Source organism: Ambystoma mexicanum, chromosome 2p, assembly GCF_040938575.1.
Source record: "Ambystoma mexicanum isolate Mex_15411 chromosome 2p, UKY_AmexF1_1, whole genome shotgun sequence".
Taxonomy (NCBI): Eukaryota; Metazoa; Chordata; class Amphibia; order Caudata; family Ambystomatidae; genus Ambystoma; species Ambystoma mexicanum.
This window is the reverse complement of record NC_090923.1, coordinates 1,500,828,292-1,500,900,380: the sequence shown is the minus strand read 5'-3', so window position 1 is coordinate 1,500,900,380 and position 72,089 is coordinate 1,500,828,292.

Sequence of the window (72,089 nt, the reverse complement as noted above, 5' to 3'; positions counted from 1 at the left end):
GCTTCTAATACCAAACCTGAGACCAGTCCTATAACATGAGATTGGATATCCAACTCCTTCCCCTTCCAAACCTGAGACCCTTCCTATAGCATGAGATGTGATATCCAACTTCTTCCCATTCCAATCCTGAGACCCTTCCTATAACATGAGATGTGATGTCTCAATGCTTCTAATACCAAACCCGAGATCTTTCCTATAACATGAGATGTAATATCCAACTCCTTCCCATTCCAATCCTGAGACCCTTCCTATAGCATGAGATGTGCTATCTCAATGCTTATACCAAACCTGAGACCCTTCCTAAAGCTTGAGATGTGATATCCAACTCCTTCCCATTCCAATCCTGAGACCCTTCCTATAGCATGATATGTGATATCTCAAGGCCTCTTATACCAAACCTGAGATCCTTCCTCTAACATGAAATGTGATATCCAACTCCTTCCCCTTCCAAACCTGAGAGCCTTCCTATAGCATGAGATATGATATCCAAGTCCTTCCCATTCCAATCCTGAGACCCTTCCTATAACATGAAATGTGATATCCAACTCCTTCCCTTTCCAACCTGAGACCCTTCCTATAGCATGATATGGGATATCCAACTCCTTCCAAATCCAATACTGATACCCTTCCAATAGCATGAGATGTGATATCCCAATGCTTCTACCAAACCTGAGACCCATACTATGGCATGAGATGTGATATCAAACTCCTTCCCATTCCAATCTTGAGACTCTTCCTATAGCTTGAGATGTGATATCCAACTCCTTCCCATTCCAATTCTGAGACCCTTCCTATGCCATGAGACTTGATATCTCAATGCTTCTAATACCAAACCTGAGACCCGTCCTATAACATGAGATGTGATATCCAAATCTTTCCCCTTCCAAACCTTAGACCCTTCCTTTATCATGAGATGTGATATCCAACTCCTTCCCATTCCAATCCTGAGACCCTTCCGATATCATGAGATTTGTTATCTCAATGCTTCTAATATCAAACTTGAGACCCTCCCTATAGCATGAGATGTGACATCCAAGTCCTCCCCATTCCAATCCTGAGACCCTTCCTATAGCATGAGATGTGATATCTCAATTCTTCTAATACCAAACCTGAGACCCTTCCTATAACATGAGATGGGATATCCAACTCCTTCCCATTCCAATCCTGAGACCCTTCCGATAGCAGAGATGTGATATCTCAATGCTTATACCAATCCTGAGACCCTTCCTATGGCCTGAGATGTCATATACAACTCCTTCCCAATCCAATCCTGAGACCCTTCCTATAGCATGAGATGTGATATCTCAATGCTTATACCAAATCTGAGACCCTTCCTATAGCATGAGATGTGATATCCAACTCCTTCCCATTCCAATCCTGAGACCCTTCCTATAGCATGATATGTGATATCTCAAGGCCTCTTATACCAAACCTGAGATCCTTCCTCTAACATGAAATGTGATATCCAACTCCTTCCCCTTCCAAACCTGAGAGCCTTCCTATAGCATGAGATATGATATCCAAGTCCTTCCCATTCCAATCCTGAGACCCTTCCTATAACATGAAATGTGATATCCAACTCCTTCCCTTTCCAACCTGAGACCCTTCCTATAGCATGAGATGGGATATCCAACTCCTTCCAAATCCAATACTGATACCCTTCCAATAGCATGAGATGTGATATCCCAATGCTTCTACCAAACCTGAGACCCATACTATGGCATGAGATGTGATATCAAACTCCTTCCCATTCCAATCTTGAGACTCTTCCTATAGCTTGAGATGTGATATCCAACTCCTTCCCATTTCAATTCTGAGACCCTTCCTATGCCATGAGACTTGATATCTCAATGCTTCTAATACCAAATCTGAGACCCGTCCTATAACATGAGATGTGATATCCAAATCTTTCCCCTTCCAAACCTTAGACCCTTCCTTTATCATGAGATGTGATATCCAACTCCTTCCCATTCCAATCCTGAGACCCTTCCGATATCATGAGATTTGTTATCTCAATGCTTCTAATATCAAACTTGAGACCCTCCCTATAGCATGAGATGTGACATCCAAGTCCTCCCCATTCCAATCCTGAGACCCTTCCTATAGCATGAGATGTGATATCTCAATTCTTCTAATACCAAACCTGAGACCCTTCCTATAACATGAGATGGGATATCCAACTCCTTCCCATTCCAATCCTGAGACCCTTCCGATAGCAGAGATGTGATATCTCAATGCTTATACCAATCCTGAGACCCTTCCTATGGCCTGAGATGTCATATACAACTCCTTCCCAATCCAATCCTGAGACCCTTCCTATAGCATGAGATGTGATATCTCAATGCTTATACCAAATCTGAGACCCTTCCTATAGCATGAGATGTGATATCCAACTCCTTCCCATTCCAATCCTGAGACCCTTCCTATAGCATGAGATGTGATGTCTCAATGCTTCTAATACCAAACCTGAGATCCTTCCTATAACATGAGATGTGATATCCAACTCCTTCCCATTCCAATCCTGAGACCCTTCCTATAGCATGAGATGTGATGTCTCAATGCTTCTAATACCAAACCTGAGAACCTTCCTACAGCATGCGATGTGATATCTCAATGCTTCTAATACCAAACCTGAGACCAGTCCTATAACATGAGATTGGATATCCAACTCCTTCCCCTTCCAAACCTGAGACCCTTCCTATAGCATGAGATGTCATATCCAACTTCTTCCCATTCCAATCCTGAGACCCTTCCTATAACATGAGATGTGATGTCTCAATGCTTCTAATACCAAACCTGAGACCCTTCCTAAAGCTTGAGATGTGATATCCAACTCCTTCCCATTCCAATCCTGAGACCCTTCCTATAGCATGAGATGTGATATCTCAAGGCCTCTTATACCAAACCTGAGATCCTTCCTCTAACATGAAATGTGATATCCAACTCCTTCCCCTTCCAAACCTGAGAGCCTTCCTATAGCATGAGATATGATATCCAAGTCCTTCCCATTCCAATCCTGAGACCCTTCCTATAACATGAAATGTGATATCCAACTCCTTCCCTTTCCAACCTGAGACCCTTCCTATAGCATGAGATGGGATATCCAACTCCTTCCAAATCCAATACTGATACCCTTCCAATAGCATGAGATGTGATATCCCAATGCTTCTACCAAACCTGAGACCCATACTATGGCATGAGATGTGATATCAAACTCCTTCCCATTCCAATCTTGAGACTCTTCCTATAGCTTGAGATGTGATATCCAACTCCTTCCCATTCCAATTCTGAGACCCTTCCTATGCCATGAGACTTGATATCTCAATGCTTCTAATACCAAACCTGAGACCCGTCCTATAACATGAGATGTGATATCCAAATCTTTCCCCTTCCAAACCTTAGACCCTTCCTTTATCATGAGATGGATGTGATATCCAACTCCTTCCCATTCCAATCCTGAGACCCTTCCGATATCATGAGATTTGTTATCTCAATGCTTCTAATATCAAACTTGAGACCCTCCCTATAGCATGAGATGTGAAATCCAAGTCCTCCCCATTCCAATCCTGAGACCCTTCCTATAGCATGAGATGTGATATCTCAATGCTTCTAATACCAAACCTGAGACCCTTCCTATAACATGAGATGGGATATCCAACTCCTTCCCATTCCAATCCTGAGACCCTTCCGATAGCAGAGATGTGATATCTCAATGCTTATACCAATCCTGAGACCCTTCCTATGGCCTGAGATGTCATATACAACTCCTTCCCAATCCAATCCTGAGACCCTTCCTATAGCATGAGATGTGATATCTCAATGCTTATACCAAATCTGAGACCCTTCCTATAGCATGAGATGTGATATCCAACTCCTTCCCATTCCAATCCTGAGACCCTTCCTATAGCATGAGATGTGATGTCTCAATGCTTCTAATACCAAACCTGAGATCCTTCCTATAACATTAGTTGTGATATCCAACTCCTTCCCATTCCAATCCTGAGACCCTTCCTATAGCATGAGATGTGATGTCTCAATGCTTCTAATACCAAACCTGAGAACCTTCCTACAGCATGCGATGTGATATCTCAATGCTTCTAATACCAAACCTGAGACCAGTCCTATAACATGAGATTGGATATCCAACTCCTTCCCCTTCCAAACCTGAGACCCTTCCTATAGCATGATATGTCATATCCAACTTCTTCCCATTCCAATCCTGAGACCCTTCCTATAACATGAGATGTGATGTCTCAATGCTTCTAATACCAAACCGGAGATCTTTCCTATAACATGAGATGTGATATCCAACTCCTTCCCATTCCAATCCTGAGACCCTTCCTATAGCATGAGATGTGCTATCTCAATGCTTATACCAAACCTGAGACCCTTACTAAAGCTTGAGATGTGATATCCAACTCCTTCCCATTCCAATCCTGAGACCCTTCCTATAGCATGAGATGTGATATCTCAAGGCCTCTAATACCAAACCTGAGATCCTTCCTCTAACATGAAATGTGATATCCAACTCCTTCCCCTTCCAAACCTGAGAGCCTTCCTATAGCATGAGATATGATATCCAAGTCCTTCTCATTCCAATCCTGAGACCCTTCCTATAACATGAAATGTGATATCCAACTCCTTCCCATTCCAACCTGAGACCCTTCCTATAGCATGAGATGGGATATCCAACTCCTTCCAAATCCAATACTGATACCCTTCCAATAGCATGAGATGTGATATCCCAATGCTTCTACCAAACCCGAGACCCATACTATGGCATGAGATGTGATATCAAACTCATTCCCATTCCAATCCTGAGACTCTTCCTATAGCTTGAGATGTGATATCCAACTCCTTCCCATTCCAATTCTGAGACCCTTCCTATGCCATGAGACTTGATATCTCAATGCTTCTAATACCAAACCTGAGACCCGTCCTATAACATAAAATGTGATATCCAAATCTTTCCCCTTCCAAACCTTAGACCCTTCCTTTATCATGAGATGTGATATCCAACTCCTTCCAATTCCAATCCTGAGACCCTTCCGATATCATGAGATTTGTTATCTCAATGCTTCTAATATCAAACTTGAGACCCTCCCTATAGCATGAGATGTGACATCCAAGTCCTCCCCATTCCAATCCTGAGACCCTTCCTATAGCATGAGATGTGATATCTCAATGCTTCTAATACCAAACCTGAGACCCTTCCTATAACATGAGATGGGATATCGAACTCCTTCCCATTCCAATCCTGAGACCCTTCCGATAGCAGAGATGTGATATCTCAATGCTTATACCAATCCTGAGACCCTTCCTATGGCCTGAGATGTCATATACAACTCCTTCCCAATCCAATCCTGAGACCCTTCCTATAGCATGAGATGTGATATCTCAATGCTTATACCAAATCTGAGACCCTTCCTATAGCATGAGATGGGATATCCAACTCCTTCCAAATCCAATACTGATACCCTTCCAATAGCATGAGATGTGATATCCCAATGCTTCTACCAAACCTGAGACCCATACTATAGCATGAGATGGGATATCCAACTCCTTCCAAATCCAATACTGATACCCTTCCAATAGCATGTGATGTGATATCCCAATGCTTCTACCAAACCTGAGACCCATACTATGGCATGAGATGTGATATCAAACTCATTCCCATTCCAATCCTGAGACTCTTCCTATAGCTTGAGATGTGATATCCAACTCCTTCCCATTCCAATTCCGAGACCCTTCCTATGCCATGAGACTTGATATCTCAATGCTTCTAATACCAAACCTGAGACCCGTCCTATAACATGAGATGTGATATCCAAATCTTTCCCCTTCCAAACCTTAGACCCTTCCATTATCATGAGATGTGATATCCAACTCCTTCCCATTCCAATCCTGAGACCCTTCCGATATCATGAGATTTGTTATCTCAATGCTTCTAATATCAAACTTGAGACCCTCCCTATAGCATGAGATGTGACATCCAAGTCCTCCTCATTCCAATCCTGAGACCCTTCCTATAGCATGAGATGTGATATCTCAATGCTTCTAATACCAAACCTGAGACCCTTCCTATAACATGAGATGTGATTTCCAAATCCTTCCCCTTCCAAACCTGAGACCCTCCCTTTAGCATGAGATGTGATATACAACTCCTTCCCATTCCAATCCTGAGACCCTTCCTATAGCATGAGATGTGATATCTCAATGCTTCTACCAAACCTGAGACCCATACTATAGCATGAGATGGGATATCCAACTCCTTCCAAATCCAATACTGATACCCTTCCATTAGCATGTGATGTGATATCCCAATGCTTCTACCAAACCTGAGACCCATACTATGGCATGAGATGTGATATCAAACTCATTCCCCTTCCAAACCTGAGACCCTTCCTATAGCATGATATGTCATATCCAACTTCTTCCCATTCCAATCCTGAGACCCTTCCTATAACATGAGATGTGATGTCTCAATGCTTCTAATACCAAACCGGAGATCTTTCCTATAACATGAGATGTGATATCCAACTCCTTCCCATTCCAATCCTGAGACCCTTCCTATAGCATGAGATGTGCTATCTCAATGCTTATACCAAACCTGAGACCCTTACTAAAGCTTGAGATGTGATATCCAACTCCTTCCCATTCCAATCCTGAGACCCTTCCTATAGCATGAGATGTGATATCTCAAGGCCTCTAATACCAAACCTGAGATCCTTCCTCTAACATGAAATGTGATATCCAACTCCTTCCCCTTCCAAACCTGAGAGCCTTCCTATAGCATGAGATATGATATCCAAGTCCTTCTCATTCCAATCCTGAGACCCTTCCTATAACATGAAATGTGATATCCAACTCCTTCCCATTCCAACCTGAGACCCTTCCTATAGCATGAGATGGGATATCCAACTCCTTCCAAATCCAATACTGATACCCTTCCAATAGCATGAGATGTGATATCCCAATGCCTCTACCAAACCCGAGACCCATACTATGGCATGAGATGTGATATCAAACTCATTCCCATTCCAATCCTGAGACTCTTCCTATAGCTTGAGATGTGATATCCAACTCCTTCCCATTCCAATTCTGAGACCCTTCCTATGCCATGAGACTTGATATCTCAATGCTTCTAATACCAAACCTGAGACCCGTCCTATAACATAAAATGTGATATCCAAATCTTTCCCCTTCCAAACCTTAGACCCTTCCTTTATCATGAGATGTGATATCCAACTCCTTCCAATTCCAATCCTGAGACCCTTCCGATATCATGAGATTTGTTATCTCAATGCTTCTAATATCAAACTTGAGACCCTCCCTATAGCATGAGATGTGACATCCAAGTCCTCCCCATTCCAATCCTGAGACCCTTCCTATAGCATGAGATGTGATATCTCAATGCTTCTAATACCAAACCTGAGACCCTTCCTATAACATGAGATGGGATATCGAACTCCTTCCCATTCCAATCCTGAGACCCTTCCGATAGCAGAGATGTGATATCTCAATGCTTATACCAATCCTGAGACCCTTCCTATGGCCTGAGATGTCATATACAACTCCTTCCCAATCCAATCCTGAGACCCTTCCTATAGCATGAGATGTGATATCTCAATGCTTATACCAAATCTGAGACCCTTCCTATAGCATGAGATGGGATATCCAACTCCTTCCAAATCCAATACTGATACCCTTCCAATAGCATGAGATGTGATATCCCAATGCTTCTACCAAACCTGAGACCCATACTATAGCATGAGATGGGATATCCAACTCCTTCCAAATCCAATACTGATACCCTTCCAATAGCATGTGATGTGATATCCCAATGCTTCTACCAAACCTGAGACCCATACTATGGCATGAGATGTGATATCAAACTCATTCCCATTCCAATCCTGAGACTCTTCCTATAGCTTGAGATGTGATATCCAACTCCTTCCCATTCCAATTCCGAGACCCTTCCTATGCCATGAGACTTGATATCTCAATGCTTCTAATACCAAACCTGAGACCCGTCCTATAACATGAGATGTGATATCCAAATCTTTCCCCTTCCAAACCTTAGACCCTTCCATTATCATGAGATGTGATATCCAACTCCTTCCCATTCCAATCCTGAGACCCTTCCGATATCATGAGATTTGTTATCTCAATGCTTCTAATATCAAACTTGAGACCCTCCCTATAGCATGAGATGTGACATCCAAGTCCTCCTCATTCCAATCCTGAGACCCTTCCTATAGCATGAGATGTGATATCTCAATGCTTCTAATACCAAACCTGAGACCCTTCCTATAACATGAGATGTGATTTCCAAATCCTTCCCCTTCCAAACCTGAGACCCTCCCTTTAGCATGAGATGTGATATACAACTCCTTCCCATTCCAATCCTGAGACCCTTCTGATAGCATGAGATGTGATATCTCAATGCCTCTAATACCAAACCTGAGATCCTATCTCTAACATGAAATGTGATATCCATCTCCTTCCCTTTCCAAACCTGAGACCCTGCCTATAGCATGAGATGTGATATCCAAGTCCTTCCCATTCCAATCCTGAGACCCTTCCTATAGCATGTGATGTGATATCTCAATGCTTATACCAAACCTGAGACCCTTCCTATGGCATGAGATGTCATATACAACTCCTTCCCATTCCAATCCTGAGACCCTTCCTATAACATGAGATGTGATGTCTCAATGCTTCTAATACCAAACCTGAGATATTTCCTATAATATGAGATGTGATATCCAACTCCTTCCCATTCCAATCCTGAGACCCTTCCTATAGCATGAGATGTGATATCTCAATGCTTATACCAAACCTGAGACCCTTCCTATAGCTTGAGATGTGATATCCAACTCCTTCCCATTCCAATCCAGAGACCCTTCCTATAGCATGAGATGTGATATCTCAAGGCCTCTAATACCAAACCTGAGATCCTTCCGCTAACATGAAATGTGATATCCAACTCCTTCCCCTTCCAAACCTGAGAGCCTTCCTATAGCATGAGATATGATATCCAAGTCCTTCCCATTCCAATCCTGAGACCCTTCCTATAACATGAAATGTGATATCCAACTCCTTCCCTTTCCAACCTGAGACCCTTCCTATAGCATGATATGGGATATCCAACTCCTTCCAAATCCAATACTGATACCCTTCCAATAGCATGAGATGTGATATCCCAATGCTTCTACCAAACCTGAGACCCATACTATGGCATGAGATGTGATATCAAACTCCTTCCCATTCCAATCTTGAGACTCTTCCTATAGCTTGAGATGTGATATCCAACTCCTTCCCATTCCAATTCTGAGACCCTTCCTATGCCATGAGACTTGATATCTCAATGCTTCTAATACCAAACCTGAGACCCGTCCTATAACATGAGATGTGATATCCAAATCTTTCCCCTTCCAAACCTTAGACCCTTCCTTTATCATGAGATGTGATATCCAACTCCTTCCCATTCCAATCCTGAGACCCTTCCGATATCATGAGATTTGTTATCTCAATGCTTCTAATATCAAACTTGAGACCCTCCCTATAGCATGAGATGTGACATCCAAGTCCTCCCCATTCCAATCCTGAGACCCTTCCTATAGCATGAGATGTGATATCTCAATTCTTCTAATACCAAACCTGAGACCCTTCCTATAACATGAGATGGGATATCCAACTCCTTCCCATTCCAATCCTGAGACCCTTCCGATAGCAGAGATGTGATATCTCAATGCTTATACCAATCCTGAGACCCTTCCTATGGCCTGAGATGTCATATACAACTCCTTCCCAATCCAATCCTGAGACCCTTCCTATAGCATGAGATGTGATATCTCAATGCTTATACCAAATCTGAGACCCTTCCTATAGCATGAGATGTGATATCCAACTCCTTCCCATTCCAATCCTGAGACCCTTCCTATAGCATGATATGTGATATCTCAAGGCCTCTTATACCAAACCTGAGATCCTTCCTCTAACATGAAATGTGATATCCAACTCCTTCCCCTTCCAAACCTGAGAGCCTTCCTATAGCATGAGATATGATATCCAAGTCCTTCCCATTCCAATCCTGAGACCCTTCCTATAACATGAAATGTGATATCCAACTCCTTCCCTTTCCAACCTGAGACCCTTCCTATAGCATGAGATGGGATATCCAACTCCTTCCAAATCCAATACTGATACCCTTCCAATAGCATGAGATGTGATATCCCAATGCTTCTACCAAACCTGAGACCCATACTATGGCATGAGATGTGATATCAAACTCCTTCCCATTCCAATCTTGAGACTCTTCCTATAGCTTGAGATGTGATATCCAACTCCTTCCCATTTCAATTCTGAGACCCTTCCTATGCCATGAGACTTGATATCTCAATGCTTCTAATACCAAATCTGAGACCCGTCCTATAACATGAGATGTGATATCCAAATCTTTCCCCTTCCAAACCTTAGACCCTTCCTTTATCATGAGATGTGATATCCAACTCCTTCCCATTCCAATCCTGAGACCCTTCCGATATCATGAGATTTGTTATCTCAATGCTTCTAATATCAAACTTGAGACCCTCCCTATAGCATGAGATGTGACATCCAAGTCCTCCCCATTCCAATCCTGAGACCCTTCCTATAGCATGAGATGTGATATCTCAATTCTTCTAATACCAAACCTGAGACCCTTCCTATAACATGAGATGGGATATCCAACTCCTTCCCATTCCAATCCTGAGACCCTTCCGATAGCAGAGATGTGATATCTCAATGCTTATACCAATCCTGAGACCCTTCCTATGGCCTGAGATGTCATATACAACTCCTTCCCAATCCAATCCTGAGACCCTTCCTATAGCATGAGATGTGATATCTCAATGCTTATACCAAATCTGAGACCCTTCCTATAGCATGAGATGTGATATCCAACTCCTTCCCATTCCAATCCTGAGACCCTTCCTATAGCATGAGATGTGATGTCTCAATGCTTCTAATACCAAACCTGAGATCCTTCCTATAACATGAGATGTGATATCCAACTCCTTCCCATTCCAATCCTGAGACCCTTCCTATAGCATGAGATGTGATGTCTCAATGCTTCTAATACCAAACCTGAGAACCTTCCTACAGCATGCGATGTGATATCTCAATGCTTCTAATACCAAACCTGAGACCAGTCCTATAACATGAGATTGGATATCCAACTCCTTCCCCTTCCAAACCTGAGACCCTTCCTATAGCATGAGATGTCATATCCAACTTCTTCCCATTCCAATCCTGAGACCCTTCCTATAACATGAGATGTGATGTCTCAATGCTTCTAATACCAAACCTGAGACCCTTCCTAAAGCTTGAGATGTGATATCCAACTCCTTCCCATTCCAATCCTGAGACCCTTCCTATAGCATGAGATGTGATATCTCAAGGCCTCTTATACCAAACCTGAGATCCTTCCTCTAACATGAAATGTGATATCCAACTCCTTCCCCTTCCAAACCTGAGAGCCTTCCTATAGCATGAGATATGATATCCAAGTCCTTCCCATTCCAATCCTGAGACCCTTCCTATAACATGAAATGTGATATCCAACTCCTTCCCTTTCCAACCTGAGACCCTTCCTATAGCATGAGATGGGATATCCAACTCCTTCCAAATCCAATACTGATACCCTTCCAATAGCATGAGATGTGATATCCCAATGCTTCTACCAAACCTGAGACCCATACTATGGCATGAGATGTGATATCAAACTCCTTCCCATTCCAATCTTGAGACTCTTCCTATAGCTTGAGATGTGATATCCAACTCCTTCCCATTCCAATTCTGAGACCCTTCCTATGCCATGAGACTTGATATCTCAATGCTTCTAATACCAAACCTGAGACCCGTCCTATAACATGAGATGTGATATCCAAATCTTTCCCCTTCCAAACCTTAGACCCTTCCTTTATCATGAGATGGATGTGATATCCAACTCCTTCCCATTCCAATCCTGAGACCCTTCCGATATCATGAGATTTGTTATCTCAATGCTTCTAATATCAAACTTGAGACCCTCCCTATAGCATGAGATGTGACATCCAAGTCCTCCCCATTCCAATCCTGAGACCCTTCCTATAGCATGAGATGTGATATCTCAATGCTTCTAATACCAAACCTGAGACCCTTCCTATAACATGAGATGGGATATCCAACTCCTTCCCATTCCAATCCTGAGACCCTTCCGATAGCAGAGATGTGATATCTCAATGCTTATACCAATCCTGAGACCCTTCCTATGGCCTGAGATGTCATATACAACTCCTTCCCAATCCAATCCTGAGACCCTTCCTATAGCATGAGATGTGATATCTCAATGCTTATACCAAATCTGAGACCCTTCCTATAGCATGAGATGTGATATCCAACTCCTTCCCATTCCAATCCTGAGACCCTTCCTATAGCATGAGATGTGATGTCTCAATGCTTCTAATACCAAACCTGAGATCCTTCCTATAACATTAGTTGTGATATCCAACTCCTTCCCATTCCAATCCTGAGACCCTTCCTATAGCATGAGATGTGATGTCTCAATGCTTCTAATACCAAACCTGAGAACCTTCCTACAGCATGCGATGTGATATCTCAATGCTTCTAATACCAAACCTGAGACCAGTCCTATAACATGAGATTGGATATCCAACTCCTTCCCCTTCCAAACCTGAGACCCTTCCTATAGCATGATATGTCATATCCAACTTCTTCCCATTCCAATCCTGAGACCCTTCCTATAACATGAGATGTGATGTCTCAATGCTTCTAATACCAAACCGGAGATCTTTCCTATAACATGAGATGTGATATCCAACTCCTTCCCATTCCAATCCTGAGACCCTTCCTATAGCATGAGATGTGCTATCTCAATGCTTATACCAAACCTGAGACCCTTACTAAAGCTTGAGATGTGATATCCAACTCCTTCCCATTCCAATCCTGAGACCCTTCCTATAGCATGAGATGTGATATCTCAAGGCCTCTAATACCAAACCTGAGATCCTTCCTCTAACATGAAATGTGATATCCAACTCCTTCCCCTTCCAAACCTGAGAGCCTTCCTATAGCATGAGATATGATATCCAAGTCCTTCTCATTCCAATCCTGAGACCCTTCCTATAACATGAAATGTGATATCCAACTCCTTCCGATTCCAACCTGAGACCCTTCCTATAGCATGAGATGGGATATCCAACTCCTTCCAAATCCAATACTGATACCCTTCCAATAGCATGAGATGTGATATCCCAATGCTTCTACCAAACCCGAGACCCATACTATGGCATGAGATGTGATATCAAACTCATTCCCATTCCAATCCTGAGACTCTTCCTATAGCTTGAGATGTGATATCCAACTCCTTCCCATTCCAATTCTGAGACCCTTCCTATGCCATGAGACTTGATATCTCAATGCTTCTAATACCAAACCTGAGACCCGTCCTATAACATAAAATGTGATATCCAAATCTTTCCCCTTCCAAACCTTAGACCCTTCCTTTATCATGAGATGTGATATCCAACTCCTTCCAATTCCAATCCTGAGACCCTTCCGATATCATGAGATTTGTTATCTCAATGCTTCTAATATCAAACTTGAGACCCTCCCTATAGCATGAGATGTGACATCCAAGTCCTCCCCATTCCAATCCTGAGACCCTTCCTATAGCATGAGATGTGATATCTCAATGCTTCTAATACCAAACCTGAGACCCTTCCTATAACATGAGATGGGATATCGAACTCCTTCCCATTCCAATCCTGAGACCCTTCCGATAGCAGAGATGTGATATCTCAATGCTTATACCAATCCTGAGACCCTTCCTATGGCCTGAGATGTCATATACAACTCCTTCCCAATCCAATCCTGAGACCCTTCCTATAGCATGAGATGTGATATCTCAATGCTTATACCAAATCTGAGACCCTTCCTATAGCATGAGATGGGATATCCAACTCCTTCCAAATCCAATACTGATACCCTTCCAATAGCATGAGATGTGATATCCCAATGCTTCTACCAAACCTGAGACCCATACTATAGCATGAGATGGGATATCCAACTCCTTCCAAATCCAATACTGATACCCTTCCAATAGCATGTGATGTGATATCCCAATGCTTCTACCAAACCTGAGACCCATACTATGGCATGAGATGTGATATCAAACTCATTCCCATTCCAATCCTGAGACTCTTCCTATAGCTTGAGATGTGATATCCAACTCCTTCCCATTCCAATTCCGAGACCCTTCCTATGCCATGAGACTTGATATCTCAATGCTTCTAATACCAAACCTGAGACCCGTCCTATAACATGAGATGTGATATCCAAATCTTTCCCCTTCCAAACCTTAGACCCTTCCATTATCATGAGATGTGATATCCAACTCCTTCCCATTCCAATCCTGAGACCCTTCCGATATCATGAGATTTGTTATCTCAATGCTTCTAATATCAAACTTGAGACCCTCCCTATAGCATGAGATGTGACATCCAAGTCCTCCTCATTCCAATCCTGAGACCCTTCCTATAGCATGAGATGTGATATCTCAATGCTTCTAATACCAAACCTGAGACCCTTCCTATAACATGAGATGTGATTTCCAAATCCTTCCCCTTCCAAACCTGAGACCCTCCCTTTAGCATGAGATGTGATATACAACTCCTTCCCATTCCAATCCTGAGACCCTTCCTATAGCATGAGATGTGATATCTCAATGCTTATACCAAATCTGAGACCCTTCCTATAGCATGAGATGGGATATCCAACTCCTTCCAAATCCAATACTGATACCCTTCCAATAGCATGAGATGTGATATCCCAATGCTTCTACCAAACCTGAGACCCATACTATAGCATGAGATGGGATATCCAACTCCTTCCAAATCCAATACTGATACCCTTCCATTAGCATGTGATGTGATATCCCAATGCTTCTACCAAACCTGAGACCCATACTATGGCATGAGATGTGATATCAAACTCATTCCCCTTCCAAACCTGAGACCCTTCCTATAGCATGATATGTCATATCCAACTTCTTCCCATTCCAATCCTGAGACCCTTCCTATAACATGAGATGTGATGTCTCAATGCTTCTAATACCAAACCGGAGATCTTTCCTATAACATGAGATGTGATATCCAACTCCTTCCCATTCCAATCCTGAGACCCTTCCTATAGCATGAGATGTGCTATCTCAATGCTTATACCAAACCTGAGACCCTTACTAAAGCTTGAGATGTGATATCCAACTCCTTCCCATTCCAATCCTGAGACCCTTCCTATAGCATGAGATGTGATATCTCAAGGCCTCTAATACCAAACCTGAGATCCTTCCTCTAACATGAAATGTGATATCCAACTCCTTCCCCTTCCAAACCTGAGAGCCTTCCTATAGCATGAGATATGATATCCAAGTCCTTCTCATTCCAATCCTGAGACCCTTCCTATAACATGAAATGTGATATCCAACTCCTTCCCATTCCAACCTTAGACCCTTCCTATAGCATGAGATGGGATATCCAACTCCTTCCAAATCCAATACTGATACCCTTCCAATAGCATGAGATGTGATATCCCAATGCTTCTACCAAACCCGAGACCCATACTATGGCATGAGATGTGATATCAAACTCATTCCCATTCCAATCCTGAGACTCTTCCTATAGCTTGAGATGTGATATCCAACTCCTTCCCATTCCAATTCTGAGACCCTTCCTATGCCATGAGACTTGATATCTCAATGCTTCTAATACCAAACCTGAGACCCGTCCTATAACATAAAATGTGATATCCAAATCTTTCCCCTTCCAAACCTTAGACCCTTCCTTTATCATGAGATGTGATATCCAACTCCTTCCAATTCCAATCCTGAGACCCTTCCGATATCATGAGATTTGTTATCTCAATGCTTCTAATATCAAACTTGAGACCCTCCCTATAGCATGAGATGTGACATCCAAGTCCTCCCCATTCCAATCCTGAGACCCTTCCTATAGCATGAGATGTGATATCTCAATGCTTCTAATACCAAACCTGAGACCCTTCCTATAACATGAGATGGGATATCGAACTCCTTCCCATTCCAATCCTGAGACCCTTCCGATAGCAGAGATGTGATATCTCAATGCTTATACCAATCCTGAGACCCTTCCTATGGCCTGAGATGTCATATACAACTCCTTCCCAATCCAATCCTGAGACCCTTCCTATAGCATGAGATGTGATATCTCAATGCTTATACCAAATCTGAGACCCTTCCTATAGCATGAGATGGGATATCCAACTCCTTCCAAATCCAATACTGATACCCTTCCAATAGCATGAGATGTGATATCCCAATGCTTCTACCAAACCTGAGACCCATACTATAGCATGAGATGGGATATCCAACTCCTTCCAAATCCAATACTGATACCCTTCCAATAGCATGTGATGTGATATCCCAATGCTTCTACCAAACCTGAGACCCATACTATGGCATGAGATGTGATATCAAACTCATTCCCATTCCAATCCTGAGACTCTTCCTATAGCTTGAGATGTGATATCCAACTCCTTCCCATTCCAATTCCGAGACCCTTCCTATGCCATGAGACTTGATATCTCAATGCTTCTAATACCAAACCTGAGACCCGTCCTATAACATGAGATGTGATATCCAAATCTTTCCCCTTCCAAACCTTAGACCCTTCCATTATCATGAGATGTGATATCCAACTCCTTCCCATTCCAATCCTGAGACCCTTCCGATATCATGAGATTTGTTATCTCAATGCTTCTAATATCAAACTTGAGACCCTCCCTATAGCATGAGATGTGACATCCAAGTCCTCCTCATTCCAATCCTGAGACCCTTCCTATAGCATGAGATGTGATATCTCAATGCTTCTAATACCAAACCTGAGACCCTTCCTATAACATGAGATGTGATTTCCAAATCCTTCCCCTTCCAAACCTGAGACCCTCCCTTTAGCATGAGATGTGATATACAACTCCTTCCCATTCCAATCCTGAGACCCTTCTGATAGCATGAGATGTGATATCTCAATGCCTCTAATACCAAACCTGAGATCCTATCTCTAACATGAAATGTGATATCCATCTCCTTCCCTTTCCAAACCTGAGACCCTGCCTATAGCATGAGATGTGATATCCAAGTCCTTCCCATTCCAATCCTGAGACCCTTCCTATAGCATGTGATGTGATATCTCAATGCTTATACCAAACCTGAGACCCTTCCTATGGCATGAGATGTCATATACAACTCCTTCCCATTCCAATCCTGAGACCCTTCCTATAGCATGAGATGTGATATCCAACTTCTTCCCATTCCAATCCTCAGACCCTTCCTATAACATGAGATGTGATGTCTCAATGCTTCTAATACCAAACCTGAGATATTTCCTATAATATGAGATGTGATATCCAACTCCTTCCCATTCCAATCCTGAGACCCTTCCTATAGCATGAGATGTGATATCTCAATGCTTATACCAAACCTGAGACCCTTCCTATAGCTTGAGATGTGATATCCAACTCCTTCCCATTCCAATCCAGAGACCCTTCCTATAGCATGAGATGTGATATCTCAAGGCCTCTAATACCAAACCTGAGATCCTTCCGCTAACATGAAATGTGATATCCAACTCCTTCCCCTTCCAAACCTGAGAGCCTTCCTATAGCATGAGATATGATATCCAAGTCCTTCCCATTCCAATCCTGAGACCCTTTCTATAACATGAAATGTGATATCCAACTCCTTCCCATTCCAACCTGAGACCCTTCCTATAGCATGAGATGGGATATCCAACTCCTTCCAAATCCAATACTGATACCCTTCGATAGCATGAGATGTGATATCCCAATGCTTCTACCAAACCTGAGACCCATGCTATGGCATGAGATGTGATATCAAACTCCTTCCCATTACAATCCTGAGACCCTTCCTATAGCTTGAGGTGTGATATCCAACTCCTTCCCATTCCAATTCTGAGACCCTTCTTATACCATGAGACTTGATATCTCAATGCTTCTAATACCAAACCTGAGACCCGTCCTATAACATGAGATGTGATATCCAAATCCTTCCCCTTCCAAACCTCAGACCCTTCCTTTATCATGAGATGTGATATCCAACTCCTTCCCATTCCAATCCTGAGACCCTTCCGATATCAAGAGATTTGTTATCTCAATGCTTCTAATATCAAACTTGAGACCCTCCCTATAGCATGAGATGTGACATCCAAGTCCTTCCCATTCCAATCCTGAGACCCTTCCTATAGCATGAGATGTGATATCTCTATGCTTCTAATACCAAACCTGAGACCCTTCCTATAACATGAGATGGGATATCCAACTCCTTCCCATTCCAATCCTGAGACCCTTCCGATAGCAGAGATATGATATCTCAATGCTTATACCAAACCTGAGACCCTTCCTATGGCCTGGGATGTCATATACAACTCCTTCCCATTCCAATCCTGAGACCCTTCCTATAGCATGAGATGTGATATCTCAATGCTTATACCAAATCTGAGACCCTTCCTATAGCATGAGATGTGATATCCAATTCCTTCCCATTCCAATCCTGAGACCCTTCCTATAGCATGAGATGTGATATCTCAATGCTTATACCAAACCTGAGAGCCTACCTATAGCATGAGATGTGATATCCAAGTCCATCCCATTCCAATCCTTAGACCCTTCCTACAGCATGCGATGTGATATCTCAATGATTCTAATACCAAACCAGAGACTCGTCCTATAACATGAGATGGGATATCCAACTCCTTCCCATTCCAATCCTGAGCCACTTCCGATAGCAGAGATGTGATATCTCAATGCTTATACCAAACCTGAGACCCTTCCTATAACATGAGATGTGATATCCAACTCCTTCCCGTTCCAAACCTGAGACACTAACTATAGCATATGTGATATCCAACTCCTTCCCATTCCAAACATGAGACCCTTCCTATAGCAAGAAAGTAATATCCAACTCCTACCCATTCCAATCCTGAGACCCTTCCTATAGCAAGAGATGTGATATCCAAATCCTTCCCATTCGAATCCTGAGACCCTTCCTATAACATGTGATGTGATATCCAACTCCTTCCCATTCCAACCTGAGACACTTCCTATAGCATGAGAAGGGATATCCAACTCCTTCCCAATCCAATCCTGATACCCTTCCGATAGCAGAGATGTGATATCTCAATGCTTATACCAAACCTGAGACCCTTCCTATAGCATGAGAAGGGATATCCAACTCCTTCCCAATCCAATCCTGAGACCCTTCCGATAGCAGAGACGTGATATCTCAATGCTTCTACCAAACCTGAGACCCTTCCTTTAGCATGAGATGTGATATCCAAATCCTTCACATTCCAATCCTGAGACCCTTCCTATAGCATGAGAAGGGATATCTCAATGCTTCTAATACCAAATCTGAGATCCTTCCTATAACATGAGATGTGATATCCAATTCCTTCCCATTCCAATCCTGAGACCCTTCCGATAGCAGAGATGTGATATCTCAATGCTTATACCAAACCTGAGACCCTTCCTATGGCCTGAGATGTCATATACAACTCCTTCCCATTCCAATCCTGAGACCCTTCCTATAGCATGAGATGTGATATCTCAATGCTTATACCAAATCTGAGACCCTTCCTATAGCATGAGATGTGATATCCAACTCCTTCCCATTCCAATCCTGAGACCCTTATGAAAGCATGAGATGTGATATCTCAATGCTTCTAATACCAAACCTGAGATCCTTCCTATAACATGAGATGTGATTTCCAAATCCTTCCCCTTCCAAACCTGAGACCCTCCCTTTAGCATGAGATGTGATATCCAACTCCTTCCCATTCCAATCCTGAGACCCTTCTGATAGCATGAGATGTGATATCTCAATGCCTCTAATACCAAACCTGAGATCCTACCTCTAACATGAAATGTGATATCCATCTCATTCCCTTTCCAAACCTGAGACCCTGCCTATAGCATGAGATGTGATATCCAAGTCCTTCCCATTCCAATCCTGAGACCCTTCCTATAGCATGTGATGTGATATCTCAATGCTTATACCAAACCTGAGACCCTTCCTATGGCATGAGATGTCATATACAACTCCTTCCCATTCCAATCCTGAGACCCTTCCTATAGCATGAGATGTGATATCTCAATGCTTATACCAAATCTGAGACCCTTCCTATAGCAAGAGATGTGATATCCAACTTCTTCCCATTCCAATCCTGAGACCCTTCCTATAAAATGAGATGTGATGTCTCAATGCTTCTAATACCAAACCTGAGATCTTTCCTATAACATGAGATGTGATATCCAACTCCTTCCCATTCCAATCCTGAGACCCTTCCTATAGCATGAGATGTGATATCACAATGCTTATACCAAACCTGAGACTGTTCCTATAGCTTGAGATGTGATATCCAACTCCTTCCCATTCCAATCCTGAGACCCTTCCTATAGCATGAGATGTGATATCTCAAGGCCTCTAATACCAAACCTGAGATCCTTCCTCTAACATGAAATGTGATATCCAACTCCTTCCCCTTCCAAACCTGAGAGCCTTCCTATAGCATGGGATATGATATCCAAGTCCTTCCCATTCCAATCATGAGACCCTTCCTATAACATGAAATGTGATATCCAACTCCTTCCCATTCCAACCTGAGACCCTTCCTATATCATGAGATGGGATATCTCAATGCTTCTAATACCAAACCTGAGACTCTTCCTATAACCTGAGATGGGATATCCAACTCCTTCCCATTCCAATCCTAAGACCCTTTCGATAGCAGAGATGTGATATCTCAATGCTTATACCAAACCTGAGACCCTTCCTACGGCATGAGATGTCATATACAACTCCTTCCCATTCCAATCCTGAGACCCTTCCTATAGCACGAGATGTGATATCTCAATGCTTATACCAAACCTGAGACCCTTCCTCTAGCATGAGATGTGATATCCAACTCCTTCCCATTCCAATCCTGAGACCCTTCCTATAGCATTAGATGTGATATCCAACTCCTTCCCATTCCAATCCTGAGACCCTTCCTGTTAGGAAAGATTTCGTTATTGTAGGGAACTTTCCTTCCATGTGGCAACCCCTAAACTTTTTGCTATTGTTTTCAACCTGTTTTCTTGACTTTGCCAGAGAAGTGCAGCCTTCTGCTGTACTCCTCTGGGCTTTCGCTCCTTTCTTACGGGGAAACTGACATGCCCTTAAGACAGTCAGTACCGGGGAACGCTGTTTCCCGTAGTTTCTTTTATCGTGTCGCCATTTTAGTGCAACACGACACAAGAGGGCACTGTAAGCTAAGTTACAGCTCTCTTGGGTCTCTAGCCTTCTACAGACCCTAGACACTCTTGTAGGATGGTTTCTGGATCGGTGCAAGTCATTCAGGGACTGGGCTGGTGGCAGCGATCATTTGGTTTATTTTGAGCTCCTTTTGCCGTTCTGAGCACCTTTTTGCCGCGAACACAAAAGGGTGGCCCGGCTACACAAAATGGCCGGACCACGAGGCTCCTTTGTCTAGTCCACTGTCCGTCTTGCTCCCTTTACCTTCCCCCGGGTCAGGCGACCCGGGGCCTTCCTTATTTGGGCATGTAGTTTCCCGCGAAACACGGTTGCTTTCGCGGGCTTCTACATGTCGTTTGAGTGCCCCCAGGATGTGGGCTGGGCTGTCTGGTCCCAATACACATCCTGGGTGCCAGAGAGTCTAGGGTGGTGTGAATGCCTGGGACCACTGTGGTCCGTGATTGGTCCACGTATGGTATGTGTGTTGATGAGCGGATCTCCCATTGGCTCCCCTCCGTTTTGGCGCGAAGGGAACCGTGGATAAGAGGGAGCTGGAAACACCACTGCCATGTCGATCTCCTGAGTTCTTACGAACCCAGGGATACAGGAGCCAAGTATCCTGCGAACACGAGGCTGGACCGAGGAATCGCTGGTGACCCCCTGAAGAACTTCTGCTCCTCATTGCTGTCGTCCGGTGAAGCCCTTTCCACCTAAGATCGAACAAGAAGGCCTGTACTGGCGCTTCGACCTATTGGAATAGCAGGACCAGCTATTCCCGGCACCTTCATCAACTCCTGCTGTAAGCCTTCGGAAGTGTCTCTGGGCCATCCAGTTGACTGACCAGCTTACTAAGGAGGCCTGCTCTGTAATCGCCGACAGGTTGGGTGGTATTCTGAGTCCGGGGCATGCTCACACGCTTCGTTTGCTTAGCAGTCCTAAGCTAGAGGTGAGCAGTGCTCGTTTGGCTTGAATACACCCGGCCGTTCCGTTGCCCTGCGGTGGCGACAAAACTGTGCTTGTTTCTTCGATCGGGACGTCTTTTTACTCTGCACGACGACGAGACGTTCCCTGCTCTTCAGAACCTGCCAGAAGCTGCATCTATCGAGGAGAAGCTCGGGCCTGCTTGCTTCGGGGACCGGTGAGTAGATTAGCTAGGATCTGGTCGCCCTCCTGCAGTGCCCTTTGCTTTTCCCCGCTGTGAATACAGCACCCCTTGTCCATACTCGCGCCCTGCTTCTGCCTCACAGTGGAGGCTGCGCTAGAGTCGCGGACCGTGTTCTCCTTCATTAGAGCTCCCTACAGAGCTGTTCAACGTCCTCCGAAGAGCTTCACCTTCTGCCCATTGGCACCGGCGTGTGCAGGTACTTTTGAGCGCTAGGCTCCACTCTTCGTAGGGATTGGACTACCATCCAGTTAGGGGCCTCAGAAGGCGGACATATCACTCGCATTGGTTCGCACTGCCTGTTTTCCTTCCCCTGCAGGTGGATAACATATTTCGTGCTGCTAATGCTGTGAAACTGTGTATTCTGTATATATATTGGGTGGATAGTGTATGTGTTGGTTTAATATCGTTGTATATTGCTGCTTTTACTGTAGTTATTAGTTTCAAGGCCTTATAATAAATGTGTATCTATTTTTGATATAAACAACTGTTTGGAGTAGTTTGTAAGCGCTCTTGCTTTGTGTGCTCATTGCGGGCTTTCAGTCACCCTCACCCCTCTTGAGACCTAGTCTTGACCGCCGCGATCGCTACCTTGATTGGTCTGGCTTGTCCAGAGGTTACCCTGTTCCAAGTAATTAGGTTGGCCTTCTGAACCTCTGCGCCACCAGGACAGAGTTCAGAAATCCGTCTTAACAAATTGGTGTACAGCGGTGGGATACGACTGAAGGTATCCAGTGTTGCGCACGAGCTAAGGCGTTTTCAGGTTATTCCAACCAGGACACGCAGTAAAGTATTGAATATAACGTTAAAAAGGCCATAGTCCTATCGACAGTATGGAAACGAATACTTTATTAACCTTAAATGCTTCGAAATCTGAAACATTGAAGAAGATGTGTGCGGAGAGAGGGGTTTCCTCTCAAGGCACTAAATTGGAAATGATCCAGAGAATCGTGGCGTGGCAAGAAGCGCAGCTTGACGCTATAACTTCCGAGGACAGTGCAGAAGGTGGTGGGGCTGCTCTCACTGGCAGAACCGACGGTTCTGCCGCTGCACTGATCCATCACGACCACGAGGACAGGGAGGATGTAATGTCTAACGTTTCCTCTGCCAGTGTTGATGGGGAGGCTATGCTTGAATTCAAGAAGCAAGAGCTGCGGTTTAGGCAGCAGGAGCTTGAATTCAGCATAGCCAAACTGAAAATCGACCAGGCAGAAAAACAAAAAGACAGGGATCACCAGTTGGAACTGGCCAAGCTTCAGTTCGCAAATGGGTCCAAGGGTCCTGGACATGGTTCTGGGGCTTCCTCTCATCCACGGTTTCCAAAAGATCTGCTCAGTGTGTATGAGGAACGAAATGACATTATGGACTGGTTAAATGCGTTTGAGTATGCATGCGAGGTTCAAGAGGTTGATAATGCGGATAAGATTGCATGGTTACTCAGCAGACTGCCCCATTCTGGTTGCAGTGCCATTATGGAAATGTCGAAGGCTGAGCGCGCTGATTTTGCAATGTTGAAGCAGACTCTCATTTTAAAGTTTGGGAAGACTCCGACCCAATATTTGAAAAGGTTTAGAGAGTATAAGAAAAAGGAAGGTGGTACTTGGGTGTCGTATGTAGCTGAGTCCCTGAAAAACTTGACTGGCTGGGTTGAAGGTTATAAGGTTTCTACCTTCGAAGGCATGATCAATCTGGTCATGCTGGAACACATTTTTGCTTCTTCTTCCCCGGAGCTTAAGCAGCATTTGGCCGATTCGAAGGAGATAGATCCTAAGAAGCTGGCCATTGCAGCAGATTTATGGGTGTCACATCGAGTGTCCCATAAGGACAAAACTCATCCTGGTAAGCAGGAGGAAGGGAAAAAGTCCAAAGATGTGGAGGGTGGGGAATCTGCTAAATCTTCTTCCCATAAGGGCCACAAAAAGAAAAATAAGGGTAAGCCATCCGAGAACTCACAGGGTAGTGGAGGTTCGCCTCCGAAACAGAACTCTGGTTATAATAAGCCTCCCTACGTAAACAGACCCAATGGGGCTTGTTTTTCTTGTGGAGCAACTGACCATGTGAAGGGGGATCCCCGTTGTAAGGTTAGACCTTTGGGGGTCCACTCCGCTAATCTGGCCTTCTCCTCCTACGAGGAAGAAGAGATTACAGGAGCATCCTTCTCCTCAGACTCATTTCCCAGCGGAATAGAGGCTGAGGTAGTTTTAGTGTCCCTGGGTTCCTGGGAGCCTAAAGTCGCAGAGGCGTATGCTAGGATTCCGGATAATACCAAGCACTACTTTAAAGACAGTGTGCTGATCAATGGAGTGGATACTCCAGCTCTTAGGGATAGTGGGTGCAGTCGAACTGTAGTGGATTCTACCTTGGTAGACTCAGAGGAAGTTGCCAGAGCTACTCTGATGCCCACTAAGTTGGCTGACGGCCCCCTCCGTATGTTTCCCGTGATCCCTGTTAATCTAACTTTAAATGGTACAGCAGTTAGGATTCCAGTGAGCATTCAGAGAAACGTCCCGGGAAAGGTCTTGTTGGGCAATGATCTCAGAGCTCTAGGGCTCGTAGGAGACACTGCCGAAAGACCCTACACACGGTCTCAAGCACGGGCAGCATTGGCCAAGTCCAATACGCCGCCCCAGCCGAAGGGGAAACCCAAGGCGAAAGGAGTCAACAAGTCCCGACGGGGGAAAGAGAATATTCCCCCGAACTCGCCTACCACTGCGGTGGAGGGAGTTGGTCAATCGCCCGAGCCTGACGAGGAGGTGGCGATGCCTGAAGTGTTCGACCCCAACGACCATCCTGAACTAAAAGACTTGTTAGTTGAAGGAGGTCCTGATAGGGACGACTTCAGTAAGGGCCAACGTGAGTGCCCATCTCTGGAAGGCCTAAGGAGACAGGCCTGCTCCCAGCTTGAGGGTGAACCTCCTGGGAAGCATCGGATTTATTGGGAAGGTGGACTCCTGTACAGTGAGCCCACAGAGTCTACAGAAGGAGACCATAGGAGGTTGGTGGTTCCCCTTTCTGTTAGACCCTTCCTCCTGCAGTTGGCGCATGAAGTTCCCCTTGCTGGTCACCTTGGAATGAAGAGGACCAAGCAAAGGTTATCTATGCACTTCTACTGGCCCAAGATGGGGGTGCAAGTAGAAAGTCACTGCAGGAGTTGTGCCTCCTGCCAGTTGTCTGGTAAGGTTGGCGCGACAATCCAAGCTCCGTTGGTACCGCTCCCAGTTGTGGGGGTACCATTTGAAAGGGTAGGGATCGACATCGTTGGTCCCCTTGACCCGCAAACATCCTCAGGCAATAGGTTTATCCTGGTGCTGGTCGACCATGCAACCAGGTATCCTGAGGCCATCCCATTAAAGACTGTAACTGCCAAGTCAGTTGCAAAAGCGTTACTCGGCATATTTACTAGGGTTGGCTTCCCTAAAGAAGTTGTGTCAGATCGTGGCAGCAACTTTATGTCGAAGTATATGCAGGCTATGTGGAAAGAATGTGGGGTCACCTACAAGTTCTCTTCTGCATACCACCCCCAGACCAATGGTCTGGTGGAGCGTTTCAACAGAACGCTAAAGAGCATGATTGGGGCTCTGGAGGAGCCCCAGAGGAGGAAATGGGACCTTCTTTTACCATGCTTGTTGTTTGCCTACAGAGAGGTACCACAGGAGGGTGTTGGCTTCAGCCCCTTCGAACTTCTGTTCGGTCATCCCGTACGGGGACCCTTAGCCATCGTCAAAGAGGGATGGGAGATGCCCACTCCCCCTGTTACTACCAATGTAGTTGACTATGTGCTAGGGCTCAGAAAACGGATGGTACTCCTGATGGGCTTGGCTAGTGAAAAGTTGAAGGCAGGACAAGCGCTGGTGAAACATTGGTACGACCAGAAAGCTTCCTTAATTCACTTTACCCCTGGTCAGCAAGTCCTGATCATGAACCCTATAAGGCCTCGCGCTTTACAGGACAAATGGTCAGGCCCTTACACAGTGGTGGAGCCCCTGGGTGAGGTGAACTATTTAGTGGACCTTGGAAGGCCTGGACAGGCTCCAAAAGTGTTCCACGTAAATAGGCTGAAGGCTTTCGTCCCAAGAGTCGAAATCGCAGCACTGCTACTGGCGTCAGACGTTGAGGAAGAGGAGTCAGAACCTCTTCCCGACCTGTTCCAAAGCGGTCCTTCAGATAGCTCCGTTGAGGGTGTCCGAGTGGCCCCTCACCTGACTTCTGATCAGCAGGCTGAGGTGAAAAGTTTGCTTAGGCAGTTTTCCCCCCTGTTTTCACAGTCGCCTGGTTTGACACCTTGGTGCAAACATAACATTGACACAGGAGACAGTGTACCTACCAAAAGTAGGGGATACAGGATGTCGGATAAAGTACGGTCTTATATTAAGACCGAGGTCAACAAGATGTTAGACCTTGGGGTGATTGAACCCTCTAGTAGTCCTTGGTCCAGTCCTGTGGTTCTGGTTCCAAAAGCAGGCACTTCTGAATTGAGGTTCTGCGTGGATTACAGGGCTCTGAATGCTGTCACCAAGACAGACGCTCACCCCTTGCCTCGAACTGACGAGCTGGTGGATACCTTGGGTGCCTCCAAGTACCTCAGCACGTTTGACCTGACTGCGGGCTATTGGCAAATAGCTTTAGCAGAACATGCCAAGGAGAAGACAGCATTTTCAACTCCCGACGGGCTTTACCAATTCCGGGTAATGCCGTTCGGATTGAAGAATGCACCTGCCACTTTCCAGAGGCTTGTGAATCATGTGTTGAATGGGTTGGACGAATTCTGTCTTGCATATCTGGACGATATAGCAGTTTTCAGTGCCACCTGGGAAGACCATGTGAAACACCTCGGGATTGTGCTCCAGGCTCTTCAGAAAGCCCACTTGACCATAAAGGCGAGTAAATGCCAGATTGGACAAGGCTCAGTGGTTTACCTTGGGCATGAAGTAGGTGGAGGAAGGATACAGCCTCTCCCCAGTAAAGTACAAGCAGTACAAGACTGGCCTACCCCCACTACACAAACCCAAGTGAGAGCCTTCTTAGGACTCACGGGTTATTACCGCAATTTTATGGCAGACTATGGCACCATAGCTGCTCCTCTGACTGCCCTCACAACTCCGAAGAAACCCAAGAAGGTAACTTGGACTGACGAGTGTGAGAAGGCCTTCAATGGCTTGAAAGACTCCTTGTGCCAGGCCCCTGTGCTCAGGGCCCCTGATTATCAAAGACCTTTTATCGTGCAGACGGATGCCTCTGACACTGGGATAGGAGCTGTACTATCACAAGTAGATGAGAAGGGTAAGGAACACCCTATCGGTTTTATTAGTCGCCAGCTTAAGGACAGAGAGCTCAGATGGTCCACGGTAGAGAAAGAATGTTTCTCTGTTGTGTGGGCCCTAAGGAAGCTGCGGCCCTACCTCTATGGGACCCACTTCACTGTGCAGACTGACCATAAGCCGTTAAAGTGGCTAATGAACATGAAGGGGGAGAATCCAAAGTTGCTTAGGTGGTCCATAAGTCTACAAGGCTTCGACTTCACTATTGAGCATAGGCCAGGTGTCCAACATAGCAATGCTGATGGGTTGTCCAGAATGTTTTACCGACCTGAACAAGAGACTCATCCAGGGGTGGATTAGTTCCCCCTGTCCATAGTCTGGGAGGGGCGAGTGTTAGGAAAGATTTCGTTATTGTAGGGAACTTTCCTTCCATGTGGCAACCCCTAAACTTTTTGCTATTGTTTTCAACCTGTTTTCTTGACTTTGCCAGAGAAGTGCAGCCTTCTGCTGTACTCCTCTGGGCTTTCGCTCCTTTCTTACGGGGAAACTGACATGCCCTTAAGACAGTCAGTACCGGGGAACGCTGTTTCCCGTAGTTTCTTTTATCGTGTCGCCATTTTAGTGCAACACGACACAAGAGGGCACTGTAAGCTAAGTTACAGCTCTCTTGGGTCTCTAGCCTTCTACAGACCCTAGACACTCTTGTAGGATGGTTTCTGGATCGGTGCAAGTCATTCAGGGACTGGGCTGGTGGCAGCGATCATTTGGTTTATTTTGAGCTCCTTTTGCCGTTCTGAGCACCTTTTTGCCGCGAACACAAAAGGGTGGCCCGGCTACACAAAATGGCCGGACCACGAGGCTCCTTTGTCTAGTCCACTGTCCGTCTTGCTCCCTTTACCTTCCCCCGGGTCAGGCGACCCGGGGCCTTCCTTATTTGGGCATGTAGTTTCCCGCGAAACACGGTTGCTTTCGCGGGCTTCTACATGTCGTTTGAGTGCCCCCAGGATGTGGGCTGGGCTGTCTGGTCCCAATACACATCCTGGGTGCCAGAGAGTCTAGGGTGGTGTGAATGCCTGGGACCACTGTGGTCCGTGATTGGTCCACGTATGGTATGTGTGTTGATGAGCGGATCTCCCATTGGCTCCCCTCCGTTTTGGCGCGAAGGGAACCGTGGATAAGAGGGAGCTGGAAACACCACTGCCATGTCGATCTCCTGAGTTCTTACGAACCCAGGGATACAGGAGCCAAGTATCCTGCGAACACGAGGCTGGACCGAGGAATCGCTGGTGACCCCCTGAAGAACTTCTGCTCCTCATTGCTGTCGTCCGGTGAAGCCCTTTCCACCTAAGATCGAACAAGAAGGCCTGTACTGGCGCTTCGACCTATTGGAATAGCAGGACCAGCTATTCCCGGCACCTTCATCAACTCCTGCTGTAAGCCTTCGGAAGTGTCTCTGGGCCATCCAGTTGACTGACCAGCTTACTAAGGAGGCCTGCTCTGTAATCGCCGACAGGTTGGGTGGTATTCTGAGTCCGGGGCATGCTCACACGCTTCGTTTGCTTAGCAGTCCTAAGCTAGAGGTGAGCAGTGCTCGTTTGGCTTGAATACACCCGGCCGTTCCGTTGCCCTGCGGTGGCGACAAAACTGTGCTTGTTTCTTCGATCGGGACGTCTTTTTACTCTGCACGACGACGAGACGTTCCCTGCTCTTCAGAACCTGCCAGAAGCTGCATCTATCGAGGAGAAGCTCGGGCCTGCTTGCTTCGGGGACCGGTGAGTAGATTAGCTAGGATCTGGTCGCCCTCCTGCAGTGCCCTTTGCTTTTCCCCGCTGTGAATACAGCACCCCTTGTCCGTACTCGCGCCCTGCTTCTGCCTCACAGTGGAGGCTGCGCTAGAGTCGCGGACCGTGTTCTCCTTCATTAGAGCTCCCTACAGAGCTGTTCAACGTCCTCCGAAGAGCTTCACCTTCTGCCCATTGGCACCGGCGTGTGCAGGTACTTTTGAGCGCTAGGCTCCACTCTTCGTAGGGATTGGACTACCATCCAGTTAGGGGCCTCAGAAGGCGGACATATCACTCGCATTGGTTCGCACTGCCTGTTTTCCTTCCCCTGCAGGTGGATAACATATTTCGTGCTGCTAATGCTGTGAAACTGTGTATTCTGTATATATATTGGGTGGATAGTGTATGTGTTGGTTTAATATCGTTGTATATTGCTGCTTTTACTGTAGTTATTAGTTTCAAGGCCTTATAATAAATGTGTATCTATTTTTGATATAAACAACTGTTTGGAGTAGTTTGTAAGCGCTCTTGCTTTGTGTGCTCATTGCGGGCTTTCAGTCACCCTCACCCCTCTTGAGACCTAGTCTTGACCGCCGCGATCGCTACCTTGATTGGTCTGGCTTGTCCAGAGGTTACCCTGTTCCAAGTAATTAGGTTGGCCTTCTGAACCTCTGCGCCACCAGGACAGAGTTCAGAAATCCGTCTTAACACTTCCTATAGCAAGAGATGTGACATCCAACTTCTTCCCATTCCAATCCTGAGACCCTTCCTATAACATGAGATGTGATGTCTCAATGCTTCTAATACCAAACCTGAGATCTTTCCTATAACATGAGATGTGATATCCAACTCCTTCCCATTCCAATCCTGAGACCCTTCCTATAGCATGAGATGTGATATCACAATGCTTATACCAAACCTGAGACTGTTCCTATAGCTTGAGATGTGATATCCAACTCCTTCCCATTCCAATCCTGAGACCCTTCCTATAGCATGAGATGTGATATCTCAAGGCCTCTAATACCAAACCTGAGATCCTTCCTCTAACATGAAATGTGATATCCAACTCCTTCCCCTTCCAAACCTGAGAGCCTTCCTATAGCATGGGATATGATATCCAAGTCCTTCCCATTCCAATCCTGAGACCCTTCCTATAACATGAAATGTGATATCCAACTCCTTCCCATTCCAACCTGAGACCCTTCCTATATCATGAGATGGGATATCTCAATGCTTCTAATACCAAACCTGGGACTCTTCCTATAACCTGAGATGGGATATCCAACTAATTCCCATTCCAATCCTAAGACCCTTTCGATAGCAGAGATGTGATATCTCAATGCTTATACCAAACCTGAGACCCTTCCTACGGCATGAGATGTCATATACAACTCCTTCCCATTCCAATCCTGAGACCCTTCCTATAGCACGAGATGTGATATCTCAATGCTTATACCAAACCTGAGACCCTTCCTCTAGCATGAGATGTGATATCCAACTCCTTCCCATTCCAATCCTGAGACCCTTCCTATAGCATTAGATGTGATATCCAACTCCTTCCCATTCCAATCCTGAGACCCTTCCTATAGCCTGAGATCTGATATCTCAATGCCTCTAATACCAAACCTGAGATCCTTCCTCTAACATGAAATGTGATATCCAACTCCTTCCCTTTCCAAACCTGAGAGCCTATCTATAGCATGAGATGTGATATCCAAGTCCTTCCCATTCCAATCCTGAGACACTTCCGATAGCAGAGATGTGATATCTCAATGCTTATACCAAACCTGAGACCCTTCCTACGGCATGAGATGTCATATACAACTCCTTCCCATTCCAATCCTGAGACCCTTCCTATAGCACGAGATGTGATATCTCAATGCTTATACCAAACCTGAGACCCTTCCTCTAGCATGAGATGTGATATCCAACTCCTTCCCATTCCAATCCTGAGACCCTTCCTATAGCATGAGATGGGATATCTCAATGCTTCTAATACCAAACCTGAGACTCTTCCTATAACCTGAGATGGGATATCCATCTCCTTCCCATTCCAATCCTAAGACCCTTTCGATAGCAGAGATGTGATATCTCAATGCTTATACCAAACCTGAGACCCTTCCTACGGCATGAGATGTCATATACAACTCCTTCCCATTCCAATCCTGAGACCCTTCCTATAGCACGAGATGTGATATCTCAATGCTTATACCAAACCTGAGACCCTTCCTCTAGCATGAGATGTGATATCCAACTCCTTCCCTTTCCAAACCTGAAAGCCTATCTATAGCATGAGATGTGATATCCAAGTCCTTCCCATTCCAATCCTGAGACACTTCCGATAGCAGAGATGTGATATCTCAATGCTTATACCAAACCTGAGACCCTTCCTATAACATGAGATGTGATATCCAACTCCTTCCCGTTCCAAACCTGAGACCCTTCCTTTAGCATGAGATGTGATATCCAGCTCCTTCCCATTCCAATCCTGAGACACTTCCGATAGCATGAGATGTGATATCTCAATGCTTCTACCAAACCTGAGACCCTTCCTTTAGCATGGGATGTGATAACCAACTCCTTCCCATTCCAATCCTGAGACCCTTCCTATAGCATGAGATGTGATATCTCAATACTTCTAATACCAAACCTGAGATCCTTCTGATAACATGAGATGTGATATCCAAATCCTTCCCCTTCCAAACCTGAGACCCTTCCTATAGCAAGAAAGTAATATCCAACTCCTACCCATTCCAATCCTGAGACCCTTCCTATAGCAAGAGATGTGATATCCAAATCCTTCCCATTCCAATCCTGAGACCCTTCCTATAACATGTGATGTGATATCCAACTCCTTCCCATTCCAACCTGAGACACTTCCTATAGCATGAGAAGGGATATCCAACTCCTTCCCAATCCAATCCTGATACCCTTCCGATAGCAGAGATGTGATATCTCAATGCTTATACCAAACCTGAGACCCTTCCTATAGCATGAGAAGGGATATCCAACTCCTTCCCAATCCAATCCTAAGACCCTTCCGATAGCAGAGACGTGATATCTCAATGCTTCTACCAAACCTGAGACCCTTCCTTTAGCATGAGATGTGATATCCAAATCCTTCACATTCCAATCCTGAGACCCTTCCTATAGCATGAGAAGGGATATCTCAATGCTTCTAATACCAAATCTGAGATCCTTCCTATAACATGAGATGTGATATCCAATTCCTTCCCATTCCAATCCTGAGACCCTTCCGATAGCAGAGATGTGATATCTCAATGCTTATACCAAACCTGAGACCCTTCCTATGGCCTGAGATGTCATATAAAACTCCTTCCCATTCCAATCCTGAGACCCTTCCTATAGCATGAGATGTGATATCTCAATGCTTATACCAAATCTGAGACCCTTCCTATAGCATGAGATGTGATATCCAACTCCTTCCCATTCCAATCCTGAGACCCTTCCTATAGCATGAGATTTGATGTCTCAATGCTTCTAATACCAAACCTGAGATCCTTCCTATAACATGAGATGTGATATCCAACTCCTTCCCATTCCAATCCTGAGACCCTTATGAAAGCATGAGATGTGATATCTCAATGCTTCTAATACCAAACCTGAGATCCTTCCTATAACATGAGATGTGATTTCCAAATCCTTCCCCTTCCAAACCTGAGACCCTCCCTTTAGCATGAGATGTGATATCCAACTCCTTCCCATTCCAATCCTGAGACCCTTCTGATAGCATGAGATGTGATATCTCAATGCCTCTAATACCAAACCCGAGATCCTACCTCTAACATGAAATGTGATATCCATCTCATTCCCTTTCCAAACCTGAGACCCTGCCTATAGCATGAGATGTGATATCCAAGTCCTTCCCATTCCAATCCTGAGACCCTTCCTATAGCATGTGATGTGATATCTCAATGCTTATACCAAACCTGAGACCCTTCCTATGGCATGAGATGTCATATACAACTCCTTCCCATTCCAATCCTGAGACCCTTCCTATAGCATGAGATGTGATATCTCAATGCTTATACCAAATCTGAGACCCTTCCTATAGCAAGAGATGTGATATCCAACTTCTTCCCATTCCAATCCTGAGACCCTTCCTATTAAATGAGATGTGATGTCTCAATGCTTCTAATACCAAACCTGAGATCTTTCCTATAACATGAGATGTGATATCCAACTCCTTCCCATTCCAATCCTGAGACCCTTCCTATAGCATGAGATGTGATATCACAATGCTTATACCAAACCTGAGACTGTTCCTATAGCTTGAGATGTGATATCCAACTCCTTCCCATTCCAATCCTGAGACCCTTCCTATAGCATGAGATGTGATATCTCAAGGCCTCTAATACCAAACCTGAGATCCTTCCTCTAACATGAAATGTGATATCCAACTCCTTCCCCTTCCAAACCTGAGAGCCTTCCTATAGCATGGGATATGATATCCAAGTCCTTCCCATTCCAATCCTGAGACCCTTCCTATAACATGAAATGTGATATCCAACTCCTTCCCATTTCAACATGAGACCCTTCCTATATCATGAGATGGGATATCTCAATGCTTCTAATACCAAACCTGAGACTCTTCCTATAACCTGAGATGGGATATCCAACTCCTTCCCATTCCAATCCTAAGACCCTTTCGATAGCAGAGATGTGATATCTCAATGCTTATACCAAACCTGAGACCCTTCCTACGGCATGAGATGTCATATACAACTCCTTCCCATTCCAATCCTGAGACCCTTCCTATAGCACGAGATGTGATATCTCAATGCTTATACCAAACCTGAGACCCTTCCTCTAGCATGAGATGTGATATCCAACTCCTTCCCATTCCAATCCTGAGACCCTTCCTATAGCATTAGATGTGATATCCAACTCCTTCCCATTCCAATCCTGAGACCCTTCCTATAGCAAGAGATGTGACATCCAACTTCTTCCCATTCCAATCCTGAGACCCTTCCTATAACATGAGATGTGATGTCTCAATGCTTCTAATACCAAACCTGAGATCTTTCCTATAACATGAGATGTGATATCCAACTCCTTCCCATTCCAATCCTGAGACCCTTCCTATAGCATGAGATGTGATATCACAATGCTTATACCAAACCTGAGACTGTTCCTATAGCTTGAGATGTGATATCCAACTCCTTCCCATTCCAATCCTGAGACCCTTCCTATAGCATGAGATGTGATATCTCAAGGCCTCTAATACCAAACCTGAGATCCTTCCTCTAACATGAAATGTGATATCCAACTCCTTCCCCTTCCAAACCTGAGAGCCTTCCTATAGCATGGGATATGATATCCAAGTCCTTCCCATTCCAATCCTGAGACCCTTCCTATAACATGAAATGTGATATCCAACTCCTTCCCATTCCAACCTGAGACCCTTCCTATATCATGAGATGGGATATCTCAATGCTTCTAATACCAAACCTGAGACTCTTCCTATAACCTGAGATGGGATATCCAACTAATTCCCATTCCAATCCTAAGACCCTTTCGATAGCAGAGATGTGATATCTCAATGCTTATACCAAACCTGAGACCCTTCCTACGGCATGAGATGTCATATACAACTCCTTCCCATTCCAATCCTGAGACCCTTCCTATAGCACGAGATGTGATATCTCAATGCTTATACCAAACCTGAGACCCTTCCTCTAGCATGAGATGTGATATCCAACTCCTTCCCATTCCAATCCTGAGACCCTTCCTATAGCATTAGATGTGATATCCAACTCCTTCCCATTCCAATCCTGAGACCCTTCCTATAGCCTGAGATCTGATATCTCAATGCCTCTAATACCAAACCTGAGATCCTTCCTCTAACATGAAATGTGATATCCAACTCCTTCCCTTTCCAAACCTGAGAGCCTATCTATAGCATGAGATGTGATATCCAAGTCCTTCCCATTCCAATCCTGAGACACTTCCGATAGCAGAGATGTGATATCTCAATGCTTATACCAAACCTGAGACCCTTCCTACGGCATGAGATGTCATATACAACTCCTTCCCATTCCAATCCTGAGACCCTTCCTATAGCACGAGATGTGATATCTCAATGCTTATACCAAACCTGAGACCCTTCCTCTAGCATGAGATGTGATTTCCAACTCCTTCCCATTCCAATCCTGAGACCCTTCCTATAGCATGAGATGGGATATCTCAATGCTTCTAATACCAAACCTGAGACTCTTCCTATAACCTGAGATGGGATATCCAACTCCTTCCCATTCCAATCCTAAGACCCTTTCGATAGCAGAGATGTGATATCTCAATGCTTATACCAAACCTGAGACCCTTCCTACGGCATGAGATGTCATATACAACTCCTTCCCATTCCAATCCTGAGACCCTTCCTATAGCACGAGATGTGATATCTCAATGCTTATACCAAACCTGAGACCCTTCCTCTAGCATGAGATGTGATATCCAACTCCTTCTCTTTCCAAACCTGAAAGCCTATCTATAGCATGAGATGTGATATCCAAGTCCTTCCCATTCCAATCCTGAGACACTTGGGATAGCAGAGATGTGATATCTCAATGCTTATACCAAACCTGAGACCCTTCCTATAACATGAGATGTGATATCCAGCTCCTTCCCATTCCAATCCTGAGACACTTCCGATAGCATGAGATGTGATATCTCAATGCTTCTACCAAACCTGAGACCCTTCCTTTAGCATGGGATGTGATAACCAACTCCTTCCCATTCCAATCCTGAGACCCTTCCTATAGCATGAGATGTGATATCTCAATACTTCTAATACCAAACCTGAGATCCTTCTGATAACATGAGATGTGATATCCAAATCCTTCCCCTTCCAAACCTGAGACCCTCCCTTTAGCATGAGATGTGATATCCAACTCCGTCCCATTCCAATCCTGAGAACCTTCTGATAGCATGAGATGTGTTATCTCAATGCTTCTATACCAAACCTGAGATCCTTCCGATAGCATGAGATGTGATATCTCAATGCTTCTAATACCAAACCTGAGATCCTTCCTATAACATGAGATGTGATATCCAAATCCTTCCCCTTCCAAACCTGAGACCCTCCCTTTAGCATGAGATGTGATATCCAACTCCTTCCCATTCCAATCCTGAGACTCTTCTGATAGCATGAGATGTGATATCTCAATGCCTCTAATACCAAACCTGAGATCCTACCTCTAACATGAAATGTGATATCCAACTCTTTCCCCTTCCAAACCTGAGAGCCTTCCTATAGCATGAGATGTGATATCCAAGTCCTTCTAATTCCAATCCTGAGACCCTTCCTATAACATGAGATGTGATATCCAACTCCTTCCCATTCCAACCTGAGACCCTTCCTATAGCATGAGATGGGATATCCAACTCCTTCCAAATCCAATCCTGATACCCTTCCGATAGCATGAGATGTGATATCCCAATGCTTCTACCAAACCTGAGACCCATACTATGGCATGAGATGTGATATCAAACTCCTTCCCCTTCCAAACCTTAGACACTTCCTTTATCATGAGATGTGATATCCAAATCCTTCCCATTCCATCCCTGAGACGCTTGCGATATCATGAGATGTGATATCTCAATGCTTCTAATATCAAACTTGAGACCCTCCTTATAGCATGAGATGTGATATCCAAGTCCTTCCCATTCCAATCCTGAGACCCTTCCTATAGCATGAGATGTGATATCTCAATGCTTCTAATACCAAACCTGAGACCCTTCCTATAACATGAGATGTGATATCCAACTCCTTCCCATTCCAATCCTGAGACACTTCCTATAGCATGAGATGTGATATCTCACTGCTTATACCAAACCTGAGACCCTTCCTATAGCATGAGATGTGATATCCAACTCCTTCCCATTCCATCCCTGAGACCCTTCCCAAATCATGAGATGTGATATCTCAATGCTTCTAATATCAAACTTGAGACCCTCCCTATAGCATGAGATGTGATATCCAAGTCCTTCCCATTCCAATCCTGAGACCCTTCCGATAGCATGAGATGTGATGTCTCAATGCTTCTAATACCAAACCTGAGATCCTTCCTATAACATGAGATGTGATATCCAACTCCTTCCCATTCCAATCCTGAGACCCTTCCTATAGCATGAGATGTGATATCTCAATGCTTATACCAAACCTGAGACCCTTCCTATAGCATGAGATGTGATATCCAAGTCCTTCCCATTCCAATCCTGAGACCCTTCCGATAGTAGAGATGTGATATCTCAATGCTTATACCAAACCTGAGATCCTTCCTATAACATGAGATGTGATATCCAACTCCTTCCCATTCCAATCCTGAGACACTTCCTATAGCATGAGATGTGATATCTCACTGCTTATACCAAACCTGAGACCCTTCCTATAGCATGAGATGTGATATCCAACTCCTTCCCTTTCCAATCCTGAGACCCTTCCTATAGCATGAGATATGATATCTCAATGCTTCTAATATCAAACTTGAGACCCTCCCTATAGCATGAGATGTGATATCCAAGTCCTTCCCATTCCAATCCTGAGACCCTTCCGATAGCATGAGATGTGATGTCTCAATGCTTCTAATACCAAACCTGAGATCCTTCCTATAACATGAGATGTGATATCCAACTCCTTCCCATTCCAATCCTGAGACCCTTCCTATAGCATGAGATGTGATATCTCAATGCTTATACCAAACCTGAGACCCTTCCTATAGCATGAGATGTGATATCCAACTCCTTCCCATTCCAATCCTGAGACCCTTCCTAGAGCATGAGATGTGCTATCTCAATGCCTCTAATACCAAACCTGAGATCCTTCCTCTAACATGAAATGTGATATCCAACTCCTTCCCATTCCAATCCTGAGACACTTCCTATAGCATGAGATGTGATATCTAAATGCTTCTAATACCAAACTTGAGACTCTTACTATAACATGAGATGGGATATCCAACTCCTTCCCATTCCAATCCTTAGACCCCTCCTACAGCATGCAATATGATATCTCAATGATTCTAATAACAAACCTGAGACCCGTCCTATAACATGAGATGGGATATCCAACACCTTCCCATTCCAATCCTGAGACACTTCCGATAGCAGAGATGTGATATCTCAATGCTTATACCAAACCTGAGACCCTTCCTATAACATGAGATGTGATATCCAACTCCTTCCCGTTCCAAACCTGAGACCCTTCCTATAGCATATGTGATATCCAACACATTCCCATTCCAAACATGAGACCATTCCTATAGCAGGAATGTAATATCCAACTCCTTCCCATTCCAATCCTGAGACCATTCCTATAGCATGAGATGTGATATCTCAATGCTTCTAATACCAAACCTGAGATCCTTCCTATGACATGAGATGTGATATACAATTCCTCCCCATTCCAAACCTGAGAACCTTCCTACAGCATGCGATGGGATATCTCAATGCTTCTAATACCAAACCTGAGACCAGTCCTATAACATGAGATTGGATATCCAACTCCTTCCCCTTCCAAACCTGAGACCCTTCCTATAGCATGAGATGTGATATCCAACTTCTTCCCATTCCAATCCTGAGACCCTTCCTATAACATGAGATGTGATGTCTCAATGCTTCTAATACCAAACCTGAGATCTTTCCTATAACATGAGATGTGATATCCAACTCCTTCCCATTCCAATCCTGAGACCCTTCCTATAGCATGGGATGTGCTATCTCAATGCTTATACCAAACCTGAGACCCTTCCTAAAGCTTGAGATGTGATATCCAACTCCTTCCCATTCCAATCCTGAGACCCTTCCTATAACATGAAATGTGATATCCAACTCCTTCCCATTCCAACCTGAGACCCTTCCTATAACATGAAATGTGATATCCAACTCCTTCCCTTTCCAAACCTGAGACCCTCCCTTTAGCATGAGATGTGATATCCAACTCCTTCCCATTCCAATCCTGAGACCCTTCTGATAGCATAAGATATATCTCAATGCTTCTATACCAAACCTGAGATCCTTCCGATAGCATGAGATGTGATATCTCAATACTTCTAATACCAAACCTGAGATCCTTCCTATAACATGAGATGTGATATCCAAATCCTTATCTTCCAAACCTGAGACCCTCCCTTTAGCATGAGATGTGATATCCAACTCCTTCCCATTCCAATCCTGAGACTCTTCTGATAGCATAAGATATGATATCTCAATGCTTCTATACCAAACCTGAGATCCTTCTGATAGCATGAAATGTGATATCCAACTCTTTCCCCTTGCAAACCTGAGAGCCTTCCTATAGCATGAGATGTGATATCCAAGTACTTCCCATTCCAATCCTGAGACCCTTCCTATAACATGAGATGTGATATCCAACTCCTTCCCATTCCAACCTGAGACCCTTCCTATAGCATGAGATGGGATATCCAACTCCTTCCAAATCCAATCCCGATACCCTTCCGATAGCATGAGATGTGATATCCCAATGCTTCTACCAAACCTGAGACCCATACTATGGCATGAGATGTGATATCAAACTCCTTCCCATTCTAATCCTGAGACCCTTCCTATAGCTTGAGATGTGATATCCAACTCCATCCCATTCCAATCCTGAGACCCTTCCTATACCATGAGACTTGATATCTCAATGCTTCTAATACCAAACCTGAGACCCGTCCTATAACATGAGATGTGATATCCAAATCCTTCCCCTTCCAAACCTTAGACCCTTCCTTTATCATGAGATGTGATATCCAACTCCTTCCCATTCCAATCTTGAGACCCTTCCGATATCATGAAATGTGATACCTCAATGCTTCTAATATCAAACTTGAGACCCTCCCTATAGCAAGAGATGTGATATCCAAGTCCTTCCCATTCCAATCCTGAGACCCTTTCTATAGCATGAGATGTGATATCTCAATGCTTCTAATACCAAACCTGAGACCCTTCCTATAACATAACATGGGAATATCCAACTCCTTCCCTTTCCAATCCTGAGACCCTTCCGATAGCAGAGATCTGATATCTCAATGCTTATACCAAACCTGAGATCCTTCCTATAACATGAGATGTGATATCCAACTCCTTCCCATTCCAATCCTGAGACACTTCCTATAGCATGAGATGTGATATCTCACTGCTTATACCAAACCTGAGACCCTTCCTATAGCATGAGATGTGATATCCAACTCCTTCCCATTCCAATCCTGAGACCCTTCCTATAGCATGAGATGTGATATCTCAATGCTTCTAATATCAAACTTGAGACCCTCCCTATAGCATGAGATGTGATACCCAAGTCCTTCCCATTCCAATCCTGAGACACTTCCTATAGCATGAGATGTGATATCTCAATGCTTCTAATACCAAACCTGAGACTCTTCCTATAACATGAGATGGGATATCCAACTCCTTCCCATTCCAATCCTGAGACCCTTTCGATAGCAGAGATGTGATATCTCAATGTTTATACCAAACCTGAGACCCTCCCTACGGCATGAGATGTCATATACAACTCCTTCCCATTCCAATCCTGAGACCCTTCCTATAGCATGAGATGTGATATCCAACTCCTTCCCATTCCAATCCTGAGACCCTTCCTATAGCATGAGATGTGATGTCTCAATGCTTCTAATACCAAACCTGAGATCCTTCCTATAACATGAGATGTGATATCCAACTCCTTCCATTCCAATCCTGAGACCCTTCCTATAGCATGAGATGTGATATCTTAATGCTTATAACAAAACCTGAGACCCTTCCTATAGCATGAGATGTGATATCCAACTCCTTCCCATTCCAATCCTGAGACCCTTCCTATAGCCTGAGATGTGATATCTCAATGCCTCTAATACCAAACCTGAGATCCTTCCTCTAACATGAAATGTGATATCCAACTCCTTCACTTTCCAAACCTGAGAGCCTATCTATAGCATGAGATGTGATATCCAACTCCTTCCCATTCCAATCCTGAGACCCTTCCTATAGCCTGAGATCTGATATCTCAATGCCTCTAATACCAAACCTGAGATCCTTCCTCTAACATGAAATGTGATATCCAACTCCTTCCCTTTCCAAACCTGAGAGCCTATCTATAGCATGAGATGTGATATCCAAGTCCTTCCCATTCCAATCCTGAGACACTTCCGATAGCAGAGATGTGATATCTCAATGCTTATACCAAACCTGAGACCCTTCCTACGGCATGAGATGTCATATACAACTCCTTCCCATTCCAATCCTGAGACCCTTCCTATAGCACGAGATGTGATATCTCAATGCTTATACCAAACCTGAGACCCTTCCTCTAGCATGAGATGTGATATCCAACTCCTTCCCATTCCAATCCTGAGACCCTTCCTATAGCATGAGATGGGATATCTCAATGCTTCTAATACCAAACCTGAGACTCTTCCTATAACCTGAGATGGGATATCCAACTCCTTCCCATTCCAATCCTAAGACCCTTTCGATAGCAGAGATGTGATATCTCAATGCTTATACCAAACCTGAGACCTTTCCTACGGCATGAGATGTCATATACAACTCCTTCCCATTCCAATCCTGAGACCCTTCCTATAGCACGAGATGTGATATCTCAATGCTTATACCAAACCTGAGACCCTTCCTCTAGCATGAGATGCGATATCCAACTCCTTCCCTTTCCAAACCTGAAAGCCTATCTATAGCATGAGATGTGATATCCAAGTCCTTCCCATTCCAATCCTGAGACACTTGGGATAGCAGAGATGTGATATCTCAATGCTTATACCAAACCTGAGACCCTTCCTATAACATGAGATGTGATATCCAGCTCCTTCCCATTCCAATCCTGAGACACTTCCGATAGCATGAGATGTGATATCTCAATGCTTCTACCAAACCTGAGACCCTTCCTTTAGCATGGGATGTGATAACCAACTCCTTCCCATTCCAATCCTGAGACCCTTCCTATAGCATGAGATGTGATATCTCAATACTTCTAATACCAAACCTGAGATCCTTCTGATAACATGAGATGTGATATCCAAATCCTTCCCCTTCCAAACCTGAAACCCTCCCTTTAGCATGAGATGTGATATCCAACTCCGTCCCATTCCAATCCTGAGAACCTTCTGATAGCATGAGATGTGTTATCTCAATGCTTCTATACCAAACCTGAGATCCTTCCGATAGCATGAGATGTGATATCTCAATGCTTCTAATACCAAACCTGAGATCCTTCCTATAACATGAGATGTGATATCCAAATCCTTCCCCTTCCAAACCTGAGACCCTCCCTTTAGCATGAGATGTGATATCCAACTCCTTCCCATGCCAATCCTGAGACTCTTCTGATAGCATGAGATGTGATATCTCAATGCCTCTAATACCAAACCTGAGATCCTACCTCTAACATGAAATGTGATATCCAACTCTTTCCCCTTCCAAACCTGAGAGCCTTCCTATAGCATGAGATGTGATATCCAAGTCCTTCTAATTCCAATCCTGAGACCCTTCCTATAACATGAGATGTGATATCCAACTCCTTCCCATTCCAACCTGAGACCCTTCCTATAGCATGAGATGGGATATCCAACTCCTTCCAAATCCAATCCTGATACCCTTCCGATAGCATGAGATGTGATATCCCAATGCTTCTACCAAACCTGAGACCCATACTATGGCATGAGATGTGATATCAAACTCCTTCCCCTTCCAAACCTTAGACACTTCCTTTATCATGAGATGTGATATCCAAATCCTCCCATTCCATTCCTGAGACGCTTGCGATATCATGAGATGTGATATCTCAATGCTTCTAATATCAAACTTGAGACCCTCCTTATAGCATGAGATGTGATATCCAAGTCCTTCCCATTCCAATCCTGAGACCCTTCCTATAGCATGAGATGTGATATCTCAATGCTTCTAATACCAAACCTGAGACCCTTCCTATAACATGAGATGTGATATCCAACTCCTTCCCATTCCAATCCTGAGACACTTCCTATAGCATGAGATGTGATATCTCACTGCTTATACCAAACCTGAGACCCTTCCTATAGCATGAGATGTGATATCCAACTCCTTCCCATTCCATCCCTGAGACCCTTCCCAAATCATGAGATGTGATATCTCAATGCTTCTAATATCAAACTTGAGACCCTCCCTATAGCATGAGATGTGATATCCAAGTCCTTCCCATTCCAATCCTGAGACCCTTCCGATAGCATGAGATGTGATCTCTCAATGCTTCTAATACCAAACCTGAGATCCTTCCTATAACATGAGATGTGATATCCAACTCCTTCCCATTCCAATCCTGAGACCCTTCCTATAGCATGAGATGTGATATCTCAATGCTTATACCAAACCTGAGACCCTTCCTATAGCATGAGATGTGATATCCAAGTCCTTCCCATTCCAATCCTGAGACCCTTCCGATAGTAGAGATGTGATATCTCAATGCTTATACCAAACCTGAGATCCTTCCTATAACATGAGATGTGATATCCAACTCCTTCCCATTCCAATCCTGAGACACTTCCTATAGCATGAGATGTGATATCTCACTGCTTATACCAAACCTGAGACCCTTCCTATAGCATGAGATGTGATATCCAACTCCTTCCCATTCCATCCCTGAGACCCTTCCCAAATCATGAGATGTGATATCTCAATGCTTCTAATATCAAACTTGAGACCCTCCCTATAGCATGAGATGTGATATCCAAGTCCTTCCCATTCCAATCCTGAGACCCTTCCGATAGCATGAGATGTGATGTCTCAATGCTTCTAATACCAAACCTGAGATCCTTCCTATAACATGAGATGTGATATCCAACTCCTTCCCATTCCAATCCTGAGACCCTTCCTATAGCATGAGATGTGATATCTCAATGCTTATACCAAACCTGAGACCCTTCCTATAGCATGAGATGTGATATCCAAGTCCTTCCCATTCCAATCCTGAGACCCTTCCGATAGTAGAGATGTGATATCTCAATGCTTATACCAAACCTGAGATCCTTCCTATAACATGAGATGTGATATCCAACTCCTTCCCATTCCAATCCTGAGACACTTCCTATAGCATGAGATGTGATATCTCACTGCTTATACCAAACCTGAGACCCTTCCTATAGCATGAGATGTGATATCCAACTCCTTCCCTTTCCAATCCTGAGACCCTTCCTATAGCATGAGATATGATATCTCAATGCTTCTAATATCAAACTTGAGACCCTCCCTATAGCATGAGATGTGATATCCAAGTCCTTCCCATTCCAATCCTGAGACCCTTCCGATAGCATGAGATGTGATGTCTCAATGCTTCTAATACCAAACCTGAGATCCTTCCTATAACATGAGATGTGATATCCAACTCCTTCCCATTCCAATCCTGAGACCCTTCCTATAGCATGAGATGTGATATCTCAATGCTTATACCAAACCTGAGACCCTTCCTATAGCATGAGATGTGATATCCAAGTCCTTCCCATTCCAATCCTGAGACCCTTCCGATAGTAGAGATGTGATATCGCAATGCTTATACCAAACCTGAGATCCTTCCTATAACATGAGATGTGATATCCAACTCCTTCCCATTCCAATCCTGAGACACTTCCTATAGCATGAGATGTGATATCTCACTGCTTATACCAAACCTGAGACCCTTCCTATAGCATGAGATGTGATATCCAACTCCTTCCCATTCCAATCCTGAGACCCTTCCTAGAGCATGAGATGTGATATCTCAATGCCTCTAATACCAAACCTGAGATCCTTCCTCTAACATGAAATGTGATATCCAACTCCTTCCCATTCCAATCCTGAGACACTTCCTATAGCATGAGATGTGATATCTAAATGCTTCTAATACCAAACTTGAGACTCTTACTATAACATGAGATGGGATATCCAACTCCTTCCCATTCCAATCCTTAGACCCCTCCTACAGCATGCAATATGATATCTCAATGATTCTAATAACAAACCTGAGACCCGTCCTATAACATGAGATGGGATATCCAACACCTTCCCATTCCAATCCTGAGACACTTCCGATAGCAGAGATGTGATATCTCAATGCTTATACCAAACCTGAGACCCTTCCTATAATATGAGATGTGATATCCAACTCCTTCCCGTTCCAAACCTGAGACCCTTCCTATAGCATATGTGATATCCAACACATTCCCATTCCAAACATGAGACCCTTCCTATAGCAGGAATGTAATATCCAACTCCTTCCCATTCCAATCCTGAGACCATTCCTATAGCATGAGATGTGATATCTCAATGCTTCTAATACCAAACCTGAGATCCTTCCTATGACATGAGATGTGATATACAATTCCTCCCCATTCCAAACCTGAGAACCTTCCTACAGCATGCGATGGGATATCTCAATGCTTCTAATACCAAACCTGAGACCAGTCCTATAACATGAGATTGGATATCCAACTCCTTCCCCTTCCAAACCTGAGACCCTTCCTATAGCATGAGATGTGATATCCAACTTCTTCCCATTCCAATCCTGAGACCCTTCCTATAACATGAGATGTGATGTCTCAATGCTTCTAATACCAAACCTGAGATCTTTCCTATAACATGAGATGTGATATCCAACTCCTTCCCATTCCAATCCTGAGACCCTTCCTATAGCATGGGATGTGCTATCTCAATGCTTATACCAAACCTGAGACCCTTCCTAAAGCTTGAGATGTGATATCCAACTCCTTCCCATTCCAATCCTGAGACCCTTCCTATAACATGAAATGTGATATCCAACTCCTTCCCATTCCAACCTGAGACCCTTCCTATAACATGAAATGTGATATCCAACTCCTTCCCTTTCCAAACCTGAGACCCTCCCTTTAGCATGAGATGTGATATCCAACTCCTTCCCATTCCAATCCTGAGACCCTTCTGATAGCATAAGATATATCTCAATGCTTCTATACCAAACCTGAGATCCTTCCGATAGCATGAGATGTGATATCTCAATACTTCTAATACCAAACCTGAGATCCTTCCTATAACATGATTTGATATCCAAATCCTTATCTTCCAAACCTGAGACCCTCCCTTTAGCATGAGATGTGATATCCAACTCCTTCCCATTCCAATCCTGAGACTCTTCTGATAGCATAAGATATGATATCTCAATGCTTCTATACCAAACCTGAGATCCTTCTGATAGCATGAAATGTGATATCCAACTCTTTCCCCTTGCAAACCTGAGAGCCTTCCTATAGCATGAGATGTGATATCCAAGTACTTCCCATTCCAATCCTGAGACCCTTCCTATAACATGAGATGTGATATCCAACTCCTTCCTATTCCAACCTGAGACCCTTCCTATAGCATGAGATGGGATATCCAACTCCTTCCAAATCCAATCCCGATACCCTTCCGATAGCATGAGATGTGATATCCCAATGCTTCTACCAAACCTGAGACCCATACTATGGCATGAGATGTGATATCAAACTCCTTCCCATTCTAATCCTGAGACCCTTCCTATAGCTTGAGATGTGATATCCAACTCCATCCCATTCCAATCCTGAGACCCTTCCTATACCATGAGACTTGATATCTCAATGCTTCTAATACCAAACCTGAGACCCGTCCTATAACATGAGATGTGATATCCAAATCCTTCCCCTTCCAAACCTTAGACCCTTCCTTTATCATGAGATGTGATATCCAACTCCTTCCCATTCCAATCTTGAGACCCTTCCGATATCATGAAATGTGATACCTCAATGCTTCTAATATCAAACTTGAGACCCTCCCTATAGCAAGAGATGTGATATCCAAGTCCTTCCCATTCCAATCCTGAGACCCTTTCTATAGCATGAGATGTGATATCTCAATGCTTCTAATACCAAACCTGAGACCCTTCCTATAACATACATGGGAATATCCAACTCCTTCCCTTTCCAATCCTGAGACCCTTCCGATAGCAGAGATCTGATATCTCAATGCTTATACCAAACCTGAGATCCTTCCTATAACATGAGATGTGATATCCAACTCCTTCCCATTCCAATCCTGAGACACTTCCTATAGCATGAGATGTGATATCTCACTGCTTATACCAAACCTGAGACCCTTCCTATAGCATGAGATGTGATATCCAACTCCTTCCCATTCCAATCCTGAGACCCTTCCTATAGCATGAGATGTGATATCTCAATGCTTCTAATATCAAACTTGAGACCCTCCCTATAGCATGAGATGTGATACCCAAGTCCTTCCCATTCCAATCCTGAGACACTTCCTATAGCATGAGATGTGATATCTCAATGCTTCTAATACCAAACCTGAGACTCTTCCTATAACATGAGATGGGATATCTAACTCCTTCCCATTCCAATCCTGAGACCCTTTCGATAGCAGAGATGTGATATCTCAATGTTTATACCAAACCTGAGATCCTCCCTACGGCATGAGATGTCATATACAACTCCTTCCCATTCCAATCCTGAGACCCTTCCTATAGCATGAGATGTGATATCCAACTCCTTCCCATTCCAATCCTGAGACCCTTCCTATAGCATGAGATGTGATGTCTCAATGCTTCTAATACCAAACCTGAGATCCTTCCTATAACATGAGATGTGATATCCAACTCCTTCCATTCCAATCCTGAGACCCTTCCTATAGCATGAGATGTGATATCTTAATGCTTATAACAAAACCTGAGACCCTTCCTATAGCATGAGATGTGATATCCAACTCCTTCCCATTCCAATCCTGAGACCCTTCCTATAGCCTGAGATGTGATATCTCAATGCCTCTAATACCAAACCTGAGATCCTTCCTCTAACATGAAATGTGATATCCAACTCCTTCACTTTCCAAACCTGAGAGCCTATCTATAGCATGAGATGTGATATCCAAGTCCTTCCCATTCCAATCCTGAGACCCTTCCTATAGCATGAGATGTGATATCTCAATGCTTATAACAAAACCTGAGACCCTTCCTATAGCATGAGATGTGATATCCAACTCCTTCCCATTCCAATCCTGAGACCCTTCCTATAGCCTGAGATGTGATATCTCAATGCCTCTAATACCAAACCTGAGATCCTTCCTCTAACATGAAATGTGATATCCAACTCCTTCAATTTCCAAACCTGAGAGCCTATCTATAGCATGAGATGTGATATCCAAGTCCTTCCCATTCCAATCCTTAGACCCTTCCTACAGCATGCAATATGATATCTCAATGATTTTAATAAAAAACCTGAGACCCTTCCTATAACATGAGATGTGATATCCAACTCCTTCCCGTTCCAAACCTGAGACCCTTCCTTTAGCATGAGATGTGATATCCAGCTCCTTCCCATTCCAATCCTGAGACACTTCCGATAGCATGAGATGTGATATCTCATTGCTTCTAATATCAAAACTGAGACCCTCCCTATAGCATATGTGATATCTAAGTCCTTCCCATTCCAATCCTGAGACATTCCTATAGCATGAGATGTGATATCTCAATGCTTATCCTTGATTCCTGTAGTAAATTGATTTCCTTTGCAGGCCGACTCCTGTCACGAATGCCTTGTCTGCATGCATTCTCTCCTGGCCATTCTCTCAGCGTGGCTATTTGCCTACCCCCTTCCTCTCTCAGTGGATGGACTTCTCCATCCTAGCCTCCTACCACTCAACTCCGCCTACTTGGAGAATTCAACATGAACCTGTATGCTTCCTGACCTGGACTTTTACGAGATCTGCAACTCTTCATGTCGCTGGCCCTACACACTGCAGGGAATACTCAGGATTTTCTGATCTCAGACCTCCCCCTCTGTGACCCTCTCAACAATCCTCTCCCGTGGTGATCAAGTTCTCATCTCCAAAGAAGGCTAACTGCCAGCTGTTCCTCCTCAGAGGAGTTCTCCCTTTCTGTCCCTGCTCCCTGCACCGTTTCGCGTTGCAAACACTCGCTTCCCTGCTCTCTGGTTTAGACGCTTTTCCTTCTCAGAGGCCTTCTTCCTTTCTGCCCTTTTCGCGTTGCAAGTACTCTCTTCCCAGCTCTCTGGTTTAGACGCGTGTTCCCTGCCTTCTCTCCTCTTCCCGCTGCCTTCAAATCAAAAAATGAGCTCCAAAAGATACACAGTGCTCAGAATGCTCTATAACACCCATTATTCAACATATAGCCGTAACCCGCTAGACGTATTGAAACGTGCTGTAAACTAGCAAAAAAAGCTAGAAAATGTACTTTCCTCGCGTTTTTGTAAATGCTAATTCTGATGGGTTCCCATGTACGTACTGTCCATGCGTTTGTTGTCGAATCCTGAAGTTTTTAACCACTGTTCTCCCATACACGGGGGGGGGGGGGGGGTCAACGTCTACTGCTGTTCACAGGCTGAATGTATACGGCTGAAATCTTCAAGGCATTATCAGCTTTCCTGACTGTTTTGGAACGTGTATTTGCCATCTGTTAATGCAGTCGCCGTGTTCATCGTCCCTTCTACTTTACAGGCTGCACTCCCCTGGTGATCACATTCGCCTCTCCAGAGCAGGCTGACTACCAGCTGCTCCTCCTCATAGGCGTTCATCCTTTCTGTCCCTGCTCCCTGCACCGTTTCGCGTTGCATGTACTCGCTTCCCAGCTCTCTGGTTTAGATGCGTGTTCCCTGCCTTCTCTCCTCTTCCGACAGCCTTCCAATGAGCTCCACAAGATACAGTGTTCAGAATGCTTTATAACACCCATTATTCAACATATAGGTGTAACCCGCTAGACGTATTGAAACGTGCTAAAAACGAGCAGAAACAGCTAGAAAATGTACTTTCCTCGCGTTTTGGTAAATGCGAATTCTGGTGGATTCCCATTTTGTACTCTGTTCGTGCGTTTGTTCAGTCGAATCCTGGTCTTTTGAACCACTCTTCTCCCATACAAGGGAGGGTCAAAATGTGTTGTTCACAGGCTTTATTTATACTGCTGAAATGCTCGCTTCCCTGCTCTCTGGTTTAGACGCGTGTACCCTGCATTTACCAAAACGCGAGGGAAGTACATTTTCTAGCTGTTTTTGCTAGTTTTTAGCACGTTTCAATACGTCTAGCGGGTTACAGCTATATGTTGAATAATGGGTGTTATAAAGCATTCTGAACACTGTATCTTGTGGAGCAAATTGGAAGGCTGTAGCAAGAGGAGAGAAGGCAGGGAACACGCATCTCAACCAGAGAGCTGGGAAGCGAGTACATGCAACGCGAAACGGTGCAGGGAGCAGGGACAGAAAGGATGAACACCTATGAGGAGGAGCAGCTGGTAGTTAGCCTGCATAGGAGAGAAGAATGTGATCACTAGGGGAGTGCAGCCTGTAAACTAGAAGGAACGATGAACAAAGGGCGACTGCATTAACAGATGGCAAATACACGTTCCAAAACAGTCAGGAAAGCTGATAATGCCTTGAAGATTTCAGCCGTATACATTCAGCCTGTGAACAGCAGTAGATGTTGACCCCCCCCCCTCCCTAGTATGGGAGAACAGTGGTTAAAAACTTCAGGATTCGACACAAACGCACGGACACAGTACATACAACATGGGAACCCACCAGAATTCGCATTTACAAAAACGCGAGGGAAGTACATTTTCTAGCTATTTTTGCTAGTTTTTAGCACGTTTCAATACGTCTAGCGGGTTACAGCTATAAGTTGAATAATGGGTTTATAAAGCATTCTGAACACTATCTTGTGGAGCTCATTGGAAGGCTGTGGGAAGAGGAGAGAAGGCAGGGAACACGCATCGAAACCAGAGAGCTGGGAAGCGAGTACATGCAACGCGAAACGGTGCAGGGAGCAGGGACAGAAAGGTGGAACGCCTCTGAGGAGGAGCAGCTGGTAGTTAGCCTGCTCTGGAGAGGAGAATGTGATCACCACGGGAGTGCAGCCTTGAAACAAGAAGGGACGATGAAAACATGCTGACTGGAATAACAGATGGCAAATACACTTTCCAGAACAGTCGGTTTACCCGATAATGCATTGACGATTTCAGCAGTATACATTCAGCCTGTGAACAGTAGATTTTGATCCCCCCCTTGTATGGGTGACGAGTGGTTAAAAACATCAGGATTCGACTGAACAAATGCACGAACAGAGTACAAAATGGGATTCCACCAGAATTCGTATTTACCAAAACGCGAGGAAAGAACATGTTCTAGCTATTTTTGCTAGTTTTTAGCACTTTTCAATACGTCTAGCGAGTTACAGCTATATCTTGAATAATGGGTGTTATAAAGCATTCTGAGCACCGTGTATCTTTTGAAGCTCATTTGTTGATTTGAAGGCAGCGGGAAGAGGAGAGAAGGCAGGGAACACACGTCTAAACCAGAGAGCTGGGAAGCGAGTTGTTCTCTGCAACGCGAAACGATGCAGAGAACAAGCACAGAAAGGAAGAAGGAAAAGCGTCTAAACCAGAGAGCAGGGAAGCGAGTGTTTGCAACGCGAAACGGTGCAGAGAGCAGGGACAGAAAGGGAGAACTCCACTGAGGAGGAACAGCTGGTAGTTAGCCTTCTTTGGAGATGAGAACTTGATCACCACGGGAGAGGATTGTTGAGAGGGTTACATAGGGGGATGTCTGAGATCAGAAAATCCTAAGTATTCCCTGCAGTGTGTAGGGCCAGAGACATGAAGAGTTGCAGATCTCGTAAAAGTCCAGGTCAGGAAGCATACAGGTTCATTTTGAATTCTCCAAGTAGGCGGAGTTGAGTGGTAGGAGGCTAGGATGGAGAAGTCCATCCACTGAGAGAGGAAGGCGGTAGGCAAATAGCCACGGTGAGAGAATGGCCAGGAAAGAGAGAATGCATGCAGACAAGGCATTCGTGAGAGGAGTCGGCCTGCAAAGGAAAGCAATTTACTACAGGAATCAAGGATACTCCCCCTCAAGAACGGTTGGATCTGGGCATGGAGAGGAACTTGTCATCAGGGAGGAAAGTGTCAGAGCTCGAGACAGCGCTGGCCGTCATCCATGTCTCGGTTAGACCAAGGACATCAAGGTCGGGTTCTTCCAGGAAATGGCAGATGTCAGATGAGTGTTAACTGAGTGAGAGTTGAGAGTGGGGAGGGGTACAAATCAGTAATCCTTGCGGAGGTGTAGAAGGAGCCTGACCTAGGGCACATGAGGAAGGAGAGAGGAAAGGAAGCAGAAGAAGGGAGAAGACACAGCAGGAGTGCATTATCAATCCGGGAGCTAGGAGTGGTGAGGTTAGACGGGGAGGTCTGAGACTCAGGATTTGAATGGGAAGTTCGATATCACATGTCATGCTATAGGAAGAGTCTCATGATTGGAATGGGAAGGAGTTGGATATGATATCTCTTGTTATAGGGAGGGTCTCAGGTTTGGAATTAGAAGCACTGAGATATCAAATCACATCCTATCGGAAGGGTCTCAGGTTTGGTATTGGAAGAAATGAGATTTCAAATCTCAGGCTGTGGGAATGGTCTCGGGTATGGTATTGGAAGGGGTGAAAAATCACATTTCATGCTACAGGAAGGGTCACAAGTTTGGAATGGGAAGGAGTTGGATTTCACATATACTACGGGAAGGGCCTCAGGTTTGGTATTAGAAGCATAGAGATATCACATCTCATGTTATAGGAAGGGTCTCGATTGGAACGGGAAGGAGTTGGATATCACATCTCATGTTATAGGGAGGGTCTCAGTTTTGATATTAGAAGCATTGAGATATCACATGCTATTGGAAGGGTCTCAGTATTGGAATGGGAAGGAGTTGGATATCACATCACATGTTATAGGGAGGGTCTCAGTTTTGATATTAGAAGCATTGAGATATCACATATGCTATTGGGAGGGTCTCAGTATTGGAATTGGAAGGAGTTGGATATCACATCTCATGCTATCGGAAGGGTCTCAGGATTGGAATGGGAAGTAGTTGGATATCACATATGCTAAAGGAAAGGTCTCAGGTTTGGAATGGGAAGGAGTTGGATATCACGTCTCATGTTATAGGAAGGGTCTCAGGATAGGAATGGGGAGGACTTAGATTTCACATCTCATACTATAGGGAGGGTCTCAGTTTTGATATTAGAAGCATTGAGCTATCACATCTCATGCTATCGGAAGGGTCTCAGGATTGGAATGGGATGGAGTTGGATATCACATCTCAAGCTATCTCAGGATTGTAATGGGAAGGAGTTTGATATCACATATCAAGCTATAGGAAGGGTCTCAGGTTTGGAAGGGGAAGGATTTGGATCTCACATCTCAAGCTATCTCAGGATTGGAATGGGAAGGAGTTTGATATTTCATCTCAAGCTATAGGAAGGGTCTCAGGTTTGGAAAGGGAAAGATTTGGATTTCACATCTCATGTTATAGGATGGTTCTCATGTTTGGTTTTAGAAGCATTGAGATATCACATCTCATGCTATGGGAAGGGTCTCAGGTTTGGAATGGGAAGGAGTTGGATATCACATCTCATGCTAAAGGAAAGGTCTCAGGTCTGGAAGGGGAAGGATTTGGATCTCACATCTCATGTTTTAGGACGGGTCTCAGGTTTGGTATTAGAAGCATTGAAATATCACATCTCATGGTATAGGAAGGGTCCCAGGATTGGAATGGGAAGGAGTTGGATATCACATTGAATGGGAAGGAGTTTGATATCACATCTCAAGCTATAGGAAGGGCCTCAGGTTTGGAAAGGGAATGATTTGGATTTCACATCTCATGTTATAGGATGGTTCTCATGTTTGGTTTTAGAAGCATTGAAATATCACATCTCATGCTATCGGAAGGGTCTCGGGATTGGAATTCGGAAGGAGTTGGATATCACATCTCATGCTAAAGGGAGGGTCTAAGGTTTGGAAGGGGAAGGATTTGGACATCACATCTCATGTTATTGGAAGGATCTGAGGTTTGGTATTAGAAGCATTGAGATATCACATCTCATGCTATCGGAAGGGTCTCAGGTTTGTTATAAGCATTGAGATATCACATCTCTGCTATCGGAAGGGTCTCAGGATTGGAATGGGAAGGATTTGGATATCACATCTCATGTTATAGGAAGGGTCTCAGGTTTGGTATTAGAAGCATTGAGATATCACATCTCATGCTATAGGAAGGGTCTCAGGAATGGAATGGGAAGGACTTGGATATCACATCTCATGATAAAGGAAGGGTCTAAGATTTGGAAGGGGAAGGATTTGGATATCACATCTCATGTTATTGGACCGGTCTCAGGTTTGGTATTAGAAGCATTGAGATATCAAGTCTCATGGTATAGGACGGGAGTTTGATATCACATCTCATGCCATGGTATGGGTCTCAGATTTTGTAGAAGCATTGGGATATCACATCTCATGCTATCGGAAGGGTATCAGGATTGGATTTGGAAGGAGTTGGATATCTCATCTCATGCTATAGGAAGGGTCTCAAGTTGGAATAGAAGGAGTTGGATATCACATCTCATGTTATAGGAAGGGTCTCAGGATTGGAATGGGAAGGACTTGGATATCACATCTCATGCTGTAGGAAGGGTCTCAGGTTTGGAAAAGGAAGGAGTTGGATATCACATTTCATGTTAGAGGTAGGATCTCAGGTTTGGTATTAGAGGCATTGAGATATCACATCTCATGCTATCAGAATGGTATCGGGATTGGAATGGGAAGGAGTTGGATATCACATCTCATGCTAAAGGGAGGGTCTCAGGTTTGGAATGGGAAGGATTTGGATATCACATCTCATGTTATAGGAAGGACCTTAGGTTTGGTATTAGAAGCATTGAGATATCACATCTCATGCTATAGGAAGGGTCTCGGGATTGGAATGGGAAGGAGTTGGATATCACATCTCATGTTATAGGAAGGATCTCAGGTTTGGTATTAGAAGCATTGAGATATCACATCTCATGCTATAGGAAGGGTCTCAGGATTGGAATGGGAAGGAGTTGGATATCACTTCTCATGCTATGGGAAGGGTCTCAGGTTTGGTATAAGCATTGAAATATCACATCTCTGCTATCGGAAGGGACTCAGGATTGGAATGGGAGGAGCTGGATATCACACCTCATGCTAAAGGAAGGGTCTCAGGTTTGGAAGGGGAAGGATTTGGATATCACATCTCATGTTATAGGACGGGTCTCAGGTTTGGTATTAGAAGCATTGTGATATCACATCTCATGCTATAGGATGTGTCTCAGGATTGGAATGGGAAGGAGTTGGATATCACATCTCATGCTATAGGAAGGGTTTCAGGTTTGGTAGAAGCATTGAGATATCACATCTCATGCTATAGGAAGAGTCTCAGGTTTGGGAAGGGAAGGATTTGGATTTCACATCTCATGTTATAGGATGGTTCTCATGTTTGGTTTTTGAAGCATTGAGATATCACAGCTCATGCTATCGGAAGGGTCTCAGGTTTGGAATGGGAAGGAGTTGGATATCACATCTCATGTTATAGGAAGGGTCTCAGGTTTGGAATGGGAAGGAGTTGGATATGACATCTCTTGTTATAAGGAGGGTCTCAGGATTTGAATGGTAAGGAGTTGGATATCACATCTCATGCTATAGGAAGGGTCTCAGGTTGGAATGGGAAGGAGTTGGATATCACATCTCATGTTATATACAGGAAGGGTCTCAGGATTGGAATGGGAAGGATTTGGATATCACATCTCTTGCTATAGGAAGGGTCTCAGGTTTTTTATTAGAAACCTTGAGATATCAAATCTCATGCTATAGGAAGGGTTTTAGGATTGGAATGGGAAGTATTTGGATATCACATCTCATGCTAAAGGAAGGGTCTCAGGTTTGGAAGGGGAAGGATTTGGATATCACATCTCATCCAATAGGAAGGGTCTCAGGTTTGGAATGGGAAGGAATTGGATATCACATCTCATGTTATAGGAAGGGTCTCAAGTTTTTTATTAGAAACATTGAGATATCACATCTCATGTTATAGGACGGTTCCCAGGTTTGGTATTAGAAGCATTGAGATATCACATCTCATGGTATAGGAAGGGTCTCAGGGTTGGAATGGGAAGGAGTTGGATATCACATCTCATCCAATAGGAAGGGTCTCAGGTTTGGAATGGGAAGGAATTGGATATCACATCTCATGTTATAGGAAGGTTCTCAGGTTTGGTATTAGAAGCATTGAGATATCACATCTCATGCTATAGGAAGGGTCTCAGGATTGGAATGTGAAGGATTTGGATATCACATCTCATGCTAAAGGAAGGGTCTCAGGTTTGGTAGAAGCATTGAGAAATCACATCTCATGCTATAGGAAGGGTCTCAGGATTTGAATGGCAAGGAGTTGGATATCACATCTCATGCCATAGGAAGGGTCTCAGGTTTGGTATAAGCATTGAGATATCACATCTCTGCTATCGGAAGGTTCTCAGGATTGGATTGGGAAGGAGTTGGATATCCCTTCTCATGCTATAGGAAGTGTCTCAGGTTGGAATGGGAAGGAGTTGAATATCACATCTCATGTTATAGGAAGGGTCTCAGGTTTGGAATGGGAAGGAGTTGGATATGACATCTCTTGTTATAAGGAGGGTCTCAGGATTTGAATGGTAAGGAGTTGGATATCACATCTCATGCTATAGGAAGGGTCTCAGGTTGGAATGGGAAGGAGTTGGATATCACATCTCATGTTATATACAGGAAGGGTCTCAGGATTGGAATGGGAAGGATTTGGATATCACATCTCTTGCTATAGGAAGGGTCTCAGGTTTTTTATTAGAAACCTTGAGATATCAAATCTCATGCTATAGGAAGGGTTTTAGGATTGGAATGGGAAGTATTTGGATATCACATCTCATGCTAAAGGAAGGGTCTCAGGTTTGGAAGGGGAAGGATTTGGATATCACATCTCATCCAATAGGAAGGGTCTCAGGTTTGGAATGGGAAGGAATTGGATATCACATCTCATGTTATAGGAAGGGTCTCAAGTCTTTTATTAGAAACATTGAGATATCACATCTCATGTTATAGGACGGTTCCCAGGTTTGGTATTAGAAGCATTGAGATATCACATCTCATGGTATAGGAAGGGTCTCAGGGTTGGAATGGGAAGGAGTTGGATATCACATCTCATCCAATAGGAAGGGTCTCAGGTTTGGAATGGGAAGGAATTGGATATCACATCTCATGTTATAGGAAGGATCTCAGGTTTGGTATTAGAAGCATTGAGATATCACATCTCATGCTATAGGAAGGGTCTCAGGATTGGAATGTGAAGGATTTGGATATCACATCTCATGCTAAAGGAAGGGTCTCAGGTTTGGTAGAAGCATTGAGAAATCACATCTCATGCTATAGGAAGGGTCTCAGGATTTGAATGGCAAGGAGTTGGATATCACATCTCATGCCATAGGAAGGGTCTCAGGTTTGGTATAAGCATTGAGATATCACATCTCTGCTATCGGAAGGTTCTCAGGATTGGATTGGGAAGGAGTTGGATATCCCTTCTCATGCTATAGGAAGTGTCTCAGGTTGGAATGGGAAGGAGTTGAATATCACATCTCATGTTATAGGAAGGGTCTCAGGATTGGAATGGGAAGGATTTGGATATCACATCTCTTGCTATAGGAAGGGTCTCAGGATTGGAATGGGAAGGATTTGAATATCACATCTCATGTCATAGGAAGGATCTCAGGATTGGTATTAGAAGCATTGATATATCACATCTCATGCTATAGGAATGGTCTCAGGATTGGAATGGGTAGGAGTTGGATATTACATTCTTGCTATAGGAAGGGTCTCATGTTTGGAATGGGAAGGAGTTGGATATCACATATGCTATCTGAAGTGTCTCAGGTTTGGAACGGGAAGGAGTTGGATATCACATCTCATGTTATAGGAAGGGTCTCAGGTTTGGTATAAGCATTGAGATATCACATCTCTGCTATCAGGAGTGGCTCAGGATTGGAATGGGAAGGAGTTGGATATCCCATCTCATGTTAAAGGACGGGTCTCTGGTTTGGTATTAGAATCATTGAGATATCACATCGCATGCTGTAGGAAGGGTCTAAGGATTGGAATGGGATGGACTTGGATATCACATCTCATGCTATAGGTAGGCTCTCAGGTTTGGTATAAGCATTGAGATATCACATCTCATGCTATAGGAAGGGTCTCAGGATTGGAATGGGAAGGATTTGGATATCACATCTCATGCTATAGGAAGGGTCTCAGGTTTGGTATAAGCATGGAGATATCACTTCTCATGCTATAGGAAGGGTCTCAGGATTGGAATGGGAAGGTGTTGGATATCACATCTCATGCTATATGAAGGGTCTCAGATTTGGTATAAGCATTGAGATATCACATCTCATGCTATAGGAAGGGTCTCAGGATTGGAATGGGAAGGAGTTGTATATGACATCTCAGGCTTTAGGAAGGGTCTCAGGTTTGGTATAAGCATTGAGATATCACATCTCTGCTATCGGAAGGGTCTCAGGATTGGAATGGGAAGGAGTTGGATATCCCATCTCATGTTATAGGAAGGGTCTCAGGTTTGGTATTAGAAGCATTGAGATATCACATCTCATTCTATAGGAAGGGTCTCAAGATTGGAATGGGAAGGACTTGGATGTCACATCTCATGCTATAGGGAGGGTCTCAAGTTTGATATTAGAAGCATTGAGATAACAAATCTCATGATATCGGAAGGGTCTCAGGATTGGAATGGGAAGGAGTTGGATATCACATCTCATGATAAAGGAAGGGTCCAAGGTTTGGAAGGGGAAGGATTTGGATATCACATCTCATGTTATAGGACGGGTCTCAGGTTTGGTATTAGAAGCATTGAGATATCAAGTCTCATGGTATAAGAAGGGTCTCAGAATTGGAATGGGAAGGAGTTGGATATCACATCTCAAGCTATAGGAAGCGTCTCAGGATTGGAATGGGAAGGAGTTTGATATCACATCTCATGCCATAGTATGGGTCTCAGGTTTGGTAGAAGCATTGGGATATCACATCTCATGCTATCGGAAGGGTATCAGTATTGGATTTGGAAGGAGTTGGATATCCCATCTCATGCTATAGGAAGGGTCTCAGGTTAGAATGGGAAGGAGTTGGATATCACATTTCATGTTATAGGAAGGGTCTCAGGATTGGAATGGGAAGGACTTGGATATCATATCTCATGCTATAGGAAGGCTCTCAGGTTTGGAAGGGGAAGGAGTTGGATATCACATTTCATGTTAGAGGAAGGATCTCAGGTTTGGTATTAGGGGCCTTGAGATATCACATCTCATGCTATAGGAAGGGTCTCAGGATTGGAATGGGAAGGAGTTGGATATCACATCTCAAGCTATAGGAAGGGTCTCAGGTTTGGTATAAGCATTGAGATATCACATCTCATGACATAGGAAGGGTCTCAGGATTGGAATGGGAAGAAGTTGGATATCACATCTCATGCTATAGGAAGGGTCTCAGGTTTGGTATAAGCATTGAGATATCACATCTCATGCTATAGGAAGGGTCTCAGGGTTGGAATGGGAAGGAGTTGTATATGACATCTCATGCCATAGGAAGGGTCTCAGGTTTGGTATAAGCATTGAGTTATCACATCACATGCTATAGGAAGGGTCTCAGGATTGGAATGGGAAGGACTTGGATATCACATCTCATGCTATAGGCAGGGTCTCAGGATTGGAATGGGAAGGAGTTGGATATCACATCTCATGCTATGGGAAGGGTCTCAGGTTTGGTATAAGCATTGAAATATCACATCTCTGCTATCGGAAGGGTCTCAGGATTGGAATGGGAGGAGCTGGATATCACACCTCATGCTAAAGGAAGGGTCTCAGGTTTGGAAGGGGAAGGATTTGGATATCACATCTCATGTTATAGGACGGGTCTCAGGTTTGGTATTAGAAGCATTGTGATATCACATCTCATGCTATAGGAAGGGTCTCAGGATTGGAATGGGAAGAAGTTGGATATCACATCTCATGCTATAGGAAGGGTCTCAGGTTTGGTATAAGCATTGAGATATCACATCTCATGCTATAGGAAGGGTCTCAGGGTTGGAATGGGAAGGAGTTGTATATGACATCTCATGCCATAGGAAGGGTCTCAGGTTTGGTATAAGCATTGAGTTATCACATCTCATGCTATAGGAAGGGTTTCAGGTTTGGTAGAAGCATTGAGATATCACATCTCATGCTATAGGAAGAGTCTCAGGTTTGGGAAGGGAAGGATTTGGATTTCACATCTCATGTTATAGGATGGTTCTCATGTTTGGTTTTTGAAGCATTGAGATATCACAGCTCATGCTATCGGAAGGGTCTCAGGTTTGGAATGGGAAGGAGTTGGATATCACATCTCATGTTATAGGAAGGGTCTCAGGTTTGGAATGGGAAGGAGTTGGATATGACATCTCTTGTTATAGGGAGGGTCTCAGGATTTGAATGGTAAGGAGTTGGATATCACATCTCATGCTATAGGAAGGGTCTCAGGTTGGAATGGGAAGGAGTTGGATATCACATCTCATGTTATATACAGGAAGGGTCTCAGGATTGGAATGGGAAGGATTTGGATATCACATCTCTTGCTATAGGAAGGGTCTCAGGTTTTTTATTAGAAACATTGAGATATCAAATCTCATGCTATAGGAAGGGTTTTAGGATTGGAATGGGAAGTATTTGGATATCACATCTCATGCTAAAGGAAGGGTCTCAGGTTTGGAAGGGGAAGGATTTGGATATCACATCTCATCCAATAGGAAGGGTCTCAGGTTTGGAATGGGAAGGAATTGGATATCACATCTCTTGTTATAGGAAGGGTCTCAGGTTTTTTATTAGAAACATTGAGATATCACATCTCATGTTATAGGACGGTTCCCAGGTTTGGTATTAGAAGCATTGAGATATCACATCTCATGGTATAGGAAGGGTCTCAGGGTTGGAATGGGAAGGAGTTGGATATCACATCTCATCCAATAGGAAGGGTCTCAGGTTTGGAATGGGAAGGAATTGGATATCACATCTCATGTTATAGGAAGGATCTCAGGTTTGGTATTAGAAGCATTGAGATATCACATCTCATGCTATAGGAAGGGTCTCAGGATTGGAATGTGAAGGATTTGGATATCACATCTCATGCTAAAGGAAGAGTCTCAGGTTTGGTAGAAGCATTGAGAAATCACATCTCATGCTATAGGAAGGGTCTCAGGATTTGAATGGCAAGGAGTTGGATATCACATCTCATGCCATAGGAAGGGTCTCAGGTTTGGTATAAGCATTGAGATATCACATCTCTACTATCGGAAGGTTCTCAGGATTGGATTGGGAAGGAGTTGGATATCCCTTCTCATGCTATAGGAAGTGTCTCAAGTTGGAATGGGAAGGATATGGATATCACATCTCATGTCATAGGAAGGATCTCAGGTTTGGTATTAGAAGCATTGATATATCACATCTCATGCTATAGGAATGGTCTCAGGATTGGAATGGGTAGGAGGTGGATATTACATTCTTGCTATAGGAAGGGTCTCATGTTTGGAATGGGAAGGAGTTGGATATCACATATGCTATAGGAAGTGTCTCAGGTTTGGAACGGGAAGGAGTTGGATATCACATCTCATGTTATAGGAAGGGTCTCAGGTTTGGTATAAGCATTGAGATATCACATCTCTGCTATCAGGAGTGGCTCAGGATTGGAATGGGAAGGAGTTGGATATCCCATCTCATGTTAAAGGACGGGTCTCTGGTTTGGTATTAGAATCATTGAGATATCACATCGCATGCTGTAGGAAGGGTCTAAGGATTGGAATGGGATGGACTTGGATATCACATCTCATGCTATAGGTAGGCTCTCAGGTTTGGTATAAGCATTGAGATATCACATCTCATGCTATAGGAAGGGTCTCAGGATTGGAATGGGAAGGATTTGGATATCGCATCTCATGCTATAGGAAGGGTCTCAGGTTTGGTATAAGCATGGAGATATCACTTCTCATGCTATAGGAAGGGTCTCAGGATTGGAATGGGAAGGTGTTGGATATCACATCTCATGCTATAGGAAGGGTCTCAGTTTTGGTATAAGCATTGAGATATCACATCTCATGCTATAGGAAGGGTCTCAGGATTGGAATGGGAAGGAGTTGTATATGACATCTCAGGCCTTAGGAAGGGTCTCAGGTTTGGTATAAGCATTGAGATATCACATCTCTGCTATCGGAAGGGTCTCAGGATTGGAATGGGAAGGAGTTGGATATCCCATCTCATGTTATAGGAAGGGTCTCAGGTTTGGTATTAGAAGCATTGAGATATCACATCTCATGCTATAGGAAGGGTCTCAGGATTGGAATGGGAAGGACTTGGATGTCACATCTCATGCTATAGGGAGGGTCTCAAGTTTGATATTAGAAGCATTGAGATAACAAATCTCATGATATCGGAAGGGTCTCAGGATTGGAATGGGAAGGAGTTGGATATCACATCTCATGATAAAGGAAGGGTCTAAGGTTTGGAAGGGGAAGGATTTGGATATCACATCTCATGTTATAGGACGGGTCTCAGGTTTGGTATTAGAAGCATTGAGATATCAAGTCTCATGGTATAAGAAGGGTCTCAGAATTGGAATGGGAAGGAGTTGGATATCACATCTCAAGTTATAGGAAGCGTCTCAGGATTGGAATGGGAAGGAGTTTGATATCACATCTCATGCCATAGTATGGGTCTCAGGTTTGGTAGAAGCATTGGGATATCACATCTCATGCTATCGGAAGGGTATCAGTATTGGATTTGGAAGGAGTTGGATATCCCATCTCATGCTATAGGAAGGGTCTCAGGTTAGAATGGGAAGGAGTTGGATATCACATTTCATGTTATAGGAAGGGTCTCAGGATTGGAATGGGAAGGACTTGGATATCATATCTCATGCTATAGGAAGGCTCTCAGGTTTGGAAGGGGAAGGAGTTGGATATCACATTTCATGTTAGAGGAAGGATCTCAGGTTTGGTATTAGGGGCCTTGAGATATCACATCTCATGCTATAGGAAGGGTCTCAGGATTGAATGGGAAGGAGTTGGATATCACATCTCAAGCTATAGGAAGGGTCTCAGGTTTGGTATAAGCATTGAGATATCACATCTCATGCTATAGGAAGGGTCTCAGGATTGGAATGGGAAGAAGTTGGATATCACATCTCATGCTATAGGAAGGGTCTCAGGTTTGGTATAAGCATTGAGATATCACATCTCATGCTATAGGAAGGGTCTCAGGGTTGGAATGGGAAGGAGTTGTATATGACATCTCATGCCATAGGAAGGGTCTCAGGTTTGGTATAAGCATTGAGATATCACATCACATGCTATAGGAAGGGTCTCAGGATTGGAATGGGAAGGACTTGGATATCACATCTCATGCTATAGGCAGGGTCTCAGGTTTGGAAAGGGATGGAGATGGATATCACATTTCATGTTAGAGGTAGGATCTCAGGTTTGGTATTAGAGGCATTGAGATATCACATCTCATGCTATCAGAAGGGTCTCAGGATTGGAATGGGAAGGAGTTGGATATCACATTTCATGCTAAAGGGAGGGTCTCAGGTTTGGAAGGGGAAGGATTTGGAAATCACATCTCATATTATAGGAAGGATCTCAGGTTTGGTATTAGAAGCATTGAGATATCACATCTCATGCTATCGGAAGGATCTCAGGTTTGGTATAAGAGGCATTGAGATATCACATCTCATGCTATAGGAAGGGTCTCAGGATTGGAATGGGAAGGAGTTGGATATCACATCTCATGTTATAGGAAGGATCTCAGGTTTGGTATTAGAAGCATTGAGACATCACATCTCATGCTATAGGAAGGGTCTCAGGATTGGAATGGGAAGGAGTTGGATATCACATCTCATGCTATAGGAAGGGTCTCAGGTTTGGTATAAGCATTGAGATATCACATCTCATGCTATAGGAAGGGTCTCAGGATTGGAATGGGAAGGAGTTGGATATCACATCTCATGCTATAGGAAGGGTCTCAGGTTTGGTATAAGCATTGAGATATCACATCTTATGCTATAGGAAGGGTCTCAGGTTTGGTATAAGCATTGAGATATCACATCTCATGCTATAGGAAGGGTCTCAGGAATGGAATGGGAAGAAGTTGGATATCACATCTCATGCTATAGGAAGGGTCTCAGGTTTGGTATAAGCATTGAGATATCACATCTCATGCTATAGGAAGGGTCTCAGGGTTGGAATGGGAAGGAGTTGTATATGACATCTCATGCCATAGGAAGGGTCTCAGGTTTGGTATAAGCATTGAGATATCACATCACATGCTATAAGAAGGGTCTCAGGATTGGAATGGGAAGGACTTGGATATCACATCTCATGCTATAGGCAGGGTCTCGGTTTGGAAAGGGAAGGAGATGGATATCACATTTCATGTTAGAGGTAGGATCTCAGGTTTGGTATTAGAGGCATTGAGATATCACATCTCATGCTATCAGAAGGGTCTCAGGATTGGAATGGGAAGGAGTTGGATATCACATCTCATGCTATATGAAGGGTCTCAGGTTTGGTATAAGCATTGAGATATCACATCTCATGCTATAGGAAGGGTCTCAGGGTTGGAATGGGAAGGAGTTGTATATGACATCTCATGCCATAGGAAGGGTCTCAGGTTTGGTATAAGCATTGAGTTATCACATCTCATGCTATAGGAAGGGTTTCAGGTTTGGTAGAAGCATTGAGATATCACATCTCATGCTATAGGAAGAGTCTCAGGTTTGGGAAGGGAAGGATTTGGATTTCACATCTCATGTTATAGGATGGTTCTCATGTTTGGTTTTTGAAGCATTGAGATATCACAGCTCATGCTATCGGAAGGGTCTCAGGTTTGGAATGGGAAGGAGTTGGATATCACATCTCATGTTATAGGAAGGGTCTCAGGTTTGGAATGGGAAGGATTTGGATATGACATCTCTTGTTATAGGGAGGGTCTCAGGATTTGAATGGTAAGGAGTTGGATATCACATCTCATGCTATAGGAAGGGTCTCAGGTTGGAATGGGAAGGAGTTGGATATCACATCTCATGTTATATACAGGAAGGGTCTCAGGATTGGAATGGGAAGGATTTGGATATCACATCTCTTGCTATAGGAAGGGTCTTAGGTTTTTTATTAGAAACATTGAGATATCAAATCTCATGCTATAGGAAGGGTTTTAGGATTGGAATGGGAAGTATTTGGATATCACATCTCATGCTAAAGGAAGGGTCTCAGGTTTGGAAGGGGAAGGATTTGGATATCACATCTCATCCAATAGGAAGGGTCTCAGGTTTGGAATGGGAAGGAATTGGATATCACATCTCATGTTATAGGAAGGGTCTCAGGTTTTTTATTAGAAACATTGAGATATCACATCTCATGTTATAGGACGGTTCCCAGGTTTGGTATTAGAAGCATTGAGATATCACATCTCATGGTATAGGAAGGGTCTCAGGGTTGGAATGGGAAGGAGTTGGATATCACATCTCATCCAATAGGAAGGGTCTCAGGTTTGGAATGGGAAGGAATTGGATATCACATCTCATGTTATAGGAAGGATCTCAGGTTTGGTATTAGAAGCATTGAGATATCACATCTCATGCTATAGGAAGGGTCTCAGGATTGGAATGTGAAGGATTTGGATATCACATCTCATGCTAAAGGAAGGGTCTCAGGTTTGGTAGAAGCATTGAGAAATCACATCTCATGCTATAGGAAGGGTCTCAGGATTTGAATGGCAAGGAGTTGGATATCACATCTCATGCCATAGGAAGGGTCTCAGGTTTGGTATAAGCATTGAGATATCACATCTCTGCTATCGGAAGGTTCTCAGGATTGGATTGGGAAGGAGTTGGATATCCCTTCTCATGCTATAGGAAGTGTCTCAAGTTGGAATGGGAAGGAGTTGAATATCACATCTCATGTTATAGGAAGGGTCTCAGGATTGGAATGGGAAGGATTTGGATATCACATCTCTTGCTATAGGAAGGGTCTCAGGATTGGAATGGGAAGGATATGGATATCACATCTCATGTCATAGGAAGGATCTCAGGTTTGGTATTAGAAGCATTGATATATCACATCTCATGCTATAGGAATGGTCTCAGGATTGGAATGGGTAGGAGGTGGATATTACATTCTTGCTATAGGAAGGGTCTCATGTTTGGAATGGGAAGGAGTTGGATATCACATATGCTATAGGAAGTGTCTCAGGTTTGGAACGGGAAGGAGTTGGATATCACATCTCATGTTATAGGAAGGGTCTCAGGTTTGGTATAAGCATTGAGATATCACATCTCTGCTATCAGGAGTGGCTCAGGATTGGAATGGGAAGGAGTTGGATATCCCATCTCATGTTAAAGGACGGGTCTCTGGTTTGGTATTAGAATCATTGAGATATCACATCGCATGCTGTAGGAAGGGTCTAAGGATTGGAATGGGATGGACTTGGATATCACATCTCATGCTATAGGTAGGCTCTCAGGTTTGGTATAAGCATTGAGATATCACATCTCATGCTATAGGAAGGGTCTCAGGATTGGAATGGGAAGGATTTGGATATCACATCTCATGCTATAGGAAGGGTCTCAGGTTTGGTATAAGCATGGAGATATCACTTCTCATGCTATAGGAAGGTTCTCAGGATTGGAATGGGAAGGTGTTGGATATCACATCTCATGCTATAGGAAGGGTCTCAGATTTGGTATAAGCATTGAGATATCACATCTCATGCTATAGGAAGGGTCTCAGGATTGGAATGGGAAGGAGTTGTATATGACATCTCAGGCCTTAGGAAGGGTCTCAGGTTTGGTATAAGCATTGAGATATCACATCTCTGCTATCGGAAGGGTCTCAGGATTGGAATGGGAAGGAGTTGGATATCCCATCTCATGTTATAGGAAGGGTCTCAGGTTTGGTATTAGAAGCATTGAGATATCACATCTCATGCTATAGGAAGGGTCTCAGGATTGGAATGGGAAGGACTTGGATGTCACATCTCATGCTATAGGGAGGGTCTCAAGTTTGATATTAGAAGCATTGAGATAACAAATCTCATGATATCGGAAGGGTCTCAGGATTGGAATGGGAAGGAGTTGGATATCACATCTCATGATAAAGGAAGGGTCTAAGGTTTGGAAGGGGAAGGATTTGGATATCACATCTCATGTTATAGGACGGGTCTCAGGTTTGGTATTAGAAGCATTGAGATATCAAGTCTCATGGTATAAGAAGGGTCTCAGAATTGGAATGGGAAGGAGTTGATATCACATCTCAAGTTATAGGAAGCGTCTCAGGATTGGAATGGGAAGGAGTTTGATATCACATCTCATGCCATAGTATGGGTCTCAGGTTTGGTAGAAGCATTGGGATATCACATCTCATGCTATCGGAAGGGTATCAGTATTGGATTTGGAAGGAGTTAGATATCCCATCTCATGCTATAGGAAGGGTCTCAGGTTAGAATGGGAAGGAGTTGGATATCACATTTCATGTTATAGGAAGGGTCTCAGGATTGGAATGGGAAGGACTTGGATATCATATCTCATGCTATAGGAAGGCTCTCAGGTTTGGAAGGGGAAGGAGTTGGATATCACATTTCATGTTAGAGGAAGGATCTCAGGTTTGGTATTAGGGGCCTTGAGATATCACATCTCAAGCTATAGGAAGGGTCTCAGGTTTGGTATAAGCATTGAGATATCACATCTCATGCTATAGGAAGGGTCTCAGGATTGGAATGGGAAGAAGTTGGATATCACATCTCATGCTATAGGAAGGGTCTCAGGTTTGGTATAAGCATTGAGATATCACATCTCATGCTATAGGAAGGGTCTCAGGGTTGGAATGGGAAGGAGTTGTATATGACATCTCATGCCATAGGAAGGGTCTCAGGTTTGGTATAAGCATTGAGATATCACATCACATGCTATAGGAAGGGTCTCAGGATTGGAATGGGAAGGACTTGGATATCACATCTCATGCTATAGGCAGGGTCTCAGGTTTGGAAAGGGATGGAGATGGATATCACATTTCATGTTAGAGGTAGGATCTCAGGTTTGGTATTAGAGGCATTGAGATATCACATCTCATGCTATCAGAAGGGTCTCAGGATTGGAATGGGAAGGAGTTGGATATCACATTTCATGCTAAAGGGAGGGTCTCAGGTTTGGAAGGGGAAGGATTTGGAAATCACATCTCATATTATAGGAAGGATCTCAGGTTTGGTATTAGAAGCATTGAGATATCACATCTCATGCTATCGGAAGGATCTCAGGTTTGGTATAAGAGGCATTGAGATATCACATCTCATGCTATAGGAAGGGTCTCAGGATTGGAATGGGAAGGAGTTGGATATCACATCTCATGTTATAGGAAGGATCTCAGGTTTGGTATTAGAAGCATTGAGACATCACATATCATGCTATAGGAAGGGTCTCAGGATTGGAATGGGAAGGAGTTGGATATCACATCTCATGCTATAGGAAGGGTCTCAGGTTTGGTATAAGCATTGAGATATCACATCTCATGCTATAGGAAGGGTCTCAGGATTGGAATGGGAAGGAGTTGGATATCACATCTCATGCTATAGGAAGGGTCTCAGGTTTGGTATAAGCATTGAGATATCACATCTTATGCTATAGGAAGGGTCTCAGGTTTGGTATAAGCATTGAGATATCACATCTCATGCTATAGGAAGGGTCTCAGGATTGGAATGGGAAGAAGTTGGATATCACATCTCATGCTATAGGAAGGGTCTCAGGTTTGGTATAAGCATTGAGATATCACATCTCATGCTATAGGAAGGGTCTCAGGGTTGGAATGGGAAGGAGTTGTATATGACATCTCATGCCATAGGAAGGGTCTCAGGTTTGGTATAAGCATTGAGATATCACATCACATGCTATAAGAAGGGTCTCAGGATTGGAATGGGAAGGACTTGGATATCACATCTCATGCTATAGGCAGGGTCTCGGTTTGGAAAGGGAAGGAGATGGATATCACATTTCATGTTAGAGGTAGGATCTCAGGTTTGGTATTAGAGGCATTGAGATATCACATCTCATGCTATCAGAAGGGTCTCAGGATTGGAATGGGAAGGAGTTGGATATCACATCTCATGCTATAGGAAGGGTCTCAGGTTTGGTATAAGCATTGAGATATCACATCTCATGCTATAGGAAGGGTCTCAGGGTTGGAATGGGAAGGAGTTGTATATGACATCCCATGCCATAGGAAGGGTCTCAGGTTTGGTATAAGCATTGAGTTATCACATCTCATGCTATAGGAAGGGTTTCAGGTTTGGTAGAAGCATTGAGATATCACATCTCATGCTATAGGAAGAGTCTCAGGTTTGGGAAGGGAAGGATTTGGATTTCACATCTCATGTTATAGGATGGTTCTCATGTTTGGTTTTTGAAGCATTGAGATATCACAGCTCATGCTATCGGAAGGGTCTCAGGTTTGGAATGGGAAGGAGTTGGATATCACATCTCATGTTATAGGAAGGGTCTCAGGTTTGGAATGGGAAGGATTTGGATATGACATCTCTTGTTATAGGGAGGGTCTCAGGATTTGAATGGTAAGGAGTTGGATATCACATCTCATGCTATAGGAAGGGTCTCAGGTTGGAATGGGAAGGAGTTGGATATCACATCTCATGTTATATACAGGAAGGGTCTCAGGATTGGAATGGGAAGGATTTGGATATCACATCTCTTGCTATAGGAAGGGTCTTAGGTTTTTTATTAGAAACATTGAGATATCAAATCTCATGCTATAGGAAGGGTTTTAGGATTGGAATGGGAAGTATTTGGATATCACATCTCATGCTAAAGGAAGGGTCTCAGGTTTGGAAGGGGAAGGATTTGGATATCACATCTCATCCAATAGGAAGGGTCTCAGGTTTGGAATGGGAAGGAATTGGATATCACATCTCATGTTATAGGAAGGGTCTCAGGTTTTTTATTAGAAACATTGAGATATCACATCTCATGTTATAGGACGGTTCCCAGGTTTGGTATTAGAAGCATTGAGATATCACATCTCATGGTATAGGAAGGGTCTCAGGGTTGGAATGGGAAGGAGTTGGATATCACATCTCATCCAATAGGAAGGGTCTCAGGTTTGGAATGGGAAGGAATTGGATATTACATCTCATGTTATAGGAAGGATCTCAGGTTTGGTATTAGAAGCATTGAGATATCACATCTCATGCTATAGGAAGGGTCTCAGGATTGGAATGTGAAGGATTTGGGTATCACATCTCATGCTAAAGGAAGGGTCTCAGGTTTGGTAGAAGCATTGAGAAATCACATCTCATGCTATAGGAAGGGTCTCAGGATTTGAATGGCAAGGAGTTGGATATCACATCTCATGCCATAGGAAGGGTCTCAGGTTTGGTATAAGCATTGAGATATCACATCTCTGCTATCGGAAGGTTCTCAGGATTGGATTGGGAAGGAGTTGGATATCCCTTCTCATGCTATAGGAAGTGTCTCAAGTTGGAATGGGAAGGAGTTGAATATCACATCTCATGTTATAGGAAGGGTCTCAGGATTGGAATGGGAAGGATTTGGATATCACATCTCTTGCTATAGGAAGGGTCTCAGGATTGGAATGGGAAGGATATGGATATCACATCTCATGTCATAGGAAGGATCTCAGGTTTGGTATTAGAAGCATTGATATATCACATCTCATGCTATAGGAATGGTCTCAGGATTGGAATGGGTAGGAGGTGGATATTACATTCTTGCTATAGGAAGGGTCTCATGTTTGGAATGGGAAGGAGTTGGATATCACATATGCTATAGGAAGTGTCTCAGGTTTGGAACGGGAAGGAGTTGGATATCACATCTCATGTTATAGGAAGGGTCTCAGGTTTGGTATAAGCATTGAGATATCACATCTCTGCTATCAGGAGTGGCTCAGGATTGGAATGGGAAGGAGTTGGATATCCCATCTCATGTTAAAGGACGGGTCTCTGGTTTGGTATTAGAATCATTGAGATATCACATCGCATGCTGTAGGAAGGGTCTAAGGATTGGAATGGGATGGACTTGGATATCACATCTCATGCTATAGGTAGGCTCTCAGGTTTGGTATAAGCATTGAGATATCACATCTCATGCTATAGGAAGGGTCTCAGGATTGGAATGGGAAGGATTTGGATATCACATCTCATGCTATAGGAAGGGTCTCAGGTTTGGTATAAGCATGGAGATATCACTTCTCATGCTATAGGAAGGTTCTCAGGATTGGAATGGGAAGGTGTTGGATATCACATCTCATGCTATAGGAAGGGTCTCAGATTTGGTATAAGCATTGAGATATCACATCTCATGCTATAGGAAGGGTCTCAGGATTGGAATGGGAAGGAGTTGTATATGACATCTCAGGCCTTAGGAAGGGTCTCAGGTTTGGTATAAGCATTGAGATATCACATCTCTGCTATCGGAAGGGTCTCAGGATTGGAATGGGAAGGAGTTGGATATCCCATCTCATGTTATAGGAAGG